The sequence below is a fragment of the Boleophthalmus pectinirostris genome, unplaced genomic scaffold (assembly GCF_026225935.1).
Source record: "Boleophthalmus pectinirostris isolate CB_2022bp ecotype Guang Dong unplaced genomic scaffold, ASM2622593v1 HiC_scaffold_9, whole genome shotgun sequence".
Classification (NCBI taxonomy): Eukaryota; Metazoa; Chordata; class Actinopteri; order Gobiiformes; family Gobiidae; genus Boleophthalmus; species Boleophthalmus pectinirostris.
Genome location: NW_026571541.1, coordinates 27,912,365 through 27,984,453, shown reverse-complemented (window position 1 = coordinate 27,984,453; position 72,089 = coordinate 27,912,365). Strand labels below are relative to the sequence as shown.

Below are 72,089 nucleotides of genomic sequence, written 5' to 3'. Positions count from 1 at the left end.
CCAGTCTTGCTGGGGTACCCTATCAGGAGCAGTGAGCTGCTGTAGCACTGCTGCTGTAGGGACCCATCTTCAGGTGAAATAGTCTTAGTCAGGACCACCATACATGGAGTATTGGACCTATTGTGCATGTTTTGGGTTGATGGGGGAAATCAGAACGCCTGGAGAAAACCCACTCAGACATAGGAGAAACATGCAAACTCTGCACAGAAAGGCCTGGTTTCCTCAGGAATTTAAATGAAACCTTCTTAAACTTATGCAAATTACATGTATTCAATAACAGGTCTATTTATTGCCAAATGATACCTTGAAAGCATACGTTCATACTACGAGTGGGCTCGCATCTACACAGATCTTACCTGTAACTTGGCCATCTCAAGATTGTTAATACCTATATTTTGATTATTTCCCTTCATCACTTTAGCCTTTATTTTATATAGGGCCAATTACAGGCTTAACGGATCTATAGGACTACATATAGGTATCAGCAGAGGTGAGGCAGACAGAGGGCTGATTCTGTGGGTGACATTGTGACAAGGGCAGGGAGATAAAGTGACAAGGAGAGGAATCTGGAGCGGAGCATTCAGTAAAGACAGAGAAGGAGGGTGCCACCAAAAACAGAGACACAGACATAGATAGTGTGAGGGCAAACAATGATAAGACACACATTTGTTTGTCCGCTTCAGAGGGCTTTTGTAACTTAACAGTAATTGGATTCTATAGAGGATCTAACATAAGTATAAGTTTGGTGGAATAGTAAATATTTGCAGTTTGTATTTTATTTAGATTGGGGAAGCCTGGCAGACACACAGAGATTAGAGAAAAAGGGAGATATAAACAGCATATGCATGTAATAAATGCAAATAGATCAAGTAAATTCAAAACAAACAGTGTTACACTACTAAAATTTTAAAACTTATTTTCAGTAACAAGGAAAAGTTTCACCAATGCTGATACTTTTTAAATAAGAAAAAAAACTAATAAAATAGTTTTTAGAGCAATAGAATGAAATTTTCAACAGTAGTTAATATTTCAATGTTACCAGTACTGTTCTAAAATAGTTCTAAAAACTATTCAGGTTTTGCGAATTTTCAATACTAGTTTTAGTATCAATAAGTATGTTGGTCATTTTTGACTCATTGTAAGGGCTCTGCTTTTAGCTAGAAACCGCTTAACCTTTTGATTGATTGATTTGTTTTTATTTCAAGTTTGTGCCAAGGGAGAAAAAAATTATCATAAACAAACTACATATATATTGTAAACAACAGAAAAGCACATTTCTTGAAAAGGAGTGGGAAGATACTTTTGTACTGTATCTCCATGGCCCAGCAAACCATCTAAGATACCCAGTTTAACATAAAATGATTTGCATAATAGTTTGAAACAGCTTTTACACACACACACACCCTTCTAGATAGAAACTGGGCTTGGTTTTGAAAAAAAAGTAAACATGGGTTCTCTAGTATGTCTGAAAATGAAAACAATTCAACAAATTACACAATGTCTTATCCTTTGTTGACCACTTCTTATCACTATCACAATACATAATCAATTGGAACTACAGTCACTCTGAGATGAGAGAAATAGAAAAACAGATAAACAAATTTGTGAGTAGTAAATGGCAGTGGATCAAGAATATATAGATACCAGTTGCAGACACCGACTCCCATTAGCATATGAATCATTAGCATGTTTGGATGTTTGCTGCAGGGAGAAAGCGCTGAGCTGAAGATGTGTTTACAGAAAGCACCCAAGGTTTCTGATCATGTTTGTAGCCAGAGCCATGCACACAGTGGTTCCTTTAATTCAAAAACATGGAGTTATCCCTGAACAACACACAACAAGGGAACAATGTGAAGATCCAAGGACACATGAGCAGTGAGCACAGAAACAATAGTACATGGATGAAACTATATGGAATTTATACAAAGTCAGTTTCCTTTATAAAGAAATTGTGTATCTTGTGAATATTGTCTGACACATAATGTGTTTACCTCTAATAGATTGAAGCAATGACACCCTTGAACATAACATGTTGTAACGTATAAGCTTACAGCCATTATACAATATAATACATTGGGAAATAGGGCTGCATAATTAACTGCAATCAAATCAAAATTGGAATCTTAATCAAATCACAAAGGCTTTAGTTTAGACCCCCAACAAATGTGTTTTGAAATGTACGCGATTCTGTTATTATTTCATAAAATTTACATTTTAATCTCTTTTTTGTGCAATTTAGTGCATTATTCAAACTGGTGGTAAGCTACTAACTGTAGCCACAGCTGTCCTGGAGGTAGCCTGACAAAAGCAAGCCAATCTAGCATTCATACTAGGCAAGGTGGGTTAAGTGTCTTGCCTAAGGACACAACAACAGTTTGCACTTGAGCCACTGCTGCCCTTCTTCAGCGAGATCGGGCACTGACCAGGAGGTTTAACCATTGTGCACAGTGAACAAAATTCTGATATTAAAAAAAGAAATTGCAAATCTATTCACTGTACTTCAAAAACAGCTTTTTTTTAAATAGACCTGGACTGTTTTGTGGAAAAATACAAAAAGAAATATAAAGAATAATCAAACAAAAAAAAACATCAAACAATGAATAACAAATAAAACTGCACAATATTATTGTGTTGACTAACATTGTGACCCTCTGTTTGCCTATGTTTTTAGAATGTATCACAGCTTTACACCTTAATTGGCCTTTTTACCTCATTAAAAACAATATGCACATCCAACATAAACAGAATCGGAGCACTAAAGCCAGTAATTGCCTCTTGAGTTTTTTCCATGATAATTGTGCTGAATTGCCACACGCCTCTTACCAGTTTGCGCTGACACCAGGTGCAGACTCCACAGAGCGCCACGAGCCAAACGCCGCACAACACCAACACGACTGACACCAGGAACACACTCAGCGAGACTGTGCCTGAAAACACACACACGCGCACGTATTATTAGCACTGTTCATTTCATAGAACCTGCTGTGGAGATGTGCACTGCAGAAAAATAATTATGGAGTTAAATAGCCTATTTCTACAGTATATTTTAACTTTCATGACTAGTGTAAGTTTGTGCAGTATAGCATTAGCATTGTGTAATTTTTCTAGTGGAGGGTCGGTCAAATGCTTTTCTCCATAAAGATGTTGTGGCATTTTCTGGAATGTTTCAGTATGACATTAAACCTTTTCAATCTTCAAGGAGACCAAAGCAGACCAAGTTACAGGTCAGATTTGTGGATTTGTCTAGGTATTTTTGAGCTATAAAAAAATAAAAATAAAAACACCTGTAATTTAATAAATGTAAGGTAGAGTTGTTCAATGTCATTTTGTGGAACAGTCCAACCAGAGCAGTGACATATCCATAGAAATAATCAGGTAATGGACACCCCAACCAAAAAGTTGCATAGTGCAAACATAGCTTAAAGCCGCCCACAGCAATGATGGCCCTCGCTTTGACATGCACGCCCCTCCCACGCGACCCCCGGGATGCTATTGTCCATTCCCCATGTCCCTAATACTTTGTGTGTGTGTATTAGTAATATTTATACATACTGCACATACCTAGAGCACACATATTTTCAACACAGATGAATGCAAATTATCTTAAATGCTGCCCTAACCCTAACCCTAACAGATAATGATGCATTTTCAATGTCTGATGTCAAATTGATATTAATAATATAGTACATATATGTTTTGTTAGAATACAGAATCCTTGATAAGCATGGAAACGAATATTGTGTTCTAGAGCAACACTTTTGTTTGGCTCATAACCTCTCAGCACACTGGTGAACACGCACACAAACATGGATAGCGCTACGTCTTTCTCAACAAAGTCCTGGTATCTCCATACTACAGAGGACGACACTCACCTCTATGATGAGGGCTTTTACCTGTAGGCTCTGCTCTGCCCCACACCAACAAGGAGCGGTCAAGGGCCACAGGAGACCCAACTAGTATCTCCCAACATTCAGGAGCCGTCAAACCCAGAGGACAGACGTCTGGTCCAGCTACTTCCACCCCTGGTCCAGGACCTTTCACCCCTGCAGGAAAGCGCTCTGGTCAGGGTGCTCCGTGAAGAGTTGGAAAGAGCAAGGCCTGAACTTGTAGATCAGGTCCACATAAGCAATTCTTTGGATTTCAAGCTTAGGTCTCAGGAGAGAATCGACCAAGGAAAAGACTTGGAATTAAAAAAAATCAATTATTCTTTAAAGAAGAAAGACAAGCAGCTGCAAGACCAGATTAATGCACATAAGGAGATCCAGTGCCTGTACAACTCTACAATACAGGGAAATGTGCAGCTGAAGCAAGAGATTGCAAACTTCAAGACTGATGATTTAGAGATGCAAGAACTCAAAGCTTCTCTCCAGAAGACAGACAAAGAGCTGGAGACCCAAATGAATGCATACAAGGAGATACGATATCTGTATAACAAGTCAGTGAGAGAAAGTGGCCAGCTCAAACAAGAGCTATCCAGCACCAGTAAAGTCCTTGAAAAGATGAAGGAACAACTTAAAGCACAGGACAATACAATTGCTGAGATGAGAAACACAAAGAGGTCAGATCCAGAGGCCTGCAGAGACTCTTAAACTACACAGATGTAACCCACATCTTGGTGGAGATGTAACCCACAAAGGCAATGAGAAACTCTCCAGGAAGGTGCAGTAGGTGTTTTTTGAACTCTTCTCGAGAGAAAATATGTCACCGTGGAGAGAAAAAGAAAAGTATAATGCATGTTTGACCAAAGGAACTGTCTTCCTGCACTGACAAATTTCAAAACTAATGTACACCTATTAGTGAAAAATATGATGAAGTGAAACAAAGTAACTTAACTCCCTGGGGGTGTGATGCTAACTGGAAACTCAGCTCTGTCTAAAGCTCTGTTACTCAAGTTAGACTTTCATCTGAGCTTTGTTTTAACACAACTTGACCACAAAGACCTGATTTAGGTAGAACTATAAGAGCTGAGCTGATTTGTGCTGGTAATCAAGTCTCTTACACATAAAATTAGAGTCACAAGATAGCCAGCATTAGCCAACAGTTTTTCATGTAGTCACTCACACCTTTTTTGTTGAAAATCAAACATCTTAACAAGCCGATGAACATTCATATTGATCACAGGCTTCTGAAATTATGTTATTTAAATCTATTTTATATTTTCTGGTAAATGCTGACATTTTTATATAGTGCTTTTTCACTTTCAAGGCACTCAAAAAGCTTTATATCAAGAAACCACTTCCCCATTCACAAACATTCACACACCAGGGTACACAGACACTGGGGGTGAAGTGGACACACCTCACCCTAAGGACACAATGACAGCGCTCATCTGTGGGAGTTGGAATTGCACTGCCAACCTGTGGATCAGTGGATCTGATTGCTCAGCCAATGAGTATGAATATTTTTTTCCTGAGTTTCAGACAAGAAAAAAAAATGTTTTGGCTGTGTTTGTTAATGTATGCATTTTGTCATCATGGTAACTACAGAATGACTTCAATGCTATTCTCCTCATTGTATTATTATTTGTGCAATAATAGAATCTTATTGACAAAGGCCTTTTTAATGAAAACACATAGGTATCATCTCCTGCAGTGGCCTGGGTGCCTTCATATCTTCCTGTCCTATTCATCATCATCAGCTGCCATCTGTCATCAGTAAGAGACAGAGACAAATGGAAGCTGAGAATGCAGGAAAATAAGACAAAACTAGAGGCACAGGGAGGAAGAGGATGCACTTAAAAATGCACTGAGTCTATCTCACAATAGCGAAGGTAAAACTAGAGGCATTGTGTAGTTTGACAGTGAATGCGACCTAGATATCGAGATAGCCAGCTAGATAGAGACAGGTATGTAATTTGTCTTTTTTCTCCACATAGTAATCATTGGTCTCATTTGCGGAAGAAGATTTGCACCTTTGGTACTTTTACCATAATCATACTGACGTAAAGAAAACATAATTTATCCAGACCTGGGGCCAATCAAATGACTACACAGGCATCTTTTTGACACTTTGATTTGTCATTTGTCCCTATATATCAATGTGTACCTTCCTACATATTTACAATGCTTTGAATGAGCAGTATGTAAATTTTCTGGTTGCAGGTCCTCCCATTTGCTTGTCTATGGAGATATTATTGTTTTGCCTGAAATAATCCATGAAGAATTGAAAAAGCACATGCAAGGTAGATAAGCTCATTGCCAAGAAAGATTGCGCAGGCAAAGCAATAACATCGCCATGGAGACAAACAGGTGGCAGACACACCACCAGAGAAGTTACATGCAGATTAAAGATCTTGAAACAGATCTAATTTACAATAAACAACTATTTGAACATCCCTAATGAAGCTCAATGTTCTGTTCATGTTATCAATACAGTGTGCAGATGTCAAGACAAGATCATATCACAAGGCCAGAAGCTACACAATTACCAGCTTCCGCCTCCTCTCCTGTGGAACATAAATCCTCTGTAATTTTATTCTGGTTGTGAGGGATGAAAAGTTCTCATAGCTTCATAACATTTGTCAACGATATTTTGTCTGAATTACAAACTCCCAACTCTGTCATTCAGTCTTTTGCTTTGAATGCAGAAGCACGTTAGCAAAACATTGTGGGCAAACAGTGAGCTCATAACTACTGACTACTTTAGCCCATTGTATTCCTATCCTTGTATGCACCTCAAACATTGACTGGGATTAACGAACAGAGAGTAGATCAGCTTCAAAAACATTGCACTTAATATATTCTTCCTGTGAACAAACTTTAGATTTGATTTGAAAGTAAATTTATCAAATGGAAGTTTTAGGAAATGTAAATCATATGGCTAATTTGGATATACTGGATTGCTTGGAGAGAAAAATTTGTTATATAGAAAGTCTGTTGCAGTATAAAGTAGAGCCTGACCGATATATCGGTTGGCCGATATTATCGGCTGATATGGGCACCTCGAGGCATATCGGCTATCGGCCGCTGATAGGGGCCGATATTTCACGTGGGCATATGATACGTCGTTAAAAATCTTAGACTCTCTACATTATGTTCATTTAATCCAATTTACAGACAGATAAATGTCCTAATATGTGGCTCCACATCAGTATTTATCTACCGAGTCATTTATCCGTGCGTGTGTCCGTACTGTCCCTGAACACACCACAGAGTCGCGTCACTCATGTGCGTTTGTTTACATCCGCAGACACAGATCCAAACATTGAGATTGTATTCTTTTTACGGACAATCGGTTTGAGTCTGAATTAAAAGGACATTTATTAGTGCAGATTTGTGATGTGAGGAGGAGCCTGTGTGAGCGGTGAGTGTTGGAAATATGTCGACTTTGAAGCTAGTTTTAGTCATTTGTTATGGGTTAGCTGCTGTAGCTCCCGCACATAAACAGTCTGTTTTCTATTGGTCTGTTCTAAAGTGACTATATTGGCCGTATATTTGTTACTGGACCAGCACTGATATGTAAATGAGCTGTGAATAGACGTGTGAATTATGACATTTGCGCATATCATTAATTACCGCGGCGCGCAGCATTTACGGCTAAAGGCTAATAGCGCTAGTTTCTTTACTAGTTATGGGTCCGTCGCGAACGAAATGACTCTTCGAGCCGGCTCTTTGAAGCGAACGACGGGAGCCTGATCCATATTGGGAGCCGTGTTTTCTCTTTCTCTCACTTTTTTTCTGTTCACGCCGCGTGCAGACTCGTGGTAGTTTGACAGCGGCAGCGGCTGAAAACGAAACTTTGAGAAATTTGCGTGTACATAGGATAAAAAAAACAAAAAAACAAAAAACGAGCATATTTGGCTGTAGTTTATCATAAAATAAATAAGTCCTGGTTTAGACCTTTTTCAGTCCTGGTTTAGACCTGGTTCAGTCCTGATTCAGTCCTGCTTTAGACCTGCTTTAGACCTGCTTGCAACAAAACAATCTGAAGAGCCGCTTGGGAGCCAAAAGAATCAGCAGCTTTTAGTGAGCCAAGCCAAACGAGCCGGTTCTCTAAAAAGAACTGGAATACCCATCACTAGTGTCTAGAATGTGATGCAAAAATGCCATTAAGCCAACCTACTGTCTGTAAATATGATGTAAAGAGGCAGAATAACAATAAATGTTGCCTAAATAAACCCAATTTAAAATCCATCAGAGCCAAACCTAAGTTTTTTAAACAATTCAACATTTATAGTGAATTTTTACATCACTAAATATATCGGCGATTATATCGACTATCGGCAGCTCCAACTCCCATTATATCGGTTTCATATCGGCCACAGCAAAATCCATATTGGTCGGGCTCTAGTATAAAGTCTGTTGGTCCATTGTATTTTCAGTTGCCGTCAATAGCTTTGTCCAAAATACAGAACAAGGTGTGGGCTTGAGTTCAAAAAGTTTACTATTTCCTTTTCATAAAATAACTGACATTGCACCAAGAGGTTATATTTTTTTGCCTAGTGATGCACCGATTTTCTAGCCTGATTCATCAGCCAGTTTCACTTCGTGGAAACCATCTGACCTCGTAGTGTTAGGATTCGTTCACTCGACAGTAGGCGAGCATTTTCGCTGCTATTTGGTCATGATGTATGTAATGCACCGCTAACAGGGCTAACTGATTTATTAAGCTCTTTCCCAAGTAGGAAGAAGGGCAATAACGTCTTTCCCCTTGATAAAATTCACCAAACATTCTCTTTCTTCCGACTTTAAATCCTCGATCTCAGGAATCGTTGCCAACACAGAATGTATGGCTCTTCACTGATTGGCCGGTGCCCGGACTCGCACCTCCAGGGTTATTGCAAACCGTAGTGTATTCTGATTCCTGACCTGGTCGCTGGAGAGAAAGGAAATTGAGCGGAGGCACTAGGTTGCGTCAGCCTGGCTAGAAATACAGGCCCGTTGACAGAAATTTGGGGACCCGCGGCAAGAAGCCAAACATGGACCCTCCTCTCATATACATTTATAGGAAGATGGTTAGATTCTAGGCCTGAAACCCTGGGGCCCGGCACAACAGACCCTTTTGGTCCCCCAACCCCCTTTTTCCCATCCACTGAAATATAGAACACATAGGTACATCCATACGTTTGTCCTGGTTAGAATCTATAGTGTGGTGGTCCTGATGTAGATTTAGTTTGGTCCTGTTCTTGTTTCTATGGATATGTCATTGTCTTCCCTGGAATGTTCCACAGTATGACAGCTCTACCATACATTTATGCAATTGCAGATGGTTTTAAAGCCCAAATATCCAGAGAAAACAAGTATTTCTGACTGTGAGTGGGGTCGCCTCTCTACAGATCTGACCTGTAACCTGTCTGGTTTGATTTCCATGAAGATAGAAAGGTTTAATATCCAGACAACACAATAAGATTTGCATGGACAAAAGATTCTGATGGACACAGTATACCTTAAAATAAAGTACAGATACCTAAAATTTCTACTTAAGTACAGTACTTTACTACTTGTACTTCACTACCTTCCACCACTGATTACTCGTACATCAGTGACATAACCACAACAGATGCATGTACTTTTTTTTTGCTCCTTAGAGGCAAGTGATGTCAATACTAATAAAGCTAATCTGAATCTTTAGCTTTAGCCTTGTTTCTGATCTCAGTGGGCCCGGCCAGCCCCCCCCTGAGCTTCTGTCAGTCTGTGTTATGAGAAGCTGCTAAGTGATCCTCACATGTGCCTCGGAGATGGGGGCGATTTGGGCTGCACGGGCAAAGCAGAGGTGCTGGTGGGGCTGCTTCTGCCACTAGACTCACTTTAGGGAGATATTGCTTTAATCTGTGTTAGACTGTGGACATGTGTGTGACCTAGTTTTGTCTGTTGCTTATGTGAATGACGTAAATGGAAATATACAAATCATATACTCATACATACAAGACAATTCTTAAAGGTCCTATATTACGCAAAATTGACTCTTTTGAGCTTTAAGCCATGTTAAAATGTTGTTACCTCATCAAAACAGACCTGGAGTTGTGTTTTGTTTCAGTCACACATGTTTGAGTAATATTTTATTATTAATCTGTCTTTTCCAAAGATCAAAATGCTCTGTTCCACCTTGTAATGTCTTTTGTTCAGTGGAGATCGGCAATTCCAGGGCTGAAACTGTCCAAAAGATTGTAGTGAAGGTGTGTGGAGTTTAAAAACACAGTGGAGCACTTTCTGTATTCTCACATGACAAGGTGGAACAGTGTTTTCTGCTTGAGAGAAGAACACGACCTAAATATGCAGGGTTTGTGTGTTAAAGAAAAGAAACAAAACACAACTCCAGGTCTGTTATTGATGTGGAAACAACATTAGAGCATAGATGTGTAATATGGGCGCTTTAAGATTTACAAAAGGTGAGACAGTATGTGTGCATGGTGGTTTAGTAGTTACTTTGTTTACCTCACTGCCTCTGTTTAGACGTGCCGCTTTTCCAAGACTTTTAAGTATCGCTATTCCGACATATCATCCGTCATACATGGTGTTCTCTGCAGATCTCCTACATGACGAAATGAATGAAGCACAAAGGACCCATGCATGTCTCTGTTTTAGATTACATATTTTCCCGACGGCTGGCCTATGCTCTTTTTTTAAAATGCATGACTGTTTCCCACGGTGATCAGTTAGAACTACGTTGCTGAAGTATTCTCTGATCCAGTTCTTTGCACCAGCTCAAGTATCTTATGATATGTGAGCGCGCAAAGTATAATAGGCTATCATATTAATATTATTCAAGCTGGAAAAGCGGAATGTTTGAAAAATAGTTAAGTGCCGCTACTCTAACAAGGAAAAAAAAAAAGTTTAAGGCTACGTTTATATGATGATGGTCTGAACAGAAGACGCAAAAGTGGCATCGCATCTTCACTTTTTATTACATGTTTAGACGAGCATTTTTTGGAGGAAATCTGTGTGTATACGGTGACGCAAAAGTGTGTGGAATTTGATTGAGTATGTATGCCAGCCGGCTAGGTGGTGATGTATGTGACATAAATGCATTTTTTGATTGAAATCTTATACTTTTACTTGTTTCTATTGTATTCATTTTATTATATTTATTTATTTTAGGCATATTTTTGATGATTTCCAGTGTTTCCTCTATAGGAGCCCTCTGCATCAGGAGTGGAGGTCGACTGTGGCTGTCGGGGTCTGTCCCGTGGGCTGCTGGTGGAGAGTTGGTGCTTGGGCTTCATCTCTCCCCTGGGCCCTGTGGTGGTTCCTGATGGCGGTGGACATCTCTGCTCCTGATGTAGACGACTCCTCTGATGGTGCTTTCTCAACTGGTTTGCCTGTATTCAGCCTCACGTTTTACTATGTCCGGTTTTATGTATTTTAGCATGTTAATGTGTGTGTGTGAGTGTGTGTGTGCTTGTTTGTGCATGTGTGTGTCTGGTTGTTTGGTTGTGTGGGGTCAGGCAGGTGTGGGGTTGGGTAAGTGGGTGGGTGGATGGAAATGTGGGATTGTTTTTAATCACTGTAAAGCACTTTGTATTACATTTTGATTGTTTGATACTCAACGTGAGCAGACCTGGCCAGAGTTTTGCGTCTTGGGCAGTGTAGACGGTGGAGCATATTCAACTTTTCCACTCTTCTTTCAGATTTTTGCATCACTGTCTAAACGAAAGGCACTTCCGATAAAATATAATGTCATTTTTACCCGCAACCGTTCTCGTTTAAACAGGCCTTAAGTAGTGGGACGCTTGAAAAATAATGTTTTTGCTGCTACTCCGACAATTAGATGTAAATGTCTAAATAGCTGCATGTCGGAATAGCAGCACGTAACCATCTGGAAAAATGAAAGAGAGACAAATAGCAGTTATAGTTATAGCAGCTCAACTTTATTTACTTTATTTACAACTTTTCTGTGTTTCCATTTTCAGCCCGATGGATCTGACCACACCCACCGACCCCACCCACCCACCTAACCCCGCCCCTTCCTGTTTGCTGGACCCCACTGGATGCAGCCGATCAAGAGATGTGTGAATTCATTGTCCATTTGTGCCGCGTTCTACTGCTTTGTTGACTTAATTTTTATATTTTCTGTGAACATGCTGTAATATGCAGAGACTGGTGACGTTGTCATTTAGTATTTTTTAATGTGCATTATTTTTCAAAACACTGCCACATCTTTTAACACATTATCTGATTTACATGGCAACCCTGAGCTACGGTAAATGTCTGAAGTGGTCATCTCGTCTCCTGCTAAATTAAACTAGGCTCCACATAACACAAGTTCTATTGTGTGTAAAAAATGCCTTTCTAAACTAGACCGTACTGACAAAAACACTTAAATCAACTCTTCTCTCTCTTCTCTTTTATTTTGATGTTTACTTTAAATTGTGTAACATTATAGTAGAAGTACACCACTTGAAATATGCTGCCAATAGTACTAGAAATGAATGCACTTTGTACATTGAGAAACATGACTACTAATTCGATGCTATCATTGAAATAAAGTAGACTGGTAACAAGAATGGTGAGTTATCTGTGATTTTTCCCAAATTTTTTCATTTATTGATCCGAAATTAAACTGAAAAGCAATAACATAACTAAGAGTACTCTTTAGACCAATGTTTCCTAACTTTTCTTTCTGGGGACCCCTATTTTAAAAGTCACAAACCTTCGTGACCCAAGTCAATAGACATTATTCATAAATCACAAAATAAAGGTGGACTTGACCATTAGTGAGTGATTGTGTCTCTCTGAACAATTAGTATTACTCAAGTTTTAAACAATGAAAAACAGGAATTGAACCAGCAAGAAAAGGATCCATAAGTCGCCTATTTGGACATTTCATGTAGCTCATTTCTTTTTCTTTTCAACATTCAATTGAACCAGCAATACTGGAACAAAATAGGCAATAAAGTAATTACAAAAAGATTAGAAATTATACAAAACATGTCTTAACATTTCAACTTGTGTCAGAACTGTATATTGCAGACTTACATGCAGATCGTGACAAAAGATCGAGGGTCGCAACCCAGTCCCAGAAACAATGCTTTAGAGCAGACATGTTAAACTCGGGCCTGGGGGCCAAATATGACCTTCAATATAATTATATTTGGCCTGCAAGATCATGTCAAATATATATTAGTGCTGGCTGCCAGCTACAGATAGGCTATAGAGACATTATTTATTTACAATTTTGTTGTTATTTAATTTTATACTAGTTTTGGATTCAGTGTTTAAGCAAAACTATTATTAAACATTTATTTTAATAAGAAAAGTTTAACATTATATATCTCAAAAGAAGAGAAAACATGCAGATGTTGCTGAAAATTTTCAATAAATATTTAGTTTGGCCCACGACTTAGTCTCAGTTTTTAATTTTGGCCCTCTGTGAATTTGAGTTTGACAGCCCTGCTTTAGACCCTGTTCCATGTCCTTTTACATTACATTTTCCAGTTTCTACACAGCTTCAACAGTGTTTTAAGGGCCTATTTTATAATGTTTCCTAATAAAAAAACATGCCTGGAGTTGCATTTTGTTTCATTCGCACATGCCTAGCATGCAAACCCATGCAGGCTGAGTTCTTTTCTCAAACTGAAAATACTCTGATCCACCTTTTGACATCATGTGGTAAAATAAGAAGTCCTCCTGTATTAAAACATGACATGTTTTGAAACTTCATACACCTTCACTAGAATCATTTGGATAATTTCAGCCCTGGAATTGCCACTTCTACTGAACTACAGGTAGCTGTTCCCTTGAAAACTACCACTACATGATATCACAAAGTGGAACAGAGCATTTTGAGCTTTGGAGATGTAGACACACTAATAAACCAGGATTCCTCAAACATGAATGAGACAAAATACAACTCCGGGCATGTTTTTGAGTAGATAACAACATTATAACATGGCTTAAAGCTCACAAGAATCAATTTTGTGTAATATACAACCTTTCACTTTTTTTTTTTTTGTCAAAGTCTGATGTCAGAAAGATAAGGATGGTTGGGCCTGAATGAGAAATCGCTGAAAATACCATGTGGTGCAGTGGGACAGCAGTGGCTTTAGCAGAAACTGTTATTGTGTCCTTGGGCATTTCACTCACATTGCCTAGAATGAATGTAGTGGTCAAAGAGAGAGAGAGGCACAGAATGGCAGTCTCACTTCTGTCAGTCTGGTCCAGGGCGGCTGTGGCTACAAGCTTACAACCACTAAATATGGACTGAATGTTATATAAATCCAAAAACATTATAATATATAGTAAGTGTCTGGCAAAAGGACACAAGGGCAGTATGAAGTGGTGTGATTTAAACGTCTGTCTTTTGCATGAAACAGATTCCTCCGCAGAGTAACCTGGATGAGCAGTGAGAGGTCCCTTTGTTTGTGTGGACTCACTCACAGGCTTTGTTTACACTGTGGGGCTAAGTTCCCAGTAACTTTGGTAATATTTAACATGAGACAGTACAGTTTTGGGTGACACAACCCAGAAACACACATCAAACACGCTGCTGCCATGGGAGGAACTTCAACTGCGGAGAGGTGAGTGCTATAAGACCTTTTTTAACAACAAAATGTGATGTTTTTGTGCATAGAGCTATAGTTTCAGGGGACAAACTTTGCATTTGTTGGTTGAAATAAAGTTACTGTAATCACAGAAGTTATTACTAGCCTTCTACAAGAGGCCATTTTGGATCAATAGTATCTGGATTAATGGATAGCTGCCGAAACTAGCAATTAGTACTACAAAGACGGAGTATGTGATGCATAGATTTTCATATCAGTCCAAATAGTACATAAGTAGTAGGTAATATTTTTAAATCTTCTGTTGACTAGATGCTTTTAAGGCAACATAAAAATAAACAAAAGATGTAAATATGTAGTGAAGAATCTCTGAAGCTATGTAATAACTTTGGTCTAATTTATAATGTTTCCTCATCAGAAGCAGACCTGGAGTTTTGTTTTGTTTCATGTTTAAGACACAAATCCTGCATATTTAGGCTGAGTTCTTCTCTGAAATGAAAAAAACTCTTTTCAGCCCTGGAATTGCCAATCTGTGCTGAATTAAAGGTAAAAGATCTGGAGATGTAGACAGACCAATAATATAGAAATACTCAAATATGTGTGAATGAAACAAAATATAACACAACTCCAGATATGTTTTTGAGGAGGTAGAACATTATAACATGGTGAAAAGCTCACAAGAGTACATTCTGTGTAACATAGGAGCTTTCAACACGGTGATTTTATGCATAATTTCCTTTTTTACTTTTTAATTTGTGATTGTTCAAATAATTTGTCTTTCTTACATCCACCTACTGTAGCCTACATCCCCTCTTCCTCCACTGTCCAATCAGAAAACTCCAGACTAAGAATAATATGTTTTATAGTCATTTGCTTCAGTCTTGTTTAAAGGTGCACTGTGTAACATTTCTGTTGGAGGGTCTGCCACCTGATGTCTCCATGGAACTGTTATTGATTTGTCTAGAACGTTCCACAGTATAGATTAAACCTGTCTATCATCAGGGAGACAAGCAGATTACAGCACTATGCTAAATGGTCAGATTTTTACAGCGCTTTTCCACCTACAAAGTACTCAAAGCACTTTACAACAAGGAACCACTCACCCATTCACACACACACTAGTGTGCGTAAACACTGGGGGCGAGGTGGATTAAGTGTCTTACCCAAGAACACAACTACAGCATTCACCTGTGGGAGATGGAACCACACAAGACAATGGATTTGAGGGTGAAACCACAATTCCACAATTCAGATCTGTGGAAAGTTGCTCCTATTCACAGAAGGAATAAATGCATTTATGAGCAATAGAAACACCAGAAACATCTCCATGGAGACAAGCAGGTGATGAACCCTCCACCAGAAAAGTTGCGCAGTGCACCTTTAAGGAAATATGTTTTTCTTCTTTTTACAGGTCTTTCAAACACCCCTAGCAATGAAGTTAAAAAACAACTATTGAAAGATGTCTCCTATCCCTCTCCTGGCCCTCCTGCTCTGCTGCACTTCCAGAGGTAAGAGCTGGACACACTCTGAACAAACACATCTACCACTGTGAGTTTGATGAAGAAGAGCCAGAGCTTCAGGGTTTGTTGTTTTATTATCACTTCAGATTAAATAGCATTATACCATGGTCAGTGACAATTCCAATGGCAGACTGCAGTGCGTTAATACCATGGATTTATAATAAGACTACAATTTTATTATAGTTCTATAGTTAATACTCATAGAACTATAATAAAATATGGAAGGTGAACCCAAGAAGACATTATATTGGTTTCAATGTACTGTGCTCATTGGCGCATTGGCTCAAAAATAATTTTCTCTCCCGCATTTACTTCCTCAGTAGAGGCGAGCTCCTCCCGCCTGTGTGACGTAGGTAATGTGCACAGCATGGAGCGTTTGGACCAATCAGAGCAAGAGCTGCTAGAACTGAGCGAGCAGGGCTAGACTAAATCTTACAAAGCTAACTTTTAGAAGGATTTAAAAAATTTTTAAAAAGTTTATGTTGTGAAAATAGAAAAGAATTCCTACAAAATCCGACCTTTGTGAAGGTTGTGGATGCCCTGTCAGCCGAACACGGGCAGTTTGAATTCCCCACAAAATGCATTGTGCTTCTATGGGGGAATTGTTTCTGGGCCCAAGCTCCCGGGAGCTGCAGTACCTGGAGTAGCCACTAGTCAGTCTCGAGCTGGGACAGAGAGGGAGTGCTTTATTCAGTTTTTATTATAAATCCATGGTAGAATGCAGGAACTAGCTTCATTAAAAACGATGAAATAACTGATATTTGAGACATTTACAGGCAGTGGAAAAGCTTTTCAGACTAAAAACGTGCCTTAAAACTGCATAGTGCACGGCTCCTTGTTGTTTAATGCTTACGTATGCAACAGGCTGCCTCAAATCCAGCTTATGGTCTATTAGCATTTGCAATTAATGAACTTCAAAATGGCGGCGTTTCTAGTTGAATGTGAGCTGTAGATAGTGATGAGGAGAGTTCAGTGTCAGAGGTTCACCTTCCCTCTAGAGATATTACACTCTCATTAGCTTTGTACCAAGACAATGTAGAATTTAGCTTAGTTTATATGCTAATTGCAGCAGTAAATTAGTATATAACAGTGTGGGCTCTTTTGTATGTACAATTAGCAAAGTGAAGACAGAACCTCCAGCAAAAAACACAAGCTGTTACAAAACCAGGAATCACAGTTTTGAACTTTTCTGGTGAATGGTCCAACGTCTGATGTGTCCATAGAAATGTTATTGATGCTGGCTTTTTACTAGCCGTAAAGAAATATGATTGCAGTTGTCAAGTGTCAGACCTTGAGTCCGAGACAAGACCAAGACCAAGCGCCATCAAGACCAAGACAAGACTGAGACCAAATGCCTTTGAGACCAAGACAAGACTGAGATCATATACCTTTGAGACCGAGACAAGACTGGGACCAAACACCTCTGAGATCGAGATAGGACAGAGACCAAACACCATCAACACCAAGACAAAATCGAGACCAAGCACCATCAAGGCCAAAACAAGACCGAGACCAAGCACCTTCAAGATCAAGACAAGACCGAGACTAAGATCCATCAAGACCAAGACAAGACCAAGATCAAGCGCCTTCAAGACAGAGACAAGACCGAGACTAAGCACCTTTGAGACCAAGACAAGACTGAGACCAAGTGCCTTTGAGACCAAGACAAGACCCAGACTAGGCGCCATCAAGACCAAGACAAGACTGAAACCAAGCACAACCAAGACCAAGACAAGACCGAGATCAAGCACCATCAAGGCCAAGACAAGACTGAGACCAAGCACCATCAAGACCAAGACAAGACCAAGACCAAGCACCACCAAGACCAAGACAAGACCGAGATCAAGTGCCTTCAAAGGCCGAAACAAGGCCGAGACCAAGCACCATCAAGACCAAGACAAGACCGAGACAAGCACCACCAAGACCAAGACAAGACCGAGACCAAGCACCATCAAGGCCAAGACAAGACTGAGACCAAGCACCACCAAGACCAAGACAAGACCGAGACCAAGCACCATCAAGGCCAAGACAAGACTGAGACCAAGCACCACCAAGACCAAGACAAGACTGAGACCAAGCACCACCAAGACCAAGACAAGACCGAGATCAAGTGCCTTCAAGGCCGAAACAAGGCCGAGACCAAGCACCATCAAGACTAAGACAAGACTGAGACAAGCACTACCAAGACCAAGACAAGACCGAGACCAAGCACCATCAAGGCCAAGACAAGACTGAGACCAAGCACCACCAAGACCAAGACAAGACTGAGACCAAGCACCACCAAGACCAAGACAAGACCGAGATCAAGTGCCTTCAAAGCCGAGACAAGCCCGAGACCAAGCACCTTTGAGACCAAGACAAGACCAAGTCCAAATGCGCTCGAGTCTGAGACGAGTCCAAGACCTTAATATAGCGGTCTCGATGTCAGTCTCGAGATCAAGACCGGTCTACAACACTGGTACACAGGTATGACAGGTATGAAGCTAACTTTTTTTTCTATAGCAGGAGGAGCTAAGATGAAGCTGCAGCCAGAGAAGCTCACAGGCCTACAAGGTGAGGAGGCCCGCTTCACCTGTACCACCGATGAACCAAAGTGGGGCGCTATGATTTGGCAGCTGAGGGGGAAGACGGTGCTGACCATCATCCAGCAGTCCGGCCCCGTGTCCTCTGGAAACCCCAACATCACCGCTGTGAAGGTGGAAGGAGGCTGGAGTCTGGTCCTGAAGAACACACAGAGGGAGTACGAGGGAGTGGTGACCTGTGACCTCCAGGAAGTAAGCAAGAGGACGGCCTACCTCTATGTGCAAGGTCAGTACCACAGATCTATAAGAATAGCGGTCAGTACATTAGAGAATGATGTTTAAGTGTTCGGCCTATCACAGTATGAACATGTTTGTTGCAATGTTGAGTCATAATAGTAGAAATGGCACTTATAAAAGAATTATGGTCTTTGTAGATTTTTTATCATAGGAATTTGCAATGCATTTTTATTATAAATGATATATTTTATTTAAGATGGACTATTAATTAATACAAATTTTGACACATCCAGGGATAAGATATTATGAATGAGTTAAACTAAACCAGACTTACTTAGATTTGAAGCTGACATTTCACTACCAACCAGAAAGCTTCATCTGGGTTTGTTTTGGTGACTGTGACTCCCACGGGATGAGGCCGGCCCTAGATTACATAACTGGTACATAAGTAGTTGCTTTTAAGGCAAAATAAAACATAACAATTGAAAATGTAGTGAAGAATCTGTAAGGCTATAATACTAAGCTTGTTGGTTGTTGATTTGTGTTTAAAGTCAGTGGCAGAATTAGTAATTTGGTGGCCTTAGGCGAACTTAAGTTTGGGGCCGTAATTATAATGCCCGTTTTTGTTTCTGTTTTTATTTTTTTTATTTATATTTATATTTCTTGTTCTTGAGACATGCACATCTCTATTTATTTGACTTAGGATGGATTGGAAACTTGTCTTATTAGTTCTGTAGCCTACTAGATAACCAGAGCTGAAAGTAATTATATTTTTTTGCTAGAAGAGTTACGTTTATGTTTACATACATTACATATGATTACGATTATGCTATGATTATGTTCAAATCAAGTTCAAGCTGACTAGTCCATTCTAACTTGAAAGGGGGTATGCTTTGACAGTTAAAATAGATTTGACAGTCAGATACTATTCTGATGGTATTTTCTTGTTTATAAGTAAACTACTCTCATTTAAAGTCATATTGAGAGAAAATCAAATTTGGCCATTAGTGGCACTGAGGGCAATTGGTGGGGGGCCCATCCAGCTTCGGGGGCTCTAGGCAGCCGCCTACTGCTGCCTAATCGTAGCCCCGCCTCTGGTTTAATGCCATACCGAAGAACATTTTCGGCAAAGCTATCTCCAACATCTGCATGTTAGTTCACTTTTAATGAGAAACTTGTTATCATGCCAGTAATGTTGCATTTAATTCACACATTCCGATCATTACAGCACTTACTACTGCAACTATTAGCTTTTAGTCTGATTAAAACTGCTTCGTAAATCTATTGATTATACAGATTTATTCACTCACGCTGAATTATTTGCAATTTAGATCGAAAAGTTGTAAAAGCAGATCTCTGGGTTGAATACAGCCAAAACCACAGAGCAGTTTATCATCAGTGCAGCATGCTTCTCAGTTTTGATTGCTTTATTACACGCTTACGTTTTACATTTGACAACATTTCCTAGCAATTCACGCACCAACTGTTTTAAACTAACTTGAATCTGTGACAATATGACCCCATTCACCGGCCCACCTCCCAAAGTACACATCCTAATGAACTGCCCTTGATTTATTAGGTCGTGGTGCACCAATCGATATGAGAAAAGTTTTTAGTGTTTTGGTCAAAGCTGCACCTTAGGGACCCACGATGAGAAGCAAATCATTCCAATCTCTATGGGCGAGTGTTTGATGGCTGCGCTCAGATTCTTAATGACAGTGGGGGGTGTCTAGGGGGCCCCAAATTGATCGGCCATTAGTTATAAATACCAGGTGCAAAGTGCTGAACTCCTGAGCGGTCACGGCGAGCAGGATTTACGGGCTGTGGTTGGCCTCCTCTTACCCTGGCCTCACTTTGGGTCAGGCCTGCGTAGCGGAGATGAGAGGGAGATAACAATCAGCTGTGTCCGGCACTTCTGTGGACAGGTCTTATCTCCAGAAGCGAGCACTGCGGAGGAAACCTGCATATACTCAGACGACATGTGGGAATTCCCTATGTAATTACAGCCCAATATCTAAACTCGCCCAGAAGAAGGTTTGATCAATACCATGCCACTTGTGTAGATTTTCCAACAAATTACCAATACTATACAGTAGTCATGGCACCATATTGAAATTTTGTCTCACAGTAGAGCTTAGGCTACTTTTATTAACGCCTAAAACATATATTAAACAACCAATTAAAAATAAAAGTAAAGATGACTCGATGTAGATTACTTCATTTACATTCATTTGTAGTGCTATTTTAATATTTATTATACCTCAAACTTTAGTATTAGAGACAAAAACACCCATTTTTCTAAACACAGAAGTGTCCTTGCCTGAAAAAAAAAAAAAAAAAAAGTGTCCTTGGGTTTAGTATTCACCTCGCCAGTGACACCCACCCACAATACACTGTCCACTTCTACCATCTCTTTAATGTTATGTTCCCACTGGCAAATTGTCCTCTGTCATCTGACCCGTCCCTAAATGCCACTATAGGGCAACCTGTCAGACTAACAAAATGACTCTTATAATCTCCCAAAAACAAATGAAATGACCAGAAACTTTTAAAAGAAGCAGCTTCATACCTAATTTCACTATGACCAACATTAAAGATGCACCGATCCAGGTTTTTCTATTCTGATACCGATGTCAATACTTTGGCTTACTGATACCCAATATCAGCTAATACTGGGGCAGAGACTTAAAATAATATGTCTTTCCTTTAAACACAAACAGCGTAAGTAAAAAAATTATCCAGATGTGTTTTGTATCTACTGAAGGCAAGGCAAGTTTATTTGCATGACACAATTCGTACACAAAGTAATTCAAAGTGTTTTACAGAATAACAAATACATTAAAATCACAACACAAACAAATCAAAACATAAATAATTATCATAAAATTAAAAAGAGAGTAAGACATTAAATTAGAGAGAAGAGTGCGGAATGAAAAATGAAAACCTTTTAATCATTTGCACAGCTAAACTGAACTAGCCTGATTCATCAGCCGGTTTCAGTTTGTGGAAACCGTTTGACCTCGCAGTATTAAGGATTTGTTTGCTCGATAGTAGGCAGGTACTTTTTTCATTTAACCAATCACTGCTATTTCGTCATGACGTATGTAATTCACCAAATCCCGTAGGAAGAAGGGCAATAACGTCTTTCCCCTTGATAAAATTCACCAAATGTTCTCTTTGTTCCAGCTTTAAATCCTCGATCTCCAGAATCGTTGCCAACACATCCATCTCGACTGGTTTATTTACTGTTGTACTGTACCACAAAAGAGACCCAGTCATGGCTTCACAGCTCTTCGGTGATTGTGCGGTCTACAACTTCCGGGGTTCTTGCAAATCATCTAATATATTCTGATTCCTGACCTAGTTGCTTTAGAGAATTAAAATTGAGCAGAGGCACTAGGTGGGGCCAACCTGCCTAAAACTGAACAGCTTTGTCAGTTTAATATTACGAGATATTTTGGGCTAACAATGGCAAATCATCTTATTACACCAGTTCATAAACCAAATGAGGTATTGGCTAAACTAATATCTTGGAGGCTAATATCCGATCTACCAAAACTGTCAATATCAGCACTAATATCTGATACCTGTATTGCATTGGTGCATCCCTAACCACCATGGATCGCTAAGTTCTCTTATTTTGTAATTTCAGCTGTTTTGCTTACAGCTCTCATCATGTGTACATACAGTAGATTAAACTGTGCGTTTTACCATCTGCCTTTGTCCTTTACACAAACACATCCAATTGAGACCTCATGTTAAAATGAGTTAATGAAGTACTGCCTCCAGCGAAAGTGAATTGCATTTGGACCAATGACCCTGTCCTCCCAGTATATCACGGCGGGAGCATCTACAGCAGTGAAGGCCACAAATCTGCCCTGACATTAGCAGCATTCCCAATGGTGTGTGGAGCATCGGGCCCCCATGTGTGGACTCTGCACCATCACCGGGACCTGACACAGACCCCCCATTAATTGTCCATGCTGGCACGCCCAGTTAACAGTCAGCAACTCTGCCTTGATTTGTGTGTTGCGGAGCCCAATTTACTGTTGGATGGGGCCCGTAAATTCAGCGAGGCCCCTGGACCGTACACCGTGCGTCGTCAGCCCCGCTCCCGCCTGTTACGAGTTAATTGTCCAATATGAGCCTGATGTAAATATGAAGAGTCACAAGGCTACTCTTTAGCTACTATGGATACACTACAGGAATCAATACTGCTGCTGCATGGGCTGATGAGAAGGAACAGAGTCTTGAAGTAAATTTAAAGATCCTATTACACAAAATAAGCTCTTGTGAGCTTTAAGTCATGTTAGAATGTTATTATCAAACAGAAATTCCACACCAAAGTTCTTGTAGAGGTGCAAATGCAAGAAACAGCAAAATAAAAGTAAAAAATTGCATAACACACTCAGATGGCTGATGTCCAAAAGCTTTTAAAAAAATTTTTAATAAAGTTTTGGCAAAAAATAACCCTTCATCATGCATTTTTCTTACTTTGGACCACAGTACACTTTATGTTATTATCTCATCAAAAACATACCTGGAGTTGTGTTTTGTTTCATGCACATTTGAGTAATTATTATTAGTCTGTCTACATCAGTGTTGGGGAAATTACTTCAAAAAAGTCGTGTTTGCTTAACCAGACTGGTTCCACCTAGTGCCTCTGCTCAATTGCATTTCTCTCCAGTGACTAGGTCAGGAATCAGAATACACAAGACGGTTCGCAAAAACCTCAGAAGTGCACGTTTGGGCACCAGCCAATCAGCAAAGAGCCATATATTTATATTTATATTTATATTTAAAGCCAGAACAAAGAGAATGTTTGGTGAATTTTATCAACGGGAAAGAAGTTATTGCCCTTCTTCCTACAGGATTTGGGAAAAGCTTAATGTACCAGTTAGCCCTGTTAGCGGCGCATTACATACGACATGACAAAATAGCAGCGATTGGTTAAATAAAAAAAGTACCCGCCTACTGTTGAGCGAACAAATCCTAATGCTGTGAGGTCAGATGGTTTCCACGAAGTGAAACCAGCTGATGAATCAGGCCAGTGTTTGCTGGTTGTACACAGAAAAGTAGCATTGCGCCAAATTATAAAAGGAACTTCGTGTCACATTTAGAGTAGAAGTAGGACCCAAGATGCATTTCCAAAACTGTTTGAATAAAACAAAGAATGTTGAGGTAGTTAAGCGCTTCCTGTATTACCACATGACATCACAAGGTGGAACAGAGTGTTTTCAGTTTGAGAAGAACTCAGTGTAAATGAAACAAATCACAACTCCAGGTCTGTTTTTGACAAGAAAACAACATTATAACAGATCAGAAAATAACGTAATATTGACCCTTTAAACTCAAATTTACCTCACACTGATATAAAGAGCATTTGAATTTGTGCATTTGACAGGTTTCAAAAAAGCTATTAATGCGAATCTTCAAGACAGAAAAATAATGTAATGTAAACACCCTGGATGACAAACTTGACAAAGAACAGATTTTAAAGGAATGAAAAGCTACAATGAAGGAGGCAACTACAGCACATCACATCGTTTGAGTCAAATACAGAAACTGTGACTGTTTGTACCTCATACAAATACAATATCCTTCCAGCAGCAGAAACTTTATCAGCAGATTTAACACATAAATGCACGGAACTGTTAAGAATTGCACATATAACATAAAGGCTTAAACTACAATGATCAAAAATCAAGGTAAACTTCTAGTCTATTTAAATATATATATACAAATACTTTAATAAATTGTTTTGTTTTTGTGATGGCCTGGCATAGTCCTTGTTTGGTCGTGGTTAAGTCCCGTTGGTTCAGACTTGGTTTAATCCTGGTCTGAGTGGGTTCCCGACCTAGTTCATTTCTGGTTCAGTCCTGGTTCAGTAGCCTACCACCTTAGTCCTGGTTTAGTCCTGGTTTAGTGCTGGTTCAGTAGCCTACTCTCTTAGTCCTGGTTCAGTCCTGTTCAGTACTGGTTAAGTCCTGTTTTACCCCTGGTACATTTCTGGTTCAGTTCTGGTGTAGTCGTGGCTTAGTCCTGGTCTAATACTGGTTTAGTCCTGGTTAAGTAGCCAACTATCTTAGTCTTGGTTCAGTACTAGTTTAGTTCTGATTTATTACTGATTTAGTCCTGGATCAGTCCTGGTTCAGTCCTGTTCATTACTGATTCTGTCATGTTTTAGCCCTGGTACAGCTCTGGTTCAGTTCTGGTACAGTTCTGGTACAGTTCTGGTGCAGTCTTAGCTTAGTCCTGGTTTAGTACTGGATTAGTGCTGCTTCAGTACTGGTTTAGTCCTGGTTCAGTCCTGGTTGAGTTCTGTTTTGGCCCTGGTACAGTTCTGGTTCAATTCTGGTGTAGTCTTGGCTTAGTCCTGGTTTAGTACTGGTTTAGTCCTGTTAAGTATTGGTTAAGTCCTGTTTTACCCTGATATAGTTCTGGTTCAGTCCTGGTTCAGTTCTGTTGTAGTCTTGGCTTAGTTCTGGTTCAGTACTAGTTTAATCCTGTTCAATAGCCTACTGTTTTAGCCCTGGTTCAGTTCTGGTTTAGCACTGGTTTAGTACTGGTTCTGTCCAGTTTGGTCCTGTTTCTGTACTTGTTTAGTCCTGGTTCAGTAGCCTACTGTCTTAGTCCTGGTTCAATACTGGATTAGTCGTGGTGTGGTCCTGGTTCAGTCCTTTTCAGTACTGGCTCAGTCCTGTTTTAACCCTGGTACAGAACTGTTTTAGTGTTGGTTTAGTACTGGGTCAGTTCTGGTTTAGTCCTGGTTCAGTCTTGGTTTCCCCTGGGTCCAGTCCTGGATTGATCCTGGTCTGGACTGTTTTCTTAGCTGTTTTCAGGTCCCTGGACATGCTTCCTTAGAGCTGTAAACACGACCCTGACATTTACTTTGAAGGACACAGCCTCACCAAACAGAACCAGGTTTTGGGTTTCAACATCATAACATAATTAACCGCTGAAGATAAAAATATTTAGTATAATAGGTCTACAATTATTCCACAGTTGGACAGCTTGCTTATGTTTGACAAACCTCATCTCATCTCCCACAAACAAAGACGTCCGCCCTCCCATCATCTGTCAGTCATCTGTACCTCCTCATCAGAACACGTCACTCTATTGTTCCCATGTAAAGCTTTGTTCCTTCACCAACGTCTCTCCATTTCACTGTAAGTTTATGACACCAAATCAGCGCTTGGGGGAGGACGGGCACAGCCAATAACGCGCTCACAGCATCACAAGCTCGACGCTAAATCAACTCCGACATGTCATTCCCGTGGACAGCCCTCCCCGGCTCCTGTAATCATCTCTTGTCTGTAGCAATCGGCCGCTCTGTGCACCGCCACAGCCTGTACACTCCGCACACGAGGGACTGGAGCGAGCACGGAGCTAAGTGGCTTATTTGGCAGAGAGAGGAGAAGAGAAGAGGCAAGAGATCAATCACCAAGACAGATAGAAAATAAAATAATTTGCAAAGAGGCAAATGAAAAGTGATCTCTTGAACTTTACAGTGTGGTTTATATGAATATTGGCACGAACGATGAAGAAAATCAAATAAGGGTGTAAAAAAGCTGTTATTGTTTTTATCTTTGGATTATTCTCAAAGACTAACACAAATTATAGTAAAAGAATCACATCTTACGAGGCAGAAAGGATGGTGTAATATGGGAGTGAGTGACTTAGCCTGGAGAGCAAAGTGAAAATGAAAATGAAACTTATAATACATAATATGTTGTTTGTGGGGAGTATGAAAAAACAAAAGGGAACATGGCAATGCAAATATGTTATGTGTTAGCAGTTAACCCCATAGAAGTAAAATAGAGCTTCTTTGAATCACTATTTTCTGATGTTTTAAGGTTGTTTCCTCATCACAAACATACTCAGAGTTGCGTTTTTTTTTTCATTCACACAAGAGTAAATTTTGCACAATATAGGACTTTTAATGCCAAACCGTGGAAGAGGAGTGTAACGGTACACAAAAATCATGGTTCGGTACGTACCTCGGATTTTGAGGTCAAAAGGTAGAAAGTACTGTTGCTGTTAAATTGAAAACTGACATCACAAGGTGGAACAGAGCATTTTGAGCTTTGGAGATGTAGACAGACTAATAATGAACAATTAATTACTCAAACATGTTTGAATGAAACAAAACACAACTCCAGGTTTGTTTTTGATGAGGAAACAACATTCTAACATGGCTAAAAGCTCACAAGAGTAATTTTTGCTTTATATGGAGACCCTGCAGTCATGTGAACGTTTTTGTTTTGGCCGCCATATTGACGGTCTGCACTCAGATCTGCTGGGACTTATGATGTCCCCAGTCGTTAAAAATAACCTTTCTCTAGAGACAGAGGTCGCGGGTATGAGGGTGGGGTGTGGGGGGCTAGGGGGGGTGTGAGGATCGGGGGGTGTCGATTGTAGTTTTGCGAGGATTCACGTGGTTTGGAGAAACGTAATCAAGGCGGGGGGCAATTATTGTCAAAGTGGCCGCCCTAATTATAAAGCGCTCCAGGAAACACTGCTACCCCAGTCACGGAACATGTTCTCTCGTGAATATTAAAGAGCTGAGCCTTCGTGTCGCTGCACATGTAGTCGCGGAATGTAAACACACACAAATTGCGTTAACTCTGCCCTGCACTGAACCATATGTCCTGTACTGAAAAAGTTCGGCATGAATACATGCACCATTACACCCCTACTGCGGAACATTATAAAGGCAAAGCAATAGCATCAAACTAGCAGATGTTGTACTGTACTTCTCCAGAAAAGTTACATACAGTAGTTCACCTTTAACTAAAAGTGCTATGACTCTTTCAAGTATCTCAAAGTTAGTTCAGATTTTGGGTCAGAAAGTCCACAGAGATACAACACCGCATTACCATAGATTTAATTCACACAGGATGCTAATATTGGAGGGCACGTGTCAATCAAAGCATACCCTTTCTCACATGCATATGCAAATGTTATAATAATACGTGACCAAAATGCAAATATTCTAATGTGCGTTTTTTTTTTCATCTCAGAAAAGGGCAAAGTGAGGATCTTGGGGCAGTCGAGAATGGCTTTCAAAGATCAGACTGTGGAGTTTGAATGTCAGGCAGCAGGATGGTCCCCTCTGCCCACACTGCACTGGAACCTCAACGGTCGACAGGTAAAATCACCATTTACTACTTATACATGAGGCTAGTACTCATGTAGTTTACATTATATGATTCAAATAACTCTTTTCAGTTGTCAAAAATATACTTAAAGGTGCACTGTGTAACCTTTCTGACCTTCTTTCTGAGATGTTCTTCAGAATTGCATTTAATTTATCTTTCTCCATGAGTCCCCCACATCCCCAGACCATGTTACTGACCAGATCTGTGGAGAAGTGAACCTGCTCACAGTAATAATGCAGGTTTTTGATGTAGTTTTGCGAAGTAATAACACCTGTAATTGAATAAATACAATATATATTTGTTTAATGCCATACTGAACATGCAGTAACATTTAGAGTAAGCTTTTATTATGTGAATTTAAAATACATATTATAATATCATATAATGCTATTTTCTGATCTATGTTTAATGTTTTGTGTCATTTAACACATAAATCCTGCATATTTAGTGCTTCTCTCAAATGGAAAACACTCTGTTTCCACTTTGTGAGGACATGATATCAACCTTGGAATTTCCAATTTCCACTGAACAAAAGGTGAAAACTACTGCTTCATGACATCACAAGGTGGAATAGAGCATTTTGAGCTTTTGAGATGTAAACAGACTAATAATGAAGGATTATTCAGACAAATGAAACAAAACACAGCTCCAGGTATATTTTTGATGAGGAAACAACATTATAACATGGCTAAAAGCTCACAAGAGTCAATTTTGTGTAATATAGGGCCTTTAAGGCTGGGTCAAATACATAAGACAAATTTCCCTATGGGCGCAATCAAGTGTTAGCCTGATTCATCAACCAGTTTCACTTTGTGGAGACCATCTGATCTCACAGCATTAGAATTCATTCGCTCGACAGTAGGCAGGTACTTCTTATCATTTAACCAGTCGCTGCTATTTGGTCGTGACGTTATGTAATGCGTCTCTAACAGTGCTAACTGGTATATTAAGTTTTTCCCAAATCCCATAGGAAGAAGGGCAATAACGTCTTTCCACTTGATAAAATTCACCAAACATTCTCTTTGTTCCGACTTTAAATCCTCGATCTTGGGAATCGTTGCCAACACAGAATGTATGACTCTTCGCTGATTGGCTGGTGCTCGGACTCGCGTTTCAGGTGTTCTTGTAAACCGCCTAGTGTATTCCAATTCCTGACCTAGTCGCTGAAGAGAAATGAAATTCAGCTGAGGCACTAGGTGGCGCCAGCCTGGCTAATCAAGTGTACCATAACCTTATTGTGTGTTTGTGTGTGTGTGTTTGTGTGCAGGTGAACACTGCTGATTATAACCTGAGTTCGGAGCAGACCGGACAGGGCCAGTTCTCTGTCAGCAGTAACCTCAGTGTGAGAGCTTCCTCCAGCTGTGACGTTCACTGTCTGGTGTCTGTGTCGGCCATGACAGTGCCACTCAACAGCACCGTCCGCCTCACTGTGGGTACGAAACACTGCAAACCTGGCAACATCACTTCATGCAACATTCATCTTGTAACAATAGACTTATACATATGGGGGGGTGACAGAGACTCAGTGGTTAGAGGGCTTGTCCACCAAACCTGTCATTGTGTCCTTAGGCAAGACACTTTACCGACCTTGCCCCACACTTTAAACACAATTTGGGGTTTTCAATAATGATATTCACACATGTTTGTGTAATTTTGTAATCCTGACTACATCTCCAAAGCTCAAAATGCTCTATTCCACCTTGTGAAATCGTGAAGTAATAGTTTTTTTTAACCTTTTATTTACTAGAAATTGGAAATTCCAGGGCTGAAAGTGAAGATGTATGGAGTTTAAAAACACAGTGGAGCTTGTATTATCCTCTTGGCATCACAAGGAGCTCTCGGAAGACTAAATATGCAGGGTTTGTGTGTTAAACATGTGTGAATGAAACAAAACACAACTCCAGATCTGTTTTTGATGAGGAAAGAAGATTAGAGCATATATCAGAAACTATGGGCCCTTTAAAGAAACAACTGTTAACTTTGATTTATAATATAAATAAGAGTTGACTCATGAGTTTGAACGCCACAGTTGCATTTTCTCTCCTGAATGATTTTTAAACATGCTGTTTTTTAACCTCAATTTTGATTCCATTTGCAGCTGCACTTGTACCACTTCTAAAGCACTTACTCAACAGAACTGCGCCTACATCTGAATAGAAATGAGAGAATAAAACAACTACAGAACTTCTTTTGCACTCAGATCTTCAACTGCTCTAAACCTTCCCTTAGGCTGACAAACTGATTTTCATTGCCTTTATACGTTTTATAAGACGTTATAAAGCCTTATAAAACGTATAAAACAGTTCTTAGGGTCAAAAGTATAGAGTGTATTTTGGTGAATGATACAAAACAGTTAAAAAATCTGAAAGATTATAATATGGGCATTTGAGTAAAATATGTTCCCCAAATATAAAAACAGAATCAAATAAAGACTAGATGAACATGTTAATTTATAAGTTACAATATAGCAGAGATGGAAGGTAGCAAAGGAAAAGGTATTTGTAGATTTTACAGTGGATACTTTTCTTCTCTTCACTACATTTGAGAACAGGTACTGTACTTTATACTCCACTACATTTTTGAACAGGATTGAAAAGGAGTAAAAGTCTTTTTACTATAGTTTGAGAGCTGCTAAACTGACGAATAAAGGTGCACTATGTAATTTTTCTGGTGAAAAGTTTGCCACCTTGGTTGTCTTCATGGATTATTGCTTTGTCTGGAATGTTCTACAGTATTCCACTAAACTTACCTGTGTTGAGCAGGGTCGCCTCTCAACAGATCTGACCTATAACTTGGCCTTAGCCACCTGATTGTTTCCATAGAGGTGGATGAGTTTAATGCCATACTGAGGAGCATTCCAGGTAAAATAAGAAGTTGTAGACCGCGCACCGGCTAATCAGTGAAGAGCTGTGAAGCCATGACATCAAACTCAAGCACCTGTCTGGGTCCCTTTTGTGGTACAGCACAACAGTAAACAAAGTGGTCAAGATGGATGAAGACGAAGCCAGACAGTGTTGGCAACGATTCTCAAGATCGAGGATTTAAAGCCAGAACAGAGAGAATGGTGAATTTTAGGGGAAAGAACGTTATTGCCCTTCTTCCTACTTGATTTGGTGCATTACATCAAGACCAAATAGAAGTGATTGGTTAAATAAAAAAAGTACTCACCTACCGTCGAGTGAACGAATCCTTAATGCTGCGAGATCAGACGGTTTCCATGAAGTGTAACCGGCTGATGAATCAGGCTAGTAGATGGCAGTCTCTCCACAAGAAAAGTTACATAGAAAATGACATTCACCTTTAAAGGTAGTACACAAAACTGACTCTTGTGAGGTTTAGGTAATGTTAGGATGTTTTTACCTCATGAAAAACATACCATAACTATTAGTCTGTCTATATCAAATCTCAAAATGCTCTGTTCCACCTTGTGATGTCATGCCTTGTGTTCAGCAGAGACTGGGCTGAAATTAGGCAATTCTAGGGCTGAAATCATCCAAATGATCGTAGTGAAGGTGTATGGAGTTTAAAAACACACTGGAGCACATGACATCACAAGGTGGAACAAAGTATTTTCTGTTTGAGAGAAGAACTCAGCCTAAATATGCAGGGTTTGTGTGTTAAGTGCATGAATGAAACAAAACACGACTCCAAGTATGTTTGTGATGAGGAAACAACATTATAAAATAGATCAGAAAATAGTGTAAAATGGGCCCTTTTAAATTACACCTATACATTTTGTCTTGTTTTACATACGACGTCTCTATCTGTATGTTTCAGTCGCAGAGGTCTTGGAGGACGGCGACTCCAATGTTGCCGTGGTGCTACTGGGCTCTCTCACCGCCCTGCTGTCTCTTGCCCTGATCTGCATCGCCACCGTCCTCTGCCTCAGACGAAGGGAAAGAACAGGTAGGCACTTTTATTTCTGCACTTCCCTTACCCGAGGAGAAAAAGTGAGTGTTCCCTCTGCTGCTGCGTTATATAGAGAAAGAGTGATTAAAGTATAATGAAGCAGATAGGAGGATACACGCTGTGGCTTGGCACTGCCCCATGCTGGCCTATTCCAAGGGCACACACTATTTTTCTGACAAAGAGAGAACAGTTGTTGTCAGCACAAAGCTCCTCTCTGCAGGCTACAGCAGACGGGTCACAGAGCCAGTGTTAAAGCCCAATAATGATTTCTCACCTGCTGAACCGACTGCTGTTTTAGCCTGAGCAAGCCATCATATTTACAATGTCATAGATAACAATTACAATGGTATATAAAGTGGCAGAGGAGTACTGTGTGCGAGCAGCCAGCAGGGGGAGTCAAGAGCAGATGTATGCAGGTTGTAAAATGAACTTAAAGCAATCTTGTGTAACTTTCTGTAGGTGAAGAAAGTTAAACCATATGTCTGAAAATTCTCTATTGAGATAAATAAGGCTACGTTCAGACTGCAGCCTGAAGTGACCGAAATCTGATTTTTTTCACCCGTATGCCACCTGTACCTGAGCTTTTAATGACATGTCATGAAACAACACAGATCCGATTTTTTAAAATGCGACCCAGGCCACTTGGATATGTGCTCCTAAAACCGATACATATCCGATTTTTTGACACGCGACTTCAGTCTGAACGGGCAGGTCGCATTCATCAGACCTACACATTCACAAATGTACACAAACGTTCTTCTCGTCATATGAAAATTGTGTATGAACTCCGTGTCAGTGAAGCAGCGGAGCAATCATACAGCAAGCCCACCACTCTTGGCTGCGACTCTGCACCCACACGTTCCTTTCTACGGACGTTGCTGCCACTGCCCCACAAAACGCCATGGCCATAAACCTTGTCCTTCTCCTTCTCAATCTCCTCCTTAAAACAAATAAGCTGTACATGTTCTATAGGGTGACCCAAAAAAACTTTTTTCTTTTTTCTTCTAATTTGAACCATGCATTTTGGCCTACTACCAGTTAAAGTTAACACATAAAAATTTGAGCTACATTAAATGACATTTAGAGGTTGCACAACACCATAGAAAAATCACCTTTTTATCTCTCTTTATTAGCCAAATAGTATAAATCAGCAGAAATATAAATTTTCAAAGTATTTATTCCTTGTATGCTATAGGTTTAATATATATATATTTATATAATATATATGCATAAAGCACATGTTGTAACATAATATAATGAAACTTATATAAAAAAATTATCATTTGATGAAAATGACTAACCCGATAACCAAGTCAGTTCAAACTGCCTGCTCACTTGAAGAAGTGGCAAGACCTTTGACAACTGTGTCTTTTCTTTGAGTCAGGGTAGCTTTTTCTGTGATTTTGAACCAGCTGTAGTAGGAATTGTTTCTGTTCTTCTGATTTGGTTAATATAGCATTGAAGTCCTGGATCAACTTCACTCCCCGTTCTGCTGTGTCGTTCACAACTTTCAGGGATCGGACGACCTTCTCTGCATAAGTGAACTCCTCATTTTCCTTCCATGTTTCAGGTGGCATTTGCAGAAATGACTGTGGCAGACCAAGAATAGTAAAGAATGCATTTGTATTCTTGGTCACAAAATTGCTGAGGGTCTTCTGTTCATAGCTTCCATTTGCATCAAGACAGTGGGGAACGTGAGGTGATCCCTCTCTTTCTTGCATGAATCCACTAAATTTAGTACAAACTTAAAAAAAATCAGTCAGTGTTTAATTAATATTAGCACTGTTCATATTAAATCTGACAAACTATTGCATAGGTTTTGTATATAGAAAACAGAAATTTACTTACCAACACTATCAGCAATGTTAAGCTGACAAATCTTTCCTCATAGCCTTTTTCTAAAGTTTGTCTTCAGCAGTCATGCTATACAGTATACATGACTATAAACTGATGAGTGTTGATCTCATATGACAACTATTCTGTCTCTGCTAAATTGGTATGACTGTTGCAGAGATTATTGCTTATTGAAAGAATATAATGGATTATTTAATGAAAAGTGGCAAAATGTAGAGTATGTAATCCTGCCAGCTCATCAGACACAAAGCAGTGTGACAAACAGACACACTTTTGTTATTTGAGAGAGAATTCTTGAAACTTAAAAAGGCTTGTGCAACCTCTAAATCATGTTGGATTTCACTGAAATTTTAACCCTGTTGCTTTTGTATTTATGGTCAATGTTTGCTGGGTTCAAATCGAGAAATTTAAAACTTTTATTTTTTTACATGTTTTTCTGGACCACCCTCATGTTCTAGCTCCAGTACGACAGCAACTTTAAAATCACCAGGTGTTCAATGCTCGCATCCATGTTTAGGCGACTTCCGTAAACACTGAACATGGGACACTTTTGGGGCATTTAAAGTTCACACTAGAGATCACATACAGTCACATTTAATTGGAAATGTGGACGACCTTGCAAAAAAAAATCAGATTTCACAAAAAAATCCAAATTGAGTATTAAGCCCTGCAGTCTGAACGTAGCCTAAATTTGTTTGTCCTTCCAACCTTAAGGTCAAAGGATTTCTGCTCAGACCAAGTTCTCTTGTTGTGTCTTTAGGCAAGACACTTCACCTACGTTGCCTAGTGTGAAATTTGTGTGTCCTTGAATGATTAGTGGTGGTCAGAAGGGCCAATGGTGCAGATTGACAGCCTTGTTTCCCTCTGTAGTGCTTTGATGAACCTGTAAAGTGCATTATTGTTCATTATTATAGCCAAAGGAACAACATTTCCATGGAGACAGGCAGGCCAGGCCAAATAAGAGTCAGGTTTGCGGAGATGCAAGCCGTACACAGTAAAGAGACTAAGGACATGTGTTTTTCTACATATTTCAGTGCATTAAAAATATCTAAAACAAAAAAACAAGCAAACAAACAAACAAAAAGGTAAAGATTTTCTCAACATTTTCTCTTTATGTGCTGCTAGTTTTGTCCATGAAGTTGTTTACAGAACATACAGATAGTTGTGTTGTGTTTCTAACAGAGTAGAGCAGGTCTGTGTGTGAGAGATATCCAACAGCTCACCTCAGAGTGGACTTTGTAATCCCTGTGACTGATTCAAGGAGCGGGGGATTATCTAAAATAGTTGTGACCCTTTCTCTCCCCCGCCATTCTCCACCTGAAACTTCTCACTCTGCTGTCACGCCTGGTACGGGTTTTTCCTAAAGGGAACAGCAGCAGAGTGGTTAGCCCAAAGAGAATCAGAATCAGGAGTGATAGCTGGCTCACTTGGATGTTCACCTGAATGTGTTTGTGCTGTAAAGTAAAAGTAAAAAAAAAAGAATCTAGAATCTATTTGTGCACTATATGTAACTTTTCATTTTGGGGTAGTTTCACTTGCTTGTTTCTATGGATATGTCTTTGCTCTATCCGAAATATTCCACAGTATGACAATAAACAACCCTACCTTGCATTTATTCAATTACAGATGCTTTTTCAGCTCAGAAACACCTAGAAAAACAGATATTCTGACTGTGAGCGGGCTTGCCTCTACACAGATCTGACCTGTAAGTTCGTCCGGTTTGGTCTCCATGAAGACAGAAAGGTTTAATGCCATACTGTGAAACATTCCCAACAAAACAATAACATCTACTTGAAGAAAAGAATTTCACAGATCCTCCACCACAAAAGTTAGACAATGCACCTTTAAGTTAGCCTGATTCATCAGACGTGAAACCGTCTGACCTCACAGCGTTAGGACACTCGCGACATTCGCTCGACAGTAGGCGGGTACTTTTTTTATTTAACCAGTTGCTGCTATTTGGTCATGATGTAGGTAATGCGCCAGTTCCCGTAGGAAGGGCAATAACGTCCTTCTCTTTGATAAAATTCTTCATCCATCTTGACCGCTTTGTTTACTGTTGTGCTGTACAACAAAAAGGACCCAGACAGACACTTGAGTTTGACGTCATGGCTTCACAGCTCTTCACTGATTGGCCGGTGCGCAGTCTACAACTTCCAGGGTTCTTGCAATCTGTCTAGTGCAGGGGTGTCCAAACTTTTTTCATCAAGGCCCACATTTCTAAACACAGATGAAGCAGAGGGCCGATCGAGGGCCATAGACTGGAGCTCAATACAGTGAAAAATTGAAATATGTGCATGTTTAACACTTTGGAATGAGCCATCAGTCCTTATTCACTCTAAAATCCCCAAAACCACACATTAAATCTTCAATATTGGCTTTATCAAAGTAGATTAAAAAAAAAAAAACTTGCTGTAAAAAGTTCATTTTTAATTGATGCAAGGTAATTTGGGCCAAATCACCTGGAAGCCCGAGGGCCAAGAAAAATTTGTTCAAGGGCCGCAATTGGCCCCCGTAGTTTGGACATGCCTGGTCTAGTGTATGCCGATTCCTGACCTAGTCGCTGGAGAGAAATGAAACTGAGCGGAGGCACTAGGTAGCACCAGCCTGGCTACCTTTAAGTACAGATATCACAAATTTCTACTTAAAGGTATGCAGCTATTCTGGTGAAGGGTCCGAAATTGCTTTATCTAGAATGTTCCCTAGTATGACATTTAGCATATCCATTTCAAAGTAGACAACTATAAGCTACATTACAGGTCAGATCTGTGGAGAGGCATCCCTATTCACAGAGAAAATTATTCTATTTTTGAGCAATAGAAACACCTGTAATGAATAAATGCTACATGGATGTGCTGTATGTCATACCATGGAACATTCCAAGCAAAGCAAAAACATCTCTAAATCTAAAACATTTAGACAACACAACATCAGGGTGACCAGATTTTCAAAATAAAAAAATGGAACACCCTCACTTTTGGGGTGACTGTGAAACAAATGCATAATTAAAGAAAACTGTACTGCACTCAGTCCATTCATGACTAATTACATTTATTATTATTATTTATTTATTTACATTTATATTAGTATGTTTCATTTGACACCTGTCTCTTGCTATCTTCTTTTGCTATTTATTTAGAATATATTTTAACCATTTATATTTTTGCTCTTTATTATTATATTATATTGTAATGTGTGAGCTACTGTGTCCATACAATTTCCCTTGTGGAGCAGTTAAGTCTAAGTCTAACATGTAAGCCACTATAGTCATATTTTCTTTGTGTTTTTGTCATTTTAAAGCAGCTTTTCTGTATTTTACCTAAACAAATGACAATTAATGCCTCTCTTTACTGTTGGCAGGGATCAAATTGGTCAAAAATGTGGACATTTCTTGTAGAAAACTGGGACAAATCACTGGTTTTGGATAAATCTGTTGGGACAGGGGACACAGGGCTCAAAACTGGGACTGTCCCGGGTAAAGTGGGACGTCTGGTCACACCACACAACATATGCTGCTTTACTATAGAAAGCCTATGGTCACCGTGTAGACTTTGGACAATACAGCAGCAGGGATTTTAATATAATGACCAACCCGGGCCTTATCCTGTAAAAGCAGTAGTTTGGACATCTCCCGGGGCTAGCTCCATCTGCGGCTGTATTATTGTGCTTTTGTATCGGCCTTAAGGACCTTTGGCAACCGTGAAGCAGTCCTACAAAACTCATTAGCGCTCCTGCATTCACTTTCCAATCGCAATTCACTCCAGGCTAACATAATACCGCTAAGGCTAACGCTAATAAACGCTAGGACATTTACAACTTTTGCCACTGCGGTGTAGATGAAATAAAAGCAACGTGGTCAGTGAATAAACAAGTCATGGTTCATTTTCTTCTCTTCTATTTTTCAGAATCGGGCCTGGAGCAAGCCATAAGGTAAAGCTAGCAATTTGTTGTACATAAAGCTAAATTGGTATCTCTGTTGGCTCTGGTCACGTTCGACCGAGCGCCACAATAAGTCAATTTAGCGTACGTGGCTAATGCTAATTTCTCAAGTTAATAGCATTTTGTTTTGCTGCCATGGTAAAAAGATTGAGACATGCATTTTTAAACCATACATGCATTAAATATAAAGACAGTTGTGGAAGAAGTACTCAGTTTGGTTAACGAAGAAGTACAGTTATTAAAGCAAAAAAATACTCAAGTTAAAGTAAAAGTATCACATGAAAAATCTACTTAAGTTAGGGTGACCAGATTTTCAGAATAAAAAACTGGAACATCACTGATTTGTGGTGGTTGGTAATAATAAAATTGTGAAACGAGTGCGTAATTAAGAAAAATTGTTACACACTTGGCCCATGTGAGTCAGTATAGTCACATTTTCTTTGTGTTTTGGTCATTTTTAAACAGCTTTTTTGTATTTTTCCTAAACAAATGACAATGTATGCCTCTCTTTACTGTTGGCAGGGATCAGATTGGTCAAAAATAGGGACACTTGAGACATTTCTTGTATAAAAATGGGACAAATCCACTGGTTTTGTATAAATCTGCTGGGACAGGAGACAAAACTCAAAACTTGGACTGTCTTGGGTAAATAGATATGTCTGGTCACCCTATGCAAATGGCAAATAATAAACTAAACAGAATATAGTTTTCTAGTATCAATACTTTTTCCGACGAGTTTCTATTGTCCACACAAGATTTAGTATCAATTAATATCTGTGCTTAGAAATACAAAAGTGGGTCACATCAGGGTTGGGATGGTTGGTATTAATAAAATTGTAAAAAGAGTGCATCACATTGTCCATTCTCAACTCACTTTGGCTCAGTATAGTATATATAATCTGAGGGATTTCTGTTGTTGTGTTTTTTGCCTTATGGTCAAGCATGGATTTTTTGTATTTTAGCTAAACAAATATAAAATATATACATTTAAAATCTACCTCTTTATTGTTGGTGGATATGAAATTGGTCAAAAATCGGGACACCTGGGAAATTTTTTGGATAAAACTGGGAGAAATCAGTGGTTTTGTATAAATCTGCTGGGACAGGGGACACAGGACTCAAAACTGGAATGTCCTGGGTAAATAGGGATCTCTGGTCAGCCTATCTTAAAGAGTAAGAAGTAGTGTTGTAATCAAGACCATGACCAAGACCAGTCCGAGACCACAGGGTTCCGAGCCCAGGACAAGACCAAGACCTCTGAGAGTTGAGACCGAGACAAGACCAACACTTTTAAAGGTCGAGACCAAGATAAGATCGAGAACACGGCCCATCGAGACCAAATTGAGACCATCTTTGTCATTTTCGACATTTATTTGTATTTTACAGTCATTTTGGCAGTTTTTATGAGTCTATCTCCACTCTATCTGATTAATGTTAATTTAACCTTAAAATAGGCCAAGAAAACTGCACTGTACTGAAACACTCCCCCTTTTTTAGATCCTGACCCACAATTTGAGAACCCCTTCTTTAATCCTGCTTCCACTGACACTTTACAGAAAACAACTTTAAAGTTAATCAAGTCTTTTTTTTTTCAAGTTCATAACATTTACAGTTACATTCTCTTACTGATTTTGCAGTGATATTTATCAGCTTTTGCACATTTACCGACCATAATCAAAAATTATTGCACTTGTCGAGTGTCAGACCTCGAATTTGAAACAAGACCGAGACCAAGCGCCATCAAGACCAAGACAAGACCGAGTCCAAATGCACTCAAGTCCAAGACAACACTAAGACTGGTCTTGAGTACTGACACAAGTAAAAAGTAAAAGCATTTTGTGCATATTTTGAGATCTAATAAGGCTTCAAGTGTACTGTAGTGCTTATAATAAATATCTGTTCTGAATTTTGTCTAACAGAAGCAGCTGAATCTTAAACTAAAGTAAAAATACTAGTACTAGTACTACTAATACTAGTCTGGTGCCAAAAATGTAGTGGAGTAGAAAGTACACAGTGTTGGGAAGGTAACTTTTAAAATGTATTCCCCTACAGATTACAGATTACATACCTCAAAATGTAGTCTGTAACATAATCCATTAAATTACTTAAAGTGAGTAAAGTAATCTGAATACTTTAGATTACTTGACATTGTCATGCTTTTTAAAACTACATGAATGTAGCAACCACATCCTGAAAATTCTTGTTTGTTCAAATTGGCTGAGCCCAAGTCTCCATGAACAGGCAACTGCTGTAAAGTAGCAAAGACTAGGAAATCTTAACATAAAATGTTTTGTCTGCTTCAAGACAATAAAAAGCCCAAACTTTACTTAACCAAATTAAAAAAATATTACTGAAAGAGAAATATTTTTTATATGAGATCACTGCTGCCTTAAAGTATGTCCACCCTACTACTGTTAGGTGTCATATTGTTTAGTCCTGGTTTAGTCCTGGTTTAGACCTGGTTTCGTTCTGGTTTAGTCCTGGTTTGAGTCCTGGTTTTGTCCTGGTTTAGTTCTGGTTTAGACATGGTTTTACTCCTGGTTTAGTTCTGGTTTAGCCCAAAATGTGAAAACAGGAAAATACCGCCATGTAATCCATTTATTTCAGCAAAGTAATTGTAATCCAATTACCACTCATTGAAACAGTAACTGTAACTGAATACAGTTACTCATAATTTGTACTCTGATTACGTAACTCCGGTACATGTAATCTGTTACTCCCCAACACTGCTTAAAGTACATATACCTGCTCTCAAATATAGTGAAGTAAAATTAAAAGTATCCACTGTAAATTGTACTTAAGTAACATACAGAGACCTAAAATGTATAGTTAAATACAGTACTTTACTACTTTTACTTTCACACCACTGAACAACGCAAAACTGGTATCTCCGTTAGCCACTGGTCACGTTTGACTGAGCACCACAATAAGTCAATTTAGAAAACGCAGCTAATACTAATTTCTCAAGTTAATAGGCTTTTGTTTTCTGCCATTATAGAAAAATGGAGACATGCATTTTAAAACTGTACATGCATTAAATATAAAGCTTAATTACAATTCAAATCGCCAGTATAAGAAGCGTGTATTGTGTGCTAATTTATGGTTTTGTATTTGTCAGCCATTTTCTACACCCAAATGCGTTTTAAGCATGAGTCGTTTTGATAAAATAAAATAAAAAGGCTTATCCCCCGAGGCGCTAGGAAAATAAAAGTTGAAATATTGTCATTTTGAGACTGAAGCTACCAAGACTCCCACAAAATGACTGTAGGACGTCCCGGTTAAAGGTTAGCTCGTCTGATTGGATCATTTATATGAACATTTTGCAGGTTCGGCCAATCAGAAAACGGGAGGATCTCGGTTGCTGGGGTGACACATGGGAAGGTCAACCTGGGATATTCTAATGACAGAGGTGAGAGAAACATAAAGAGTTTTAGAGTTTGAGTTTCTGAAAGGTCATGGTGTTTTCTTCAAAGTTTCCTGGATGTGTGCAATCTTTGTGAAATGCTCTAAATGTACTGTAGATGGAGTTCGAAAGGACAAATAAAAAAGAAATTGACAGCCATGCCTCCATCAGTCTTCAGTGATGGAGTTCTGGCCATTGAAATAAATTATAAAAATCGACTGGTTTTCCGTGGCCGATGCTGATACCGATTAGAATCCAGAGCAACTGATGTCCAATAAGCTCTGCCAATATTTTTAGGTCAATATATAGGGCAGATTTTGATCATTTTTACCCACATTATATGATTTTGAAATGGGAACAAACTTAGTCACATTTTCAGCTGTGCCCTTTTTAACTCTAAAGTGTTGAAGCTAAAAGTCATTCCTTTTAGCAGGTTGTTAACTGATTTAAGGCCGACAGTCGATATGCTAAAAAGGGCAAATGTCAGGTATATACACTATCGGTCAAAAGTTTTAGAACACTCAAATTTTTCCAGTTTTTTATTGCACTTCATGTCGTGCAAGTCCAATGAACAGCTTGAAATGGTACAAAGGTAAGTACTGAACAGCCAGAGGTTTAAAAAAAAAAGATAAAAGATACAAAACACAAGTCCAAGCTCTGCCAAAACTACCTCAGGAAAAAAAAATGGTGAGCTTGAAAACAGGAAGTATCCAGCACAGTCTCCAGTCTTAAACCATATCGAGCTGGTTTTGGGATGAGCTGGACAGAAGAGTGAAAGCCAAGCAACCTACAAGTGCCACACATTTATGGGAACTTCTGCAACAAACTTGGGAAGAACTTTCTGAAGAATATTTGATTTCTATTGTAAAAGAACGAGCCACAAGTGTGTTCAGCTGTTATATCTCCCAAAGGTGGACACTTTCATGAATCAAAAGTTTAGACTATGTTTTGGTCAACAGTAAACAGTAAAAAACTGGAAAAAGAGTGGTGTTCTAAAACTTTTGTCTGGTTGTGTAGGTCTGTCTCATAGACTGTATATATAAATGGACATGCTATATGTGTAAGCCGTCATGTTCCAAATAGGAAGTGAGCATGGGCTTTTGGATTCTTCTGACCCTGGCTCCCACTGGCTTACATTGAAATATTGTCAACCCTCTCTCTGTAACTGCAACTGTGAGCCTTATCATATTGGTCTTAAAATTTTGTTGTATTAACTCGCTCTACATGATCCCGGTGATGATTTTTATCTCACTATTTTGTCCACTATTCCTAATAAGGAGCCTGGTTCCAAATTCGCCCTGTACCCGCTATTATTGTGAGCTTCATTTGAGTGAAGACAAACGTTATGGGTGACATCACACTCGCTTAGTAATTCAGTTTATTTTGAGTCAGTCAATCACTCAATTAATCAAACTTTATTTATAGAGTGCTTTTCATGCAATAAATGCAACACAAAATGCCCCCCCTCCCACAAAGCTAAGGTAAACAGTTTTGTCTTGAGATTACTATCTGTGACATAATTATCTTTTTGTTTTACAACTAACTATCTGGAATCTGGAAACTTATACTAACTGTATGGAATCTGGGACACTAACTAGAGGATAAAACAAACTGATTTTTTTAAATCTGGATAGCCACAGATTTCTATGTAGTCTATTACATCACCTGGACAAATATAGATGTCTGTACATGAATAAAAAGAGCCAAAAATTTATTCAAACTACTAACAGCAAATAAAATTAATGTTTCTTATGGCCAGATTGATAATATTATTAAACCAGTACTGAAATATCCGGTGTATTCTGTAAATGTACACCACAATAAACCATAGAACATGTTTTAATGAACTACACTGGTATAACAAACTGATTATGCAAGTCCACCAAGTTAATTATGCACTTTGTTTTGGACTTGTACTTTCCACAGACAGCACTGTAGTAGCAAACAAACTCAATAGCACGCTATCTCTTTGTGGTGTCAGCTTACGTGAGACTAACTGCTTTCTCCCTATGCACAGATACCTTCTATAATGACCTCATTATAGGACCTCCCATCCCAATTACCACCTTCAACTCTCATGATAAGGTAAGACACACAACATTCTAAACGCATAGTCATGTATTTATTAATTTGTAACGCGATTCATGCAGCTGTAAAACAATTCAGAATTCAGAAGTCGACAAAATCACGTAAAGACGCATGAACACTGCAGAAGGCAAAAAGCAAATGTGAGAATTTTTTTTTTTTATGGCTGTAATCTGCTTAGTCCTGCCCGGTGATCTGAGATTGTCGATGTTTATGAGGTAATTGTACTGCTGAGGGTTGGACGTAATGGATTTATTGATTCAGTTGAAGGGTCTGTATTGATAAGTGTGTGGTAATATCCCAGCATCTAATAAAGATCGGAGCAAGGGTGGAGCAGTTTTGTTCAAGGTCACGAGAGTGGTGGAGAGTGGTTTACTAAGGTTTGACCACTCATTTTACAAAAACAGTTAAGACATTTACGTAGACATTACATTTAAGGTTTTACTCAAAATGTTTTTTCCCCCAGTTTGACCAGTTTTAAAGTGCGTATGACATTTTATGATTCTCTAATTTTGACTTAATTTGGTGAGGGATGCACCAAAATTAAAATTTGTGGTCAAACCCAAAACCGAATAAAAATTAAACACTTGGCCGAATACCAAAACCGAAACCAAATGTCAAAAGTGGTTGTTACGTTTTTCACTATTTTTTTAATATTGCATAAAATAGCCTAGAATAAATATTTAGACATGTTTTAAAAGAAAGTATAGGTTTATTTAATATTCTTTAAATATTCCAGTAGCCTTCCCAATAAGTATACCAGTAAATTTTTTCATTCATATTAATTCAAGTAAAACAACAATTCCAAAAAAAAACCCAAAATACGTAAGTGCATTAAATTGGATAAACTCACAACAAATGAATTATTGTCCTTTTGGCACAGGTCGCCTTAGCTACAGTAGATAGGCTAATAATGTAAACAGAAAGTTTGTGCTTGTAACCTCATACACTTAAAAAAAAAAAAAATTTCTACACTGCTGACATTTTAAAGAAGGCACCAGATCACCACGTTACTGAATGTTATTTGATTGTGTCATTGCCTCACAAGCCACTATTCAGCCTTACTTTTAACTCACTCCACCGAAAGCCAAATGTGGCTTTTTTTGCAATATTTGGCCGAATATATACAGTGCAACCCTAATTATAAGTTTTAAAATATAATATAACTGTAAATATAAATACCCCAATCAAGAAGCAATTTGCGAAGAAAAGCTGAAAAAAATGTAGAGTTCTAAATGCACTGGGAGAAGCTATCCAAAAGTTCGGCACAAGTTACATGCAAGAAACACATTAATTCTGATAAATTCTGATACTTTAAACATTATTTCAACATAATTATTTGTGTCAGATAATCATTTCTGTGTGTGTTAGAGGAGTTTGCTTGGTAAAAATTATGGAATTCCCTAGAGTGATGTCACATTTTCCCAACCAGAAAGTAAAATTTTAACCGTAAAAATGGCAAAATTGAGAAAACAATATATAGGGCAGATTATGATCATAATAAAATGAGTAGTCTGATCTGTCATAGGCATTTTAAGGTTTAAAATGTTACTATCTGGCTGGAAATCACAACATCACACTAAGGAATTCCACAACTGTCCCCCTGTTCATGTGAAAACTACTGCTACATGACATCACAAGGTGGAACTGAGCATTTTGAACTTTGACGATGTGGACAGACTAATATAAAGGATTACTCAAACATGTGTGAATGAAACAAAACACAACTCTGGCCAAACGTAGACAAAAGCTCACAAGAATCAATTTTGTGTAATATTAGAACCTTTACGTAGTTATTGTATCACATTTTTTTTGTTTGTTTGTTTCTACTCAGGTTCCTGATCTAGTCTCTTCAAGCAGCCAGTCCTTCCAGAGTGACACCCTGAGCCAGCACAGCACCCAGCAAATCCGCAGCATCACAACAGTCTGATGAGTCCCATACGCCTAACCATATTTTATATTATTCAAATCTATATGATATTATTTCATAGCTGCTACTGTATTGTGTTCAAAGGTCCTATATTACACAAAATTGACTCCTGTGAGCTTTAAGCCATGTTAGGACGCTGTATCGTCATCAGAACATACCCAGAGTGTTTTGATTTATTCACACTTGTTAAAATAATCTGGGTTTATTAGTGGGTCTACATCTCCAAAGTTCAAAATGCCCTGATCCACTTTGTGAGGTCAAGTAGTGGTACCCAGGCTGGTGCCACCTAGTGCCTCCATTCAATTTTATTTCTCTCCAGCGACTAGGTCAGGAATTGAAATACACAAGACGGTTCGCAAAACTGCAAGTTTGGGCACCAGCCAATCAGCCAAGAGCCATATATTCTGTGTTGACAACGATTCGCGAGATCGAGGATTTAAAGCCGGAACAAAGAGAATGTTTGGTGAATTTTCTCAAGGGGAAAGATGTTATTGCCCTTCTTCCTATGGGATTTGGGAAAAGCTTAATATAGTTAGCCTCATTATCGGTGCATTACATACGTCACGACCAAATAGCAGTGATTGGTTAAATTAAAAATGTACCCATCTACTTCTAAATCTAATGCTGCAAGGTCAGACAGTTTGTACAAAGTGAAATGGACTGTTGAATCAGGCTACAGTAGTAGTAGTTTTCAAGTTAACAACCACATTTTACCTTTTGCCCAGTAGAGTTTGGCAATTCCGGGGCTGAAATTATCCAAATGATTTTAGTGAATGTGTATGGAGTTTAAAAACACAGTGGAGCTCTTCCTGTATTACCAAATGACGTCACAAGGTGAAACAGAGTGTTTTCTAACAAAACACAACTCCAGGTATGATTGTGGTGAGGAAACAACATTATAACACAGATCAGAAAATTGCATAATATGGGCCCTTTAAAAGCATTCAGTCACTACTCAAAACTAAATATATGGATGTAGGTGTATAGATATTGATATATTGAATGTGTTTTTTTATATGTTCTGCTTTATTTTCACTGCAGGTGTAGATTAAGTGTAGAGATGTGGGATTGGTCTGATCTTTGTGGGCTCAGTGGGAGATGAGAGCATGTGGTGTGAGGTTCTGTCTACAGTAAACAGCCCACCTGGAGACACTTCATTATTGCACAGTCAAAGTGTGAGACGAGCAGGGGTGGATGAAGTACTCGATTTTGTTACTTAAAGGTACACTGTGTAACATTTTGGTTGGGGGGTGTCATTGCTCTGCCTGGAATGTTCCACAATATGACATTAAACAGCTCTACCTTACATTTATTCAATTACAAGTGGTTTTATAGCTCAAAAATACCAAGAAAAACAACATTCTGACTGTGAGAAGGGTTGCCACTCTACAGATCTGACCTGTAACTTGGTCTGGTTTGGTCTCTATGATGATAGAAATGCCATACTGTGAAACATTCCAGATAAAGCAGTAACATCTGGAGAAAAGCATTTGACGGAGCCTCCACCAGAAAAGTTACACAATGCACCTTTAAGCTCGACAGTGACTAATCAGCAAACGCGGTAACCAATAACTATACAAGTAAATTAGTGGCTGATTATTAAGCTGCTAAGTAGGATCTCAATCAACTAAACTAAACTGCATTTTCATTCAAACCAATATTTCTCAAAATTTACGCTATGCACCTTTAAATAGTAAAAAACTATAAGGATTTTGTGCAGATTTTGAGATCTAGCAAAGCTTTGAATGTAGTGATTTTGAGATTTGTGCTAAATTTTGTTCAACTGAAACTATTGAACTGATCATTTTTCCAGCTGTTTTTATTTGTATATTTTGGTTTGCTCAAACTATGAATGTGTTAAAACCCTCAGTCTTTTCAGCAGATCAAGACAATCATTTAAAATACTTTTACTTTTCAGTCCAGTTTAAAAATGCAGTGGAGTAGAAGTACAGATACCTAAAATGTATAGTTGAGTAGAGTCTTTTACTACTTTTACTTTGTTATGTTCCACCACTGGAGACAAACTCCTGTTGATACAATGAAAGATTTTCCACTTTTTGTATGATATAAAACTATCACTATCACTATGTTTTTAAATAAATTCATGACAGAACAATTGTTTTGTTTCTCTTTCTCTTCTTTTGGTTATTCCAGTAAGAAAGGTTGTGACTTAAACGGCTGCGAGATTTCTCAAAATTGAATCAAAATTAGAATTTGAATGCTTCCAATTAACAAATCACAAAGGCAGCAATTAGTCGAGTAATTTCCTCCGCAAACAAAATATCTTGTCTTATTATTTTAAGACAATTTCACAATCACAAAACAAACAAAAAACATAATGAGATTTTTTTCCAGAATTGTCTTTTACAAACAAGCAGTCTGATTATTGTAGTTTTAACTGTCAAGTCACAGAGAGGAGGAGATGGAGAGGCTGAGGAGGCTGATGGTTCTGATGCTGCAGGGACAGAAACAACAACAACAAGGAAGGCATAGAAAAGAAAACCATCACATTATCAAACGTTTTCTGCAATGTTTATGGGTTATGTAGTGAGTTGTAATGGGAACTATCTCCTCTGAGCCAAGTCCACGAAGAAGAGGAGATGGAGAGGCTGAGGAGGCTGATGGTTCTGCTGCTCCGGTGACTGAAACGACACTATTACAGGGTAGAGAGAGTGTATTTATATGAATTTCTCAAAACAGAGTCAAAGAAAGGCATGTGATTGGCTATCTTTGAGCAGTAGAGCATCATTTTCTGTTCTTAGCAAATGATAATGCTAATTTTGTCTACAAGGAGGAACGGATAGAATAGAAAACCATCACATTATCAAACGTTTTCCGCAGTGTTTATGGGTTATGTTATGTTTATGGTGATTTGTAATGGGAATTATCGCCTCTGAGCCAAGTCACAAAACGGAGGAGATGGAGAGGCTCAGGTTGTGCTGCTGTGGGGACTGAAACAACACTATTACAGGGAAGAGAGAGTGTATTTATATGAATGACTCAAAATGGAGTCAAAGGAACAGGCATGCGATTGGTTCACTTCGAGCAGGAGAGCATCATTTCTACATAATGATAGCACTAATTTTGTTCAACATGCTATGGGAAGAATGCACAGAAGAGGTAGCAGGGTTTCGATGGTCATGGAAATCCTGGAAAAGTCATGGAAATTGGAAATGTCATTTTCAGTGCCTTGAAAAGTCATGGCATTATGTAAATTCAATGAAAGTTTTGTAAAAGTCGTGGAATTTTAGTATCTCTTTCACGCAACTACAGCGTTCTGTTAAGTTATCATTAGACTATTCTGATTATTTCTGAACATTTTGCGCCTTTTGTTTAAAAGAGACGACAATAAATGCACTGACAGTATGTTAAAAACTATAATCCAAAACCATAAGGTAAGTGGAAAGGGTTTAACATTTCATATTCAGCCCTAAAAGTCTGATCAATTTTAAACATTTAGGTGTAGAATTAAGTGAAATTTCACTTTAGGTCATGAAAAAGTAATGGAAAAGTTTTGAAATTTTGTCAGTGAAAAAGAGTGGGAACCCTTAGGTAGCCATCACCTCATCATACACTTTCAGCAATGTTAGGAATAATATAATGATTTTATCTACTCTGAGCCAAGTCATAAAGAGGAGGAGATGGAGAGACTGAGGAGGCTGGTGGTTCTTCTGCTGTGGCGGGCAAGAAACAGTGGCTAAAACAACACTATTACAGAGTAGAGAGTAGGGGTGTGCAAAAATATCAAAATATCAGTAAATCGTATAATTTAATGCATTGTTTCCCAAGGACTGGGTCATGATCCTCAGGTGGGTTGCAAGAGATTTTTTTGGGGTTGCCTTGTCACGATCTGTATGTAGGCAACATACATATACATACATCTCTGCGCACCTCCCCGCCTCTCACTTTTTGTCCTTGCATGGAATCTCCGCGCAACCCCTGCTCCTCACTTCTTCTTTTCTTCTTCGTGAACGGAATCTCGCCACACCCCTTCCCGCTTCTCACTTCTTCTCTGTGCAAGTAATCTCCATGCACCCCTCCCACCCTCCGCTTCTCACTTTTTTGGGAGCACTGCCTTGCCTACCTAATTTCATTTTCTATGGGAAACACTGATTACTGTTTTTTATAGTTTAAAACTCGAGTCAATACTAATTGTTCAGAGAGACACGAGTATTTTTTGGTATATTTTGTTATTGTTGTTTTGTTGTTACAGCGTTACAGTTTTGTTGCTTGTTTAGTGGAAGGAAACTCATTTATGCAACACATTTCATATTTTCACTTGTTTTGAGGCGTAAAATCAGTGTGTTTCATATGAACGTTGCACAAGAAGTAGTTTAATAAAGACTTTTAGTGTCACAGCCATGATTTAGACATTATTTTTTACTGAACTGTATCGAATCGATTTAAAATATATCATATCAAATCGAAAGTGCACTGTATCGAGATATGTATCGTATCAGCAACTTTTTAATGATACCCAGCCTTTGTCAAGACAGAATAACTCAAAATGAAGGCAAAGAAACAGGCGTGTGATTGCCTAGATTCAAGCAGGAGAGCCTCATTTTTTTTTTTTAAGCATAATGGTAATGCTAATTTAATCCACACACTATAGGAAGAATGCACCGAGACAGCATCACAAATTTCAAGCGTTTTCAAAATATGTCTCCAAGTGAACCTTAACCCTTTAGATGTCTTCCTTCAGTACGTTCTACAGTCACCATTGTGTGTGTGAACTGTGTGGCATGAAGGCACAATAACAGATTTATTTCATGTGTGGTGGGGCTGACATAACATTTGCATTCTATAATAGTGAGGAATGGAGGCGAGCTCAGAGCTATAGGCCCTCCGTATGAATCTCTGTGACATTTTACGGCTCGGTTCTTATCAAAACGAGCCGCCCAAATGATTCCACGCTTGATGTCAAAAAGAATAGCATCGCCTCACTGTTTTCTCGTCGCAGTAGTTTACAATGTGCTGATGTATCCACGTCTTTCGCGGTCTACTGTAGGGCTGGGAGTCACTGGGTCCCTCACGATTCGATACCGATACTCGATACAAGGCTCACGATAAGATATTATCTCAATATGGCGATACATGAGACAATCTATTTAAAAATTTATATGAAAAACAACTATTTTAATCATCAAAAGAGTGAATATGTCATGTGTATTGAATAAACAAGTTTCCCTCTAACAGGACTACATTCGTATAATACTCCCTACAACTGTACAACAACTCACCCTTAAGTATTGGCTAATAACAACTATGCAACGGTAACAGATAATACTCCCTACAACTGCACAACAGTAATAGATAATACTCCCTAAAACTGTACAACAACTCACCCTTATGTAGCAGATAATACTCCTTACAACTGTGCAACAATAACAGATAATACTCCCTACAACTGTACAACTCACCCTCATGTGACAGATAATACTCCCTACAACTGAACAACTCACCCTTGTGTAACAAATAATACTCCCTACAACTGTACAGCAACTCACATTTGTGTAACAGATAATACTCCCTACAACTATACAACAACTCACCTTTATGTAACAGATAATACTCCCTACAACTGTACAGCAACTCATCCATATGACAGATAATAATCCCTACGACTGTACAACAACTCACCTTTATGTAACAGATAATACTCCCTACAACTCACTCTTATGTAGCAGATAATAAACTGTGCAACAGTAACAGATAATACTCCCTACAACTGTCCAACAACTCACCCTTATGTAACAGATAATATCCCCTACTTTTATTACTTATTTTTCTATTTTATTTTGACTTGTTTCTTATATCTTTTTTGATACTTATTTAAAATGTATTATTAACATTGATATTTTTTACCCTTTGTTGTTATATTATACTGTGATGTGTGAGCTGCTGTAATTTAAGTAATTTCCCTTGTGGATCAATAAAGTTTGTCTAAGTCGAAGTCTAAATAAGCAAGAAAATTGTAGTGTGGCCACAAAACAAAAATACTAAAAGATTCATAAAACACTCTGTACTGTATCACCAGATTTAATACCATGATATACTGATATTTCAATGTTTTTGCACACCCCTGATCTACTGTACAACCTCATTCATTCGACTCAAAGCTAGATCTCGCCGCCATGACAGTTTTTTTTTTTTTTTTTTTGAGCTTTCTCTGTGATGTATTTGTGCTGAGAGGCTTAAACAGGCGAATATAACTAAGAATAGCTCACGAGTCAATCTGGTAAATGGAAAAGTGCTCACAAAATGAATGTGTTCATTTGCAGTCCACTCCGCAGTGCGCTCACATGTTTACCATTAGAAAGTAATGAATGTGATGTTAGCTTAGCACACGGCGCAGTGCTGCAGAGAGCATGTGGAGGTCAGAGGAGTGTACAGAGCCTTTGGTTGGGGCTCTCATGGTCAAGCGACGCAGCGATATACTATTTGGCAAACAAAAAACTAGTCTCCAGGAATGTAACAATAACCGGAATACGCTGCACTCACTCCACTCGCTTAGTCCACTTCTTTATACAGTCTTTTGTTTAAAAATCTGGTTTAGACCTGATTTAAGTAAGTAAGTTTTTATTTATATAGAGCTTTTCACTGACATTTGTCACACAGACGCTTTACAGAGCATTATTCATTCACTCCATACCCGGTGGTGGTAAACTGCTATTGTAACACAGCTGCAAATCGGCACCATCGGTCCCTCCAACCACCACATCACCCACACACCACTTTCATACTAGGCAATGTGGGTGAAGTGTCTTGCCGAAGGACATTATCACAGTTTTTGCAACTGGCTGCCTGATTTTCCCAGTGGTCTCCTATCCAAATACTAACCAGACCTGGCCCTGCTTAACTTCTTAGAGCTGATGGGATCAGGTTTTAACAAGCTGGTATGTGGTTTACACCTGGTTTACACCTGGTTTACACCTGGTTTCATCCTGGTTTAGACCTGGTTTGGTGCTGATTTGTTCCTGATTTAGACCTGGTTTAGTCCTGGTTTAGACCTGCTTTACACCTGGTTTAGTCCTGGTTTAGACCTGGTTTAGACCTGGTTTAGACCTAGTTAGGTCCTGATTTGTTCCTGATTTGGTCCTGGTTTAGATCTGATTTAGTCCTGGTTTAGACCTGGTTTAGTCCTGGTTTAGACCTCGTTTGGTCCTGGTTTAGATCTGGTTTAGCCCTGGTTTAGTCCTGGTTTAGACCTGGTTAAGACCTGGTTTGGTCCTGTTTTAGTCCTGGTTCAGTCTTGATTTAGTCCTGGTTCAGTCATGCTTTATTTATTTATCTATTTTCAGATTTTAGGGCCAATTTCTCAGTATTGATCAGTTAAAAAGGTCACATTACATTTCTTCAGTTCCACAAATTTACCGGAATCTCCATCACATCCGCATGCTCATGGTCTGATCAACAGTACAATTATGAAACAGCTTTTTACCAACATAATGCATATATTTATTCATTTATTACAAATTAATGTGATTTATATGCTTTGTGTCATCTAAATCAGTCTCATATTACATTTCAAAATATTATTCTATCCTAACCTATATTCTAACAACATAGAACTACATTCATGTGACCAACCCCAGCTGTGTGAGGAGGACATCCATGCTTTTTTTCTTTAGATCCAGTCGCACTGATTCTGACATGAGCGTGTGAAATGTGCTCTTGAAGTGTCCGTGATGTAGCGACAGCCTGCCTCCTGCATTATTGACTACAGGCCTGCTCCTCGGCACCAGATGGCTCTCACAGATCTGCGTGGAGGAGCTCACTTCTCGCTCTCGCTGTGGTGTGGAGGGGGTCTGTCTGCTCTGGTTCACTGGCTTCTGTTTTCTCCGCTCGCTGGCACCGGAGCTCTGTGCAGACTATTAGCTAAATGAGGCATCCTGCAGAGGCTATAGCAGTGACAGGGCTATTACATGGGGCTTTTTGTTGTGCTCCTTTAACCTTAGCTGTCCCTGGGGCCGGCTCAGGGCACTGTGGTGTGGGTTACTCTCACATAATGCTGCCTTCATATCAGATACTCCACAGAGCCAGACAGGGCACAGATAGAACAGCAGAATTAGCTCTCTGTTAACTCCTAAGCCTGTCACTCATACACAGTCAGTAAAATAAACTGTGACAATATACAGGCCTATATAATTATTGAAAAATGTTAGTTAAAGTTACAGTCCAGAATTTTGAACATAGGACCTCATTTCCTAGTGAGCCAGAGTGTTGAAGACTTGTGGAGTCACTCTTTTTAAATATTCCATCAAGTCCTTGTATTTGCAGAGGTCACTGGTGCAAGGCTAGCGCATGTCAATGGCCATAGTACGGAAGCCGAGAGGGGTCACAACAAACGCAAACGCAGCAACAAATACAAATGTGACAACACAACAAAAAGCCACAACAAACCAAAAAAAGCCACAATACACAAAAAAAAGCCACAACGGCAATGACCACGGGACTCTATTTTAATTCAAATGCCGCAACAAATACAAACACCACAACACAAACGCAAATGCCGCAACACATTAAAAAGCCACAACACATTAAAAAACCACAATGGAAGTGACCGCGGGACTCTATTTTTCGACGGACCGATCAAGCGACACAACGTGAAACGAATAATGATAAAACAATAAATTACTTTTACTTACGTTTCCAACTTCTCCGTTCCTTTACTTTTCACGTTGTAGTTCTTCTTCTTCACTTGCCACTTAATCGGTTTGTCGGAAAAAAGAGTCCTGCGGTCACTTCCGTTGTGGCTTTTTAATGTGTTGCGGCATTTGTGTTTGTGTTGCAGCGTTTGTATTTGTTGCGGCGTTTGCATTAAAATAGAGTCCCGCGGTCATTTCCGTTGTAGCTTTTTGGTGTGTTGTGGCTTTTTTGTGTGTGTTGTGGCTTTTTTTGGTGTGTTGTGGCTTTTTTTGGTTTGTTGTGGCTTTTTGTTGTGTTGTTGCATTTGTTGTGACCCCTCTCGGCTTCCATGCCCACTTCCCGTCTTACCCACTCCACAAAACACCCCAAGCAAATCTATTATTACGTCAGACTGTCCGTGTAAATGTCTGTGCTGATAGAATAATGTTTGAAATAAAACTAACCTCGCATCACATGAATCGTCGCATATTGAGGGACTATTTTCTCAGCAGCAGCGGAATTTTACGTTGCCGGTAAGATAGGTGCTAGGTGATATCAGTCCGCCAAGCTTTCTATCTGGAAGTACAACTCGCTGCTGCTGCTCAGGCGTAAATCCTTCAAATGCAAGGTTGGTCTTACTTCTAAAATTATTCTATCTATCTATCTATTTTGTACTTTTATTTACTTTTATGTAATTTTTTCAAGTTTGAGAAATACCACCATATCTTTGAGCCATAGCGAAAAAGAAGAACATTTGTCCAGATTTCCAATGTAATAGCAATGTACGTCTCACAATTAGAGAAGTAAACACTATAATATCCCTCTGTGAGAAATTGACTCTTGTGAAGTTTTAGCCATGTTGCTACTTCATCAAAAACATACCCGGGGTTGTGTTTTGTGTCATTCACACACATTTGAGTAACCCTTTATTATATTAGTCTGTCTATATCTCCAAAGCTCAAAGTGCTCTGTTCCACCTTGTGATGTCATGTAGAGGTAGTTTCACATAAACAGCTACCTTTAGTTCAGTAGAGATTAGCAGATCTGGTGCTGAAATTATCCAAATGATAAGAGAAGAACTCCGGAAAACACAACTCCGGATCTGTTTTGGACGATGAAATAACGTTATAACATAGATCAGAAAAAAGCGTAATATGGTCCCTTTAAATCTTTATGTTATATTTAGTGTATTTCTTCCTTAAGCGTCTCTATGACTGGACGGCGACAGAGGAGAGGAAGTGAGCCGTGACTATAACAAGCCACTGGAGACCTGCGCCACTCGTCCCACTGAGATCCATTACAGAGACTTTCCACTTATTTATCCATGCGCCCAGAACAGTGCAGCGGCCGCGGGCTCATTAGCAAAGGAAAGACACGAGTTAGCTGGAGAGTTAGCTCATGTAGTCTGTTGGGTTGTTTGGTCCGGTGAAGCATGGGGACACAGGATAACGCCGAGTATGAGACAGCGAGACGGGGCTGTGGTAGACATATGAGCAAGGTGTAAGGAATGGGTGATTTAAAGGTGCTGTACCTGCTTTTTACTTTTATCTTAAAAATGTGAAAAAAGTCTAAATGTTTAGTTTATTAAGTTATGTTATTTATTAACCCTTCCAGACCTTAAGGCAATTGTCGCACATTTGTCCTCGCCTGGATTTGTTTTTTTAATTTTGCAATTAATTCTCCCCCTTTTACCCCCGAATGAAGTGTTATACATCCTTTTTTCAGTACAGCCTGTTATTTCACAATCTGAATGCTGCAGTTGTTTCATATGGCTAGAATAAAAGCTATAGGGTCAGGGAAAAAAACAAAACACACACACAGCAAACATGTATGATAGGGATGTAACAATAACCAAAATATCGTGATATCGTATCATCGTTGTTGTCCATCACAGTTTATCGAATTACAAGTCTCTTTGCTTAAATTAAGAGTTATGGGGCAGCAATAGCTAAAAAAAGACAGAGGGAACGACATAGACCATGATCCTTTGCTCCATTTCAGTGCAAACTACATGAAGAAATAACAGTTCTAAGCACTTTTAAGTCTTAGTTCTTTGGATTAAGTCTTGTCAAGGGATTTTAAGAGGAAAAAGTAGCATATTAAAAGTTTTGTTAGCCTCCACAAACCATACCATGAGGTTCATATCGTGACAATACCGTATTGTGAGAATTGGATATTGTTATATCCCTAATATATAATAATAATAATCTTAATTTAGGGCCTTAGTTACAAAAAGTGGAATGGAAATAGCTCTTGTCCAGTCCAGGGCACAGAGCCACATCACTTCCTATATTTCTGTGGTGTTTATTACATTTGTATTTGTACATTTTCAGTAAAATAAACTTTTCAAATAAAAATAGCAAGGGATGCGCAACTATGCAGATGCATAGTTTCCCATTTATTTGAGAAATAATTGCACTTATAACTGCTTTTTCAATTCTTACAAATATAGATGCTCTGAGCAGTCGACCATTGTGACTCACTACACTCTTTGGCAAAGTTTGGACCAATAAAAATTGATGGAGTGAACAAACTTTCTATTGGACACTCGAAACTGTCAGCTTTGCCACGAAAATAGTATGTTTCTATCTTTTATGATTGGAAAGATTATGTAAAAAATGTTTGCCAAAATATCATATTGTGGAACAGGCAGAGCCAAAACATATCCACAGAAACAAGCAGGTGACAGACCTGAAACCAAAAAATTACATAGTGCACCTTTAACTTTGAATTCTAGAAATAATAAAGCACTCACTCTCAGTACACTTTTTAGCCTAGTTAACATCATAGATAAATAACTAATATTAATACTTAAAGAGCCGTCCTTAATGAAATGCTTTGGAGTAATGTGTATAACATAAAGAGAACCAGAGTTAGCACCAGAATCTACAGCCCCTGACACCTCCTTGTTAGCTTATAGGTTATTCTTTATTACTGCGTTAGTGCAACTCAGCAAGTCATTAAGCAGCTAATAAGCAGAACATGGAGCTGTGCATTATCTACTTTAAAGGACATCGTTGTTGGATGTACTGGTGCCAAGCTTCTTTTCCTCTATCGTTGTATATGTGTGTACAGGATTTCAGTTTTAAAGATCTTACATTACATGAAATTCCTGTGAGCTTTAAGCCATGTTAAAATGTTGTTATGTTGTCAAAAATGTACCCTTAAGCCCCGTCCACACTAGTACGTATTCGAGACGTTTTTGTTGTGGATGCAGTGTTCATCCACACTAATTCTACGGAAAACGGCTCCAGAGACCGAGCGATCTGGTGCTGCCAGCTCCCATGAATTCATCTGAGTACGGATCTGATCTGGCACTGTGTGGACACCTGAAAACCTTGATACGCTGACGTAGAAGTTGTAGTTGCCGTCATTATTGGACCACTTCACTGTGACTTGCGCCTTCCTGATTCGCTGGGTTCTTGACATCGGTCATGTGACGCTATTGCGGAAAACAGTTCAAACAAACAATATTCAAACGGGAAACAGTGGAGCTAGAACTACTTACTACTTTCACGCTTGCCATGTTCCTCGACTCGAAACCGGCTGCTGCAACTTCAGACACGGTGCTCCACTTCCTCGTTTTTACCACCCACATGACATTGTGACGACGTAACGCCAGCCTAGACTAGCGTTTCAGGCGGTTTTGTGTGACTGTGTGGATAGGGAACAGACACAGAAACAACGTGTCTGAACGCAAATTGTTTTCGATATGATCATTCGTTTTAGTGTAAAAGTAACCAGAGTTGTGTTTTGTTTCATTCGCACATGTTTGAGTAATTCTGCGTTATTAGTTTGTCTACATCTTTTCAACTTAATGGCTGCATTTTATCTTTTCTTCAGCAGGGATTGGCAATTCAGGGCATAAATATGAAGGATTGTGTGTTAAACATGAGTGAATGAAACAAAACACAACTCCAGCTATGTTTCTGACGAGGTAACAACATTATAACATGGCTTAAAGCTCACAAGAGTCAATTTTGTGTAATATAGGACCTTTAACTCTCTCTTGATTTGTCTTTGTTGATCTCATTCCCATCTCCAGTGAAATGTCTTGACTTGAGCATATGAGAGACACCACCTCAGGCTCTGAGTACTGTACCCGCCCACTCTTCATCTGCTTCCATCTGCTTGTATAGTATATATATATGTGTGTGTAATATATTTGTGTATATGTGTGTGTATACTATATGTGTACAGCTCCTCACCACATCTCCTCCACAAACTCTCTCAAGGACAAGACGGAGTTTGTGTCAGTCCAATGGGAAATCACAAATATATTAAGGGGAGGTTAGTGCAGTGCTCCAGGTTAGCATTGGAAAACATATTATAATTTGACTAAAGGTGAACGGTAGAAAGGCAAAAAACGAGGGCTGTAAAGTTGCAGCATCAGGGTAACTTTTCTGGTGGAGGGTCCATCAAATGCTTTTGTCCACGCAAATGTTATTGCTTTGTCTGGAATGTTTCACAGTATGGCATTAAAGCTTTCTATCTTCATCAAGACCAAACCTTTCACAAGTTACAGGTCAGATCTGTGGAGAGGCAACCTGTTTTTCTGGGTGTTTTTGAGCAATAAAACTGTAACTGAATAAATGTAAGGTACAGATCTTTTAATGTCATACTATAGAGCATTCCAGGTGGAGCATCTCCACAGAAACAAGAAATTGACTAACCCTCCACCAGAAAAGTTACTCAATACACGTCATGCAAGTTTGAATAGTCCTGTATTGTCAGCTTGAGTGCTCCAAAAATGTTGCTTTCCCCATTGATGGAAGAAGTAAAAGTACAGTAAGTAAAAGTACAGATACAAAAAGCAAAAATGTAAGTAGAAGTATCACATGGAAAAATCATCTTAAATAAAAGTATTGAAGTATCCATTTAAAAATATACTTAAAGAGTAAAAAGTGAAGTATTTTTTGCATGTTTTTGGTAAGGCTAAGGCAAATGTAGCGACTTTTAATATAGATTTATAGTCAAAAAATTTTTTTCCTAGCTGTTTTTAGTTGTATATTTTTGTTTTTTTGTCCAAATTTAAAAAATAAACCCTCAGCCTTTTCAGCAAATCTCTATTATAATAAAAATACTTTTACTTTCAGTCTTGTTAAAAAATCTAGCATTGTAGATAGTACAAATACCTGCTCTCAGTTGTAGTAAAGTTGTCACAGTTCTGCCTTTTGTTTACATGTTTTCCCCAGTCCAGCTCCGTTTCTCAGTCTGTTCCGGTCCTCCTTTTGCTACGTCCCTCTTTTTCCTACAGCTGCCTCTCATTCCTTAAACATCCCAGGCTAGTCTATATAAACTCTCTGTTCATTCAGTCTTTGCTGGATTGTTGACAGACTCTCAAGCTCTCCATCTGAAACTCCGAATCTGAATTCTGTTGTTTGCGTTTTAGGCAATTCTGCTTAATTCCCTGTCTGTAGTACTTATTTCTGAGTTCATTCCCAGCCCATTTTCTACTTAGACTATTTTCCCAGTTTTGGAAGATATTTTAGTTCACATTAAATAATTCATATATGCCTTTGTTGTTTTTCAGTCTGATTTGCAATATTAAACATTACCTGTTATTGAACTAATAGTAAGACTGTCTGTATACTTTTGTTGCATTTGAGTCCAGTTTACCTGCATGATAAAAGTAAAATATCTACTACAAATTATCTACTGAAGTAAACATACCCCATATTTTTACATAAGTACAGTACTTTACTACCTTTACTTTGTTACATTTCACCACTGCTTTTCACTTTCTCCTTTTCCCAGCCTACACCTCTGGACTATACAGGAAAGAAAAGTATCCCTCTGAGTCATACATATAGAGTTAAAAATGTTCAGTAACCTTTCTTCAAAAATAAAAAGTGGCTGTACTCATTTTTTTCCCCATGTAATAAAGTAAAATCAGTTTTACAATACATAATAATAAAAGCAATGTGCTGTGTGCTGTCTGGATCTAATTATAAAAAATGTGTAGCATCTGCAAACCATGAAGTAAGCCTGGTGCGCTGTTAACATGCTAGTAGTTGCTTTTCCCAAGGACACTTTGAGCTGCGCTGGTCGAATCTATTACATCACGGCCATTATCCACCTTCACAGTCCACTTTGAGTCTGTATCGGTGTTCTTGGACAAACCCAGTGTCCCTTTTTAAGATTTAAGGACATGTCATCGCTGTCACTCACTGAGATAGAGTCTTACGTGCGAATGAGAAATAATGTAAAGATTTAAGCGCTAATGGCTATCGATAGTCCCTGAGGCGTGGACGGTGCCCTGCTCCGGTGCACCAGGTCTTTGCATTGTTCAGCCATTTCATGTGTCATAAAGTGCAGGATGAAGTCATGGAAGAGGACTTTTCCTGAGTGTGGCGGGGCACTCAGAGCACAGAGCTGGAGGTACTAAGTGGTGACGGATGGGACAGGCCTGTGCTCTGCTGCTCCTGCTGACTGGACTCTACTCCATCAGCGCAAATACAAGTCTAACTGTGCACTGGTATGGGGCCCCGTGCTGTTTGTAATGAACCCCAGAGAGAACTACGCAGATTTATTTTGAGTGCTGTTCCCACGTATTATATGCAGGGGTGGGTAAAGTAGCCAAAAACTTGACTCCAGTAAAAGGAACTGCAAAAAGGAAAATCTAGCCAAGTTTAGATGACTTGAATTAAGAAAGTTTTATCATGATTTGATCAAATTTCTCTTGACAAGTAAAATTATTTGCCAGTGGACTTTTTGTACTTAAAATATGAAAATACATCTGAAGATACAAAAAACAACAACTTGCACTTAAAATAAGAAACAAAATCTATTGTTTTCTTAAATTAAGAAAAAGACACTTTTTCCATTGGTAGATCATTTTACTTGTCAAGTTGAATCTACTCAAATAAAGTAAGATGTTCTTAATTTAAGTCATTTTAACTTATCTAGACATTACTTTTTGCAGTGAAGCTAAGGTAAGAAATACTTCATTCATTCATCCTTTGCATTTGACCCATCCCTCAACTAATGCCACACACTAAGTGCTGTAGAACAGTGGTTTTCAATCAGTGAGGCCCGCCTCCCCTGGCAGGCGCCAAAGAGCCACTGGGGAGGCGCCACACAATCGGACTAAACCAGGACTGAACCAGGAGGACTAAAACAGGACTGAACTAGGACTAAAACAGGACTAAGTCAGGACTAAACCAGAGGTGAAAGGCAGAGCTCCATGCCCCACACGGCTAAGCACAGCCTTCACCTGCAGACACCCTGCTACTTGAGCTCGGGGTCCAAGATTAGTCCAAGATTAGTCCTGGTTTAGGCCTGGTGTCCTACTGATGTTCAGTGATGTTAAAAGTCACCTCAATTAGGCCTGCATGAAGTTGGAAAGAAGTTGCTGTTGCAAAAATTGTGTATGAATGCAATTTTTTTCAAAATATGAAAGTACAATATTAAAAAAAATATTATTAGTTGTTATTGAAACTCATCATTGCAAGAACACAAAAGATGCATTTACTTCAAAGGCTTGTGTGTGTGTTGGGATTTTGGGGGAAGGGGGGTCTTGGCTGTCTTTACCTACTCTAAGGGGAGGCTCACATTCAATTTGAAAACCCCTGCTGTAGAACATACAAACTCTGCACTGGTAAATATTCACATGTATATAGTATATTTATTCCCAGGCACTCATTCACACACCTATTTACGTACCAGTGTGCGCAGACAGGGTCAAGGTGGGGTAAGTGTCTTTTCCAAGAATACAACAACAACACAAGTCACACTCTGTGCTACTGTCATCCCACTGGGAGTCAAACCTGCAACCTTCTGTGCTATGACATGAGTGCTTGTCACTCAGTCACAGTGCCACCAGTACTGGTACTTCAAATTAATGTTACTCAAATAGAAAAATTAGTGGTTCAAAATATTTCCCAAGTGTAATATTTGAGTTGTTGGAGCACCAGTAAGTTTGAAGGAAATGAAAAAGATTCACTGATCTGTGTGAGTGATGAGGAGTGGTTGTGCGCAGGTCACCTTGTCTCATCTCACCCTCATTCTATCAGAGTTGCACCCAAAGGTGGCTTTTCCAAACATGGCGGCTGTCCCATGTTGCTTTTATCCACACATCAACATCATTTCTTACATCAAAACATTTTATTATTACTTCTTTCTCTTAACACATACTAATTGAACTGTTTATGTGCTGTATTTTTGGACATTTCAGCATATTCCTCGGCCTGTACAAACCTCCGGATGCACTGCCAATATCCCTGAGCATCCATCTTAGGTGCTGAGGGTGCACATCGGGCGGGCGCGCTCCACTTCTAATACAATTGCTATTGATCACACGCCGACAGGGGAGGCTAATTGAATGCACTGGTACATTGACGGGACAGACCTGTGGGGGGAGCCACTGGGGGCATCATCACAGTCTGTGTTTGGACTGGCACAGGTGAATGGGCCCTGGGGAGACCTGAGTTGCCAAGTCTGCTTCTTTGTAGTGATTCTGAGCTTGTTTTTAGAAAGTCGCTAGAAAATTGTGTATATTGCTCACATAATTTCACAGTAATAGCATCTGTCGTGAATGAAATCTGTTATATTTTACAGCTTTTATTGATGTTAAAAGTGGTGTACTGTCTTACAAATGTGAAAATCAGAACTTTACCTTATATCCACTTACCTTATAACAAGAACATAATGATAACATTCTCGTTATTCACTATGATTTCTAAGCACTTTACACAACATTCAGCAGAGACCAGTGCAGAGGTTTGCTGTCACCATAAAGCTTACAACTAGCATGCAAACGTGCACTGGACCTCAAAATCTGCTTATATAATACATCTGTACTGAGGCAAGAATGATTCCACTCAAGTACATGGGAAATAAGCAGGTACAGGTCCTTTAATTAATGCCGGACATTCACTGTGCAATATTTTTGATGGTTTCACTCAGCCCCAGCTCAAACTGTACGGCCAGTTCACAGGGTTTAAAAGTTCACAGCTCACGATTAATGTTCTCACACTATACGAAGTACTTCAACAGTGCGAAACCCTCACGAGAGGCGACTGCATTTCAAACATGTTTGATATTCTTGTGACCTACGATTGCCAATTGGGAGCTGGTTGTGAGGTATTAATCGGTTCTTATTACCCCATGTTTACTACACGAAGCATGACACACAGTTAGACCAAAACTCGGCTCAAAAATCGCAGTGTATGCCCATCTTAAGGCAAGACACTGCCGGTGAATAGGACCAAATCTTAAATTTTGAGATATCGATTTGAAATTTCTCCTGTAGTTTACTCACATAAATCTAAGTTTTTCATCATGTAATGTTCTCATATAGATATAAGGCATTTTATGTGTAAAAATGGCCCAAACTGAGAATTTTGGGGACATTTAAAACAGAAACATGAAAAAAGCCAGCTTGTAAATTCTTGCTTCTTTTTGTTAACATATTAGATAACAAAAATATACAGACAATACTGAAAATTTACCTAAAAATTCAAATTTTACCAAATTTTTTGGTCAAAACTTTAATAAATCACAGAAGTAAAAGATTGGTCATTTTTAACATGCAAACCCTCACCAAATATGAACTATGGCATAGCAACACATGGTAGATTAAAATATTTATAACAGGCAAGATGCAGTGAGGGGATAATGAGGCTATAGGCTGCTGAATGAGGTGAGAGATTAGGACGAGAAGTGGACAGGAGATTATACAAAAAAGTCCAAATAATGCATAATTTTGCGATTCAGTGCTGGTCAAAATACAGTCAAACTTATGAGTATATGGTAACTCAGTTTTTTCTTCTCTTTCAGACAAACCAACTCAATCAAATACAGCTGTGAAAGTGAAAATGAAAGTTTCTACCTCTTTGTCCATTCCTAGATCTGCCCAAATGAAGTTACAACACAATATGCTCACAGACTTTTCATTACACTGGGGACAGTACTGCAGAATCTGGGAGAAAAATCAACTTTTTCTGATAAACATTCTGATTTCATTTGTGATGTAGGTTTTCAAATTCACATTCACACACCTAGGAGCATTAAAGGTGCATTGTGTAACTTTTCTGGTGGAAGGTCTGCTCTACCCGGACTGTTCAATTGTATGACATTAAACCTGTACTGATATTTTGCATCTGGGGGTGTGATGCTAACTGAAAACACTGCCCTGTTAGAAACTCTGTGACTCATGTAAGACTTTAATAGTATTTCTTAAAGGGGGGTCTTTTTAAAATCAGTATCTAATGATTTCTGTACTTCATAGTCTTAACTAGGCTGCATGCTCCAGTTGAACCACTCCTTCAGCTTTGTACACAGTGTGCTTTTTTTTTTTTTTTTCTGACAAAGTGTCTATTAATCTGAGCTTTATTTTAACACAGTCTGACCAGAAAGCGCTGACATTGCTGATACCACTTAGCCAGGCTGGCAGCATCTAGTGCCTCCTCTTAATTTCATTTCTCTCCAGCGACTAGATCAGGAATCGAAATACATTAAAAGGTTCACAAAAACCCTGGAAGTACGAGTCCAGGCACCAGCCAATCAGCAAAGAGCCATACATTCCTGAGATTGAGGATATAAAGCCGGCACAAAGAAAATGTTTGAATTTTATCAAGAGGAAAATTGTTATTGACCTTCTTCCTATTTATATGGTATTTGGGAAAAGCTTAATATACAAGTTAGCCCCATTAGCAGCACATAGCCAAATAGCGGCGATTGTTTAAATTTAAAAAAAGTACACGCCTACCATCGAGCGAACGAATCCTAATGCTGCGAGGTCAGATGGTTTCCACGAAGTAAAAACTAGCTGAAAAATCCAACTAGGTACCTCTCATCTTAATGCACAAAATCAGGCTCCTTCCCCTAGATCCTCCTGCCGGTGGTTGGGCCATGGGAGGACGGCCCCACATTTATATTTAATTTAGGATATCGTTTTAAGAGACACTTGCCTTCTAACCTGAAGTTCAGTCTCTTCTAATCACACTAAACTTAAATGCAACAATAGTGTTAGAGGAGATAATGCCTCGGACACGTTTACTTTTAACTCCTCCTGTCTGTGCTTTATGTGTGTGTGTGAGTGTGTGTGACAGCTGTGGGCGGGGCTTACATACAGAGGAAGACAAAAACGTGGCGGTGCTCACAATGGCAGTACATCAGAGAGAAAGAGAAGCGAGCGAGAGGAGCTGACAGCTTTTCACAGCTTAAGAGTTCATTATGCATTTGTCCGGGCCTCAGATTAGATGGAGTTTCCAAGTACATATAGAAGGAGAGAGGAGCATCTTTGGTACTATACTGTGTTTTTAAACTCCATACACCATACTCCAAATATTAAATAAGGGTGAAGTGTCAAACTCAAGGACACAGTGGCAGTATACAATGTCTGCAGCCGTGTGTAGGACAGTAAACGGGAGGACAAAGGGGTTTATTATCATGAGCCCCAAGGTTTTACGGGCCCAGAATTTGACCCTCTTCCTTTTAACCATATTTTTTTTACTGTAAGGCACACAATTATGAAGCGCAATATCAGTTATAGTGAATTCTCTCATCTATTTTTATACATAAGGCACACTAAGCGAAACAAAACAGACGACACTTGAGAATTGAGACTCTTGTATTTCCTACGAGGAAGACTCAAATATAGATTGAGTAATAAGGTGTTTAATGCAGCTTTGCGTACATTTGTTTACATTATATAGAAAAGAAACTTAAAACCACATGGCTCATTTGCATAAACTATAAGCCATTAAAAAAAATAACAAAACAGCTTGCTCCTTGTGGTCACGATTCAGTGGAATATATGTGAAAATTGGTTAGACAAACCAGAATACATAAGGCGCACCGAATTATAAGGCGCACTGATGATTTTTCAGAAAATTAAGGGATTTTAAATGCGCCTTAGTCCAAAAAATAGGGGGGGGATATGGGGGGGGGGGGCAACGTAAGGTTTCTTGTCCTGGGCCCCCAGTTTTCTGTCAAAGTACCTGGCTGTGTGAACCCCAGACCTTTTCCAGCATCTTCTCTTTTACAAGTGAACAAAGTAAACAATAAAGCTTCAATTTGTTTACGTATTCCCAAGTATTCAAAGATAAAGTTAACGTACCTATCAGCTTTCCGTTATAATGACTTATGCGCGTGTCCTGAGTGCATCCTCTGGCCTCTGAAGGAGACCGGGGTCATGGCTGTGCTTGTTGTGATCCGTGTGCCTCTGTGGGCTTTCCTCTCTCCACTCACACACTTCAAAGTTGGACTGTCATAAATATGAGATGAGAGTCAGGCAGAAGCTCCAGCCCCACTCTGGCTCTGGAGGAACTGCAAACCCCCAAATAATACTGGGCTGCTCAGAGACACGGGCCAGAGCTTTGAAGTTACACACAAACACGAGTGACAGAAATGTGTCATATAAGAAGCTCATTATCCTCCTTTGAAAATAAAACTTATGACAAATAAAAGCCTAGTTAGCATTCATTTACATAAGGTGTGTGTATGTGTGCGTGTGCGTGTGTGTGTGTGCTTGCGTCCATGTGTATGTGTGTGTGTGGATGGAGGACATTTCACCACTCAAACTCAAACTTCTGTTCATAGTTTATATCAGAAAATATTAAAGTACATTGTGAAAAAAAAAACTGAAAAAATGGGAAGTAAGTGCCATTCATTTTTACCTTTGTACTTTTATTGAACGATACAAACTCTGACTGAAATGCAGTACTAAAAAGTACTATTTATGCAGTACTAAAAAGTACTGTTTATTGGTGCCCGGGGCTTTGGCTGTTAGACGAGTGTGCACATGTGGTCTGTGATGGTGTGAACTGCACTGAGCAGACTGCCAGCTTTTGTTCTTCAAAACACACACAGATCCTCCTCATGACCCTCAGCTGTCTGTGTTTGACCTGGTCCAGAATGGCCTGGGTCAGTCCCACTGTGGGGGCACTCAGTTTACTGGAGGAGCTCAGTGATGAGGAGCTACAGGAGCCTCTCACTGCACACACAGGGACTGGGGCCTTCTCCAGAGCACTGGTCATCTGGTCATGTGACCAAAGGAGACGAGAGGCCAGCTGCTGAACCTGAGGAGCTCCAGGAACACTGCAGCCTGAAGCACAGGGAACAACATACAGACATGTGCCTGACAGTCTCATAAATAATGATCAGTATGATGAAAATCATCCTCGCAGTATTGCTCACAGCTCACCTGTTGTCCAACCATCATCCATATAGCCCCGTGAGTCTCCTATAGCCCCTCCTCTACACACTCTGGTGTTTACACACACACAGCCTGGAGGTGCGTTTACTGCCTGTACGGAATCACCAGCTGTTTCCCAAAATGTCCTCAGTTCTGTCGTCTGTGTTTTAACCCTCTCATAAATATTTCACGTCTTCCTTCCGGTGAACAAAACCAATTACATCTCCATATCTTCTTTTTTTGCATTTGCATTTTAATAGCAGCTCCACACCTCCACTCTCACTGACAGTGCACTCGGCTGGAGTCAGATGTTGTGTTTACTGAATTGTAACCGACTAATTGTAGTCATGTTTTCATTAGTCTGTTGTCACAAAGATAATTGTTTTGATCCAAGTACAAGCGGAGGCTACGGCTAGTTAAGCACGGAGGTGTATGTTTGGAAATTAACAAGTTATGTGAGGTGGAAATGTTTTTAGTATTAAAAATGGTGGCATTATTCACTCACAAGTTAGCCACAAGTTTACTAGTAAGACAAAGTGTGACAAAATATGCAGCCTGCACTCCTAAAATAATACTAATGTCACAGTGGCCTGGGTTTCCAACACCTTCACCTGCAGACAGAGGACACATACACGTTTCTCTCTTTCTCAGAATGTGGACAGGCCTCATTTGAAAGTTCAGAATCTGCAGAACTCACTCACAAAGTGCCCATATTATGTTATTTTCTGATCTATATCATAATGTTGTTTCACAAACAGACCCAGAGTAGTGTTTTGTTTCATTCACACATTTCACATGCAAATCCTGCATACTTAGGCTTAGTTCTTCTCTCAGACTGAAAACTCTCTGTTGTGATGTCACGTGGTAATACAGGAAGTGCTCCAGTGTGTTTTAAAACTTCATACACCTTCACTAGAATCATATGGGTGATTTAAACTCTGAAATGCCAGTCTCCAACTAAAGATAAATGTAGATAAATGTAAAACTAACTGTAAATGAAACAAACCACAACTCCGGGCGTGTTTTTGTCATCTGCATTTGACAGTTTAGTTTTATTTCTTCTTCTCTGCACATGTCCTGTTTGAGCCTCTCCGTCTCTGTCCCTTTCTCTGTCTCTCTCTCTGTCCCTGTGCCTGTCTCTCTCCATCTCCGTCTCTGTTCCTATCTCTGTCTCTGTTTCTGTACCTGTCCCTTGTTCTGGCATAACCCCTCTTGGTCCCTGTGACTGTATCTCTCCGTCTCTGTCTCTGTCCCTGTCTCTCTCTCTGTCCCTTTCTCTGTCTTTCACTCTCTGTCTCTGTGCTTGTCTAAGTGCCTGTTTCTGTTCTTCTCCATCTCTGCCCCTGTCTCTTTCTCTGTTCCTGTCTCTGTGTTCCTCTCTCTCTCTCTCTCCCTGTGCCTGTCTCTCTCCTTCTCTGTCTCTGTCCCTGTCTCTCTCTCTGTCTCTGTCCCTGTCTCTATGCCTATCTCTCTCCTTCTCTGTCCTTATCCCTGTTTCTTTCTCTGTCTCTTTATCTCTCTCTCTATCCCCGCCTCTGTCCCTGTGCCTGTCTCTCTCAGTCTCCATCTCTGTCCCTGTCTCTGTCATTGTCTGTCTCTCTCTCTGTCCCTTTTTCTGTCAAAGCCTCTCTCTCTCTTTGTCCCTTTTGTCTGTCTCTCTCTTTCTGTCCTTGTGCCTGTCTCTCTCCATCTCTGTCTCTGTCTGTGTCACAGTCTCTGTCCCGATCTTTGTCCCTGTCTCGTTTTCTTTCTCTCTCTCAGTCTTTATCTCTGACCCTGTCTCTGTCCATGTCTCTTTCTGTCTTTGTCTCTGTCTCTATCCCTGTCTCTGTCTCTCTCCGTTTCTGTCTCTGTCCATGTTTCTCTCCATCTCTGTCTCTATTTCCTGTCTCTTTCTCTGTCCCTGTCTCCATCTCTCTCTCTGTCCCTGTGCCTGTATATGTCCCTGTCCCTGTCTCTTTTGCTCTCTCTCTGTCTCTGCCCCAGTCTGTGTCTCTCTCTCTCTTTCTCTCTGTCCCTGTCCGTGTCTCTGTCTCTGTCTCTGTGGCGTTTTAAACCAGACTCACAGATTTTTGTTGTATCTCCACAAACTTCCTGAGCTCCTTCTGAAGCTTCATCACCATCTGCTGCTTCTGGCACCGCTAAACCCCTCCCTCACATCACAGCCAATGCTCTTTCATCACTCCCCTCTCTTCTCCTCTCCTCCTGTCTCCCTCTCTCCTCCTCTACATCAGTCCCTCCTCTTCTCCTGTCACTCTCCTCTTCTCTCTATCTCTCCTCCTCGACATCAGTCCCTCCTCTTTCTGACACTTTCCTCTCATCTGTCTCCCTTTTCCTTTCTCTACTGTCTCTCTCCTCCCTTTTCTCTCCTTTTCTCTTCCACCTCTCTCTGGCTTTTCCTCTAAAATCTCTCTCTCTCCTTTCCCTCTCGCCTCCTTCTCCCTCTCTCCTTCTATGTCATTCTCACCTTTCTCACACTTTCCACTGTCCTTCTCTTCTCTGTCTTTCTCTCTCCTCCTCTACGTGCTCTCTTTTCTTTCTTACACTCTCTTCTTCTCCGTATCCCTCTACATCACATCTCCCTTTCCCCCCTTTCTCCCCCTCCTCCTCTCTCTCTCTTCCCATCTCTCCCCTTCATCCTCTTTTCTCTCTCCCCTCCTCTCTTTCCTCTTTCTCCACCTTTATCTCTTCTCTCTCTCTCCTCCTCTCTCTCTTTTCCCTCTCTCCACCAGTCTCCTCTCTCTCCCATCTCTCCATCTCATCCTCTCTCTCCTCCTCTCTCTCTCTATCTTCTCCTCATCCTCCCCCTGTCTCCTACTCCCTCACTCTATTTCTCTCCTACCCCTCCTCTCTCTCTCTTTCCTCTCCTCTTCTTCCTCCACCTCTCTCCTCCTCCTCCTCTTCTCTCTCTCTCTGTCTGTCCTCTTCTTCCTCCACCTCTCTCCTCCTTCCTCATCCTCTTCTCTCCACCTCTCTCCTCCTCCGTCTCCCCTCTCTCTCTTCTCCTCTCTCTCCCCCACCTCTCTCCTCCCTCCTCTCTCTCTCAACCTCTCTGTCTGTCTTCTCTCTATCTCCCCCCCCTCTCCTCCTCATCCTCCCCCATCTCCTACTCCTTCACTCTTTTTCTCTCCTACCTCCTCCTCTCTCTCTTTCCTCTCCTCTTTCCGCCTCTCTCTTCTTCCTCCTCTTCTCTCTCTCTCTCTCTCTCTCTCTCTCTGTCTGTCCTCTCCTTTCTCCACCTCTCTCCACTCCTCTCCTCTCACCATCTCTCTCTTCCTCCTCCTTTCCTCTCTCCGTCTCTCTCTTCCTCCTCCTCTTCTCTCTCTGTCTGTCCTCTCCTTTCTCCACCTCTCTCCTCTCCTCTCCTCTCTCCACCTTTCTCCCTCATCCTCCTCTCTCTCCACCTCTCTCCTCCACCCTTCTTCTCCTCCTTCTCCCCTCTCTCTCTCCATCTCTCTCCTCCCTCTCCCTCTCTCCTCCTCTCCTCTTCTCTCTGGTGACAGGTATCAGGAGACTGCGGTTGGCCTGGGTTGGGGCAGAGGCCTTAGAACTCATTTGTAATGGCTGTCCACTGCTCACATCCGTCAGAAATCCCGAGGGACCTGAACGCCTCAGCAGGACAAGGCCAAGCAGCTGTATTATACACGCTGTATTTTTGGCTCTTTCAGTGGAGACTTAACAAATGAACTTATGGATTAGGAGAAAGGACAATTAGTCAAATATCTGAGGAATTGATTGACATTTATGGATTGTGGATTGAGCAGTTTTCAACAAAAATCTAGTGTTTTTAGTTTAGAAGTATAAAAAAAATATGATGATTCATGGTGACCAAACCAGACGAAGTTAGAGAACAGATCTGTGGAAAGACAATTGCGCCCACAGTCAGAATGCCGGTTTTTCTGTGTATTTTTGAGCTTTAAATCCAGTAATTTATCCTGTAATTGAATAAATTCAGAGTTGTTTAATGCCATACTGTGGAACATTCCAGGGAGAACAGTGTCATATCCACAGAAACAATCAAGTGATGGACTTTTCACCAGAAAAGTTACACAATATACATTTAATTTGCCGAAAATATTAACTGCTTTTTTTCTGACAAGCATTACGTTTGCAATTACACTTGGAATTTATGTTTTAATAATACGATTCTGTTTAAAGTTCATATTTTAAACACATCCAGAAACAATTTACCAAAACACTAAAGTATTAACATGACAAACTAACTCAAGAATGACATTTTGTACAGATCTACACTACAGGGTTTGCAGTTTTTTTATGCAGAATAAGAAGATATTTTGTTGTATGAGGTGGAAATTATGGTCCTTAAAAACTTGCAGCCTTTGCAATTTGCTAATTGTGTCGTTTGAAACTGAGATCTCGATTTAGATTAAAAGTGCATTGTGTAACTTTTCTGGAGGGTGGTTTGTCAGAAGCTTTCTCCATGAAAATGCTTTGTCTGGAATGTTTCACAGTATATTATCAGTGTTTTCTGTCTTCATGAAGACCAAACCATAGCCTGATTCATCAGCCGGTTTCACTTCGTGGAAACTGTCTGACCTCGCAGCATTAGGATTCATTTTTCTCAACAGTAGGCGGGTACTTTTTTATTTAACCAATCGCTGCTATTTGGTCGTAATGTATGTAATGCGCCAAATCCCGCAGGAAGAAGGGCAATAACGTCTTTCCACTTGATTAAATTCACCAAACATTCTCTTTGTTCCGGCTTTAAATTATTGATCTCGGGAATCGTTGCCAACACAGAATGTCTGTCTTCGTCTACATCCATCTTGACCGCTTTGTTTACTATTGCGCTGCACCACAAAAGCAACCCAGACAGACACTTGAGTTTGATGCCATGGCTTCACAGCTCTTCGCTGATTGGCTGGTGTGCGGTCAACAACTTCTTCAACTTCTTCAGTTCATTGCAAGCCGTCTAATGTGTTCCGATTCCTGACCTAGTTGCTGGAGAGAAATTAAACTGAACAGAGGCACTAGGTGGCGACAGGCTAACCCAACCAGACCAAGTTACAGGTCAGATCTTGTACAGTTTTTGTTGGTATTTTTGAGCTTTAAAGCCATCTTTAATTGAATAACTTTAAGGTAGAGCTGTGTGGAACATTCCAGGCAGCAATGACATATCCACATAAACAAGTAAGTGATGGACCCTCCACTAGAAAAGTTACACAATGCACTTATTACTAATCTTACTGCCTTCATCTAATCATTATTACATGCATACTGAATAGGGCTCGGAGATGTTCAGCAACAGTATAGGATGAGTTATCAGTGTATGTGTGGTTATATTGTTGTTTATTATTTCCAT

At 39.5% G+C, this 72,089-nt stretch overlaps 1 protein-coding gene across 1 annotated transcript; it reads left to right on the top strand.

Annotated features, from left to right (window-relative positions):
- The first annotated feature begins 14,383 nt into the window (after positions 1-14,383).
- LOC110171911 (immunoglobulin superfamily member 5-like) lies at positions 14,384-46,685 on the top strand. The gene is made up of 10 exons (XM_020937717.2): positions 14,384-14,455; positions 15,849-15,945; positions 18,460-18,765; positions 27,740-27,867; positions 29,145-29,310; positions 31,655-31,783; positions 37,546-37,570; positions 40,906-40,988; positions 43,000-43,067; positions 44,902-46,685. Exons 2-10 carry the CDS (start codon positions 15,897-15,899, stop codon positions 44,995-44,997), a joined length of 1,050 nt encoding a protein of 349 aa, XP_020793376.2. The 5' UTR covers positions 14,384-14,455; positions 15,849-15,896; the 3' UTR covers positions 44,998-46,685.
- Positions 46,686-72,089: the final 25,404 nt, after the last annotated feature.

Coding starts and splice junctions, on each gene's coding strand:
- LOC110171911 (XM_020937717.2), top strand. CDS start 15,897: ATGTCTCCTATCCCTCTCCTGGCCCTCCTGCTCTGCTGCACTTCCAGA. Junction 27,868..29,144: donor GGAACCTCAACGGTCGACAG/GTAAAATCACCA, acceptor GTTTGTGTGCAG/GTGAACACTGCTGATTATAA. Junction 31,784..37,545: donor CAGACGAAGGGAAAGAACAG/GTAGGCACTTTT, acceptor TCTATTTTTCAG/AATCGGGCCTGGAGCAAGCC.